Source organism: Lissotriton helveticus, chromosome 6, assembly GCF_964261635.1.
Source record: "Lissotriton helveticus chromosome 6, aLisHel1.1, whole genome shotgun sequence".
Taxonomy (NCBI): Eukaryota; Metazoa; Chordata; class Amphibia; order Caudata; family Salamandridae; genus Lissotriton; species Lissotriton helveticus.
In genome coordinates this window covers 1,955,209,538-1,955,281,626 of record NC_136067.1, presented here as the reverse complement: position 1 = coordinate 1,955,281,626, position 72,089 = coordinate 1,955,209,538, and positions in this window count along the sequence as shown.

The window sequence follows — 72,089 nt, the reverse complement described above, 5'->3', positions numbered from 1 at the left end:
AATTTCAATGGTTTTGTGTGAGTAAAATAAGGTTTTTTAAATGCTAATTCCTAATTATATATGGTCTATAACCTATGGTTTTTTCAGTGAATATATATATATATATATATGTGTGTGTTTGTGTGTGTGTGTGTATATGTATATGTATGTATATATATCTATATATATATTTATGTGATGATGTGGTCGCACTTTTGAAAATAAATTAAAGAAGAACCAAATTGGGTCTACCTCGTCTGATTGCAAGTCTGTTGGAGAGAAGTTGTGGAGGACGAGTCTTGCAGCATATATATTTATATATATATATCTTACCCCAAAGATGCCTGTAGTTAAACTGCCCATTGCCTAAGCACTGCCCCATGAAGAAGGAGCCTGTGGCTCCAAAACGCGTCGGGGATTGAAATGCAGCCGCTATGTGTGGTTACCTGAAATAAAGAAGTTGGTAACTTACCTCGTTGTGGAGTGACGTCCTTAAATCAGCGGCATGCATCTTTGGGGTAATACATATATATATATATATATATATATATATATATATATATATATATATATATATATATATATATATATATATATATATATATATATATATATATCTATATATATATATATATATATATATATACATATATTACCTACTGGCGGTCGCCAGTAGGTAGTTATAGTTAGGACCTAGCTTCCATAGGAAATCTGCAACATTCTATTGGGAATAACTTTGGCGTTGATGGAAGGAATTGGCTGAATTTCTCCAGGAAAATGGCCAGCTCCGCTCCGCTCCTTCCCTGAAAGTTTGGGGGGGATTCGTCAAGCGGGGGCCGAGATAAAAGGGGGTCCCAAAAGGTGTTTTCCCCATGTTAATTTCCATAGGGCGCTTGGACTCACTTTTAGCCCGAATGGCTGAATGGATTTCCACCAAACTTGGCAAAATTGTAGGGACTGGTAGCCCGATGTGCCTTTGCTATGTCTCAAGATATGTGCTCCAGTGGATTTTGAGTAATTTAGGTTAAAAAAAATATATATATCTATAAGCGCGCCCCGGTACGCGCACCGGGGCGCGTACCAACGTGCTACGCGAGTACGCGAGCAGAAAGCTGATTGGCTCTCGGGTGTCTGTCAACATTCCAAACAGTCCGGAGCGGCCGCCATCTTGTGTCTCGGTAGGATTGAGACACAAGAGGTGGCAAAAACAAAGGGGGAAATGACCAAAAGGGGGCAGAGTAGACCCCCCCGACCCCCTAAGTTTGATGTGGGGGCCATAAAAGGGCCCCGCGGGGCAAAAAAAATAATTATTATTTTTTCGATTTTCGCAGGGGGAGCGCCCGGTACGCGCACTGGGAAGCGTACCAAGGGGAAAAAAGAATGACAGAGTTTTTTAAAAAATGTAGCATTTTTTTATAAATTGGAGGTAGTTCTAAAAAGAACTGTTTTTTTATTCTTCTTGTTGTTTTATTTTTTTTATTGTTTTTTTGAATTTTTTTAACTTTTTTTGGCTTTTATGAACAATTTTATATTTTTTTTATAATTTTTATGGGGACAAACAAAAAACAGGGAATTGTAAACAACTCAACTGGAGCAAAAAAAATCAGGAGTTGTGGTTGTCTCCAGCACGGTTGATGAGTTTAATACTTTGCTCTCCATAGGAAATTGTAGTCCCGCAAAATATACAAACTATTTTAAAATCTCCAAACTGGGTTTGAATATTTGGGACCATCTCCCTTGTCTCTGGACCCGATGGAGTGGGTTGTTTGCTTTTGGAGGTGCTCAGAGAAGATTGGGGAGGGTTTCTGGTCAGTTCTCTGACCTCTGCCGCAGCATAGTTGTTTGGGTGCCTGCGTTGCATGTGGCGAAGCATTGTATGGTTCCCAAATGAATATTTTTTTGCAGGGTTCCCCCTGGAAAGTACAGTGCCACAGATCAGACATGTCACTTTTGCAGCATTTACTTTCTTTGCACCCCTTGGGATTTTAAAAAACTCCCACACAAAGTGCTCCTTAGGTTTATAGGGGGTATTATCTTCAGGCAGGAACTGCCTCTCCTCCTCCTCCTCCTCCTCCTCCTCTTCTTCTTCTTCACCACCACTGTGGTGTTGTGGTGGTCCTTGTGGTGGTGGTGGTGGTTGAGATGCTCCTGCTGCTGCTGCTACTGTAGCCATTTCTCAGGTCTGTAAACAGGTCTTCCTCAGTCAAAGAACAAAGTGAGAATGAGGAAAAAAGGTGGGGGCTTTCATCATTTGGAAAAAAAACTGCTCTGAACCAATGAAAAGTGTTATTTTCAGGTCACATGACCCGACGCGCTTACACTACGCGCCCCGGGGCGCGCCTACGTAGCGCGATCATATGCGCTCGGGCGCTTCCGGATGCGCTTACGCCGTGCGTCATAAGACGCATCACGCGGCAACGCGATACGTCACGATGATGTTTTTGTTCGCGGAAATATCGCTAACGGGACGCTCACCGGTACGTGCACCGGGGCGCGCCGCAAGACTGTGCTTACCGGTGCGCTCACCGGTACGCGCACCGGGAGCGCTCCAGGGCAAAAAAGGAAAAAAATAAATAAAAATGAACAATATACATAAAAAAAATAGTATTACATAAATATACAATATAGGATTCATTATAAAAAATATTATATTTCATAGCTATAGAAATTTGCTATTAAAAAACCTATGAAATTCACTGAAAAACCATAGGTTTCGCACCAGTTATAGTTAGGAATTAGCATTTAAAAAACCTATTAAATTCACTGAAAAAACCATAGGTTTGACACCAGTTATAGTTAGCTGGAAATTTTACTGACATAAAACCATTGAAATTCCCACGTTATAGTTAGTTGGACTCACTATAACTTGCGCGCCTGCAATGCACTGCTGATGACGTCACATATTACATCACTCATGACATGGTCAGTGACATCACTCATGACATCACTGATGACACCATCCTTGTGACAGAGTGACAGACCTCCTTTCAGTGTAATGTAACCCTTGAAACACATATTCAAAAATAGAAACTAAAATTTTAAAAAAAATGGAGATACCCATACCAGTTACAACAACCAATTCAGTAATTCCACCATCTATATACACATCCACTCATTCACCAACAGTTCTATATAGTCACTCATACATATACTCACTCATCATATGTAGTGATACACCTATACATCCTGTTACACACCGACAGTCATCCAAAAGTTACTCACACACATACTCACACCTGCAAATAAACTATTGAACATCCATTTATTTGCATATACAGCTATACACACACTACCACCTTACTTCTAAGGAAACTTACACATACTTACTCTCTTAAACAATCACTTATAGAAACACATACTTATTTAAACAGGAACTCTTTAAACAGGAACTCTTACAATCTCTCACTCTCACATATACTCACTTATATACATCAATACTCACATATACTAGATTAAAACATATGTAGTTACTGATAAAGATACTAGTGAAACAGTCATTCACTCACTAACACACAAATATACACACTCATCCACCCATAAAGTCCTGCACATATGCTGTCTTCAAAACACATACAAACAGTGAGTCAGTCATTGATGCATCTATGTGTTAAGTAATACCCCCACCAAACCATACAGACCTTTACATATACATATATAAAACATATTTATTTTTCAGAAAGACACACATTCACTGGATGGTGTCATCAGTGATGGCATGAGTGCTGTCACTGACCATGTCATGAGTGATGTAATATGTGACGTCATCAGCAGTGCATTGCAGGCGCGCAAGTTATAGTGAGTCCAACTAACTATAACGTGGGAATTTCAATGGTTTTATGTCAGTAAAATTTCCAGCTAACTATAACTGGTGTCAAACCTATGGTTTGACACCATATATAATATATATATATATATATATATATATATATATATATATATATATATATATATATATATATATATATATATATATATATATATATATATATATATATGTATATTCCACCTCCAGGGAAACCGAAGGAAGGAGCCACAAGCCGGGATTGTGAGAAGAGGTTCTTTATTGGTATGAGCAGATAAGGCGTGATGCATTTCGGCGCTTTGCCTTCCTCAGACGCCACTGCCCGACTGTTGGAATGTGCGCCCAGCTGTGTAATTATCTCTGCAGCACTCCTTGATTGAACGGTGCACGCCTCCCCAACCATGTGATCGTTGGTTGCAGTGTCAGTCTGCTGGCACTGCAACTCCCGGCATACATCAGTCCGGTTAACATACGTGGGGAAAACCAAAGGACATTTTTGTGCTTTCTGGCGTGTGTCGTGCTGGACGAACTTACAACAGTCTATTAAAACCGAGGAACCCCTCAGGTCCGCGCATTACCGTTTGAAACCCACAGAGAACAAATCCGCCAGGTCGTGGATCGGCAAAAGTTCACCATTTCCATCTGTGAAGTCACAGACTGCTATTTCATGCAGCGTCCCGTGCTTCCCTGTTGAACTGTAGGTGGGCTGTCTCGGGCCAATACCTTGGCAGATACGCAGATTCCAGAAAAAGGGCAGCCAACTTGAAGAAAACGGGAGCTCCTTGACGCGCCTCTGGATGACACGGAAATATACATTCCACCTCCAGGGAAACCGAAGGAAGGAGCCACAAGCGGGGATTGTGAGAAGAGGTTCTTTATTGGTATGAGCAGATAAGGCGTGATGAATTTCGGCGCTTTGCCTTCCTCAGACGCCACTGCCCGACTGTTGGAACGTGCGCCCAGCTGTGTAATTATCTCTGCAGCACTCCTTGATTGAACGGTGCACGCCTCCCCAACCATGTGATCGTTGGTTGCAGTGTCAGTCTGCTGGCACTGCAACTCCCAGCATATATCAGTCCGGTTAACATACGTGGGGAAAACCAAAGGACATTTTTGTGCTTTCTGGCATGTGTCGTGCTGGACGAACTTACAACAGTCTATTAAAACCGAGGAACCCCTCAGGTCCCCGCATTACCGTTTGAAACCCACAGAGAACAAATCCGCCAGGTCGTGGATCGGCAAAAGTTCACCATTTCCATCTGTGAAGTCACAGACCGCTATTTCATGCAGCGTCCCGTGCTTCCCTGTTGAACTGTAGGTGGGCTGTCTCGGGCCAATACCTTGGCAGATACGCAGATTCCAGAAAAAGGGCAGCCAACTTGAAGAAAACGGGAGCTCCTTGACGCGCCTCTGGATGACACGGAAATATACATTCCACCTCCAGGGTATATATTACCTACTGGCGGTACTTTTAGTTAGGACCTATTATCCATAGGAAATCGTCAACATTCTATTCCCAATAACTTTGGTGCCGGATGACGAATCTTCGCGAAATGTTCCAAACTTGTGGCCCGCTCGTGTCCGCTCCTATCCTGAAAGTTTGGGGGAGATTCGTCAAGGGGGAGCCGAGAAAAAAGGTGGGTCCCAAAACGTGTTTTCCCCATGCAATTTCCCATAGGAACCTTTAGTCGCAGTTGCTGCCCAAACTGCTGAACGACCACACGGCCCCCTTCCACATTTTTAAAATATTTTTTTTAAAATTAGGGGGCAGGCTCTGGGGGATGGGGTCCCCAGGGCCAACAAAATAGAAAAAGAAGGGGGGCTACACAGCCCTCCTTCTTACATTTTTTTTTTAAGTCCGCCATCGCGCCGGAGGCCACGCCCCCCTCCTTTCATCACTCTTCAAACACGCCCCCTGGCACGTTTGCAGATGGGGAATGAATTCCCCTTGAATACTGGGGGTCCCTGGGTGCCAAATAGCCCACCAGGAACCTCCAGTATGCGCCAAGAAGCTGCGTTGCAGACAGGTGTTCAGAAGGCACGCCCCTTTTTACACCTCTCTGGAACGCAGCTCTGTGGCACTTACTGGAGGTACCTAGTGGGCTAGTTTGACCCTAGGGACCCTTAGGATTCAAGGGGACTTAATCTCTCAACTTAGAACGACCACACGGAGCGTTCACACAGTGGTGAAGGGAGGGGATGGGGCCTGAGGTGACGTGTGCAAACACGCCCTTTGGCGCGTTTTAAATTGGGGAAATAATTCCCCTTCAATTCTGAGGGACCCTTGGGGCCAACTAGCCCACCAGGTGCTTCCAGGAAGCGCCATTGCAGAGAGGTGGGGCAGGCCGTGCCCCTTTTTACAACTCTCTGCACTGGTGCTTACTGGACGTACCTAGTGGGCTAATTTGCACCTAGGGACCCTCAGGATTCAAGGGGAGTTAATCTCTCAACTTAAAACTGCCACAGGGCGTGTTTACACAGTGGGTAAGGGAGGGAACGGGGCCTGAGGTGATGTGTGTAAAGACGCCCTATGGGGCGTTTTAAGTTGGGGAAATAATTCCCCTTCAATCCTGAGGGTCCATGGGGGCCAATTAGTCGACAAGGTGCTTCCAGTAAGCGCCATTGTGCTGAGTTGCAGAGAGGTGGTCCAGGCCGTGCCGATTTTCTCTGCAACGCAGCTCTGTGGTGCTAACTAGAGATACCTGATGGGTTAGTTGCACCCAAGGGACACTCAGGATTCAAGGGGACTTTATCCCCTAAATTAAAACGGCCACTGGGCGTGTTTGCACATGTCAGCTCAGCCACCCCCCTACCGTCACCAGTGTGAAAACGCGCCCTGTGGCACGTTTCTAGAGGTAGTTTTAATCCCCCTGCCCTATTATATACTAGGGGCTTACAGAGGAGGTCATGCTAATAACAGGGGTGCTCCAACGCATAGTGTTCCCTAGTGTATGTAGGTGTTTTAACTGTATTCTAAGTGTGTTTTAGCATAGCACTGGCTCTAGGATTGGTTAGTCAGAGTCAGTCACCACCAGTACCAAACTGAAAAATTTGAGGGTACAGGATGATTTTGCAACAAGGCGTCTTTCTGCTCCTCTGTTTGTTCTTTCCGCACGTCTTCCTTCTTCCTGCACTTTTCTTCGTCTTTGAGGACTTCTGTTGCTTTTTTCTGCATTTCTTTTTCTTTCTTCACATGTCCTACCTCTGTAGGCATACTTAGAAACTTTCATTTAATAAAGCTTTGAAATTCACTTAAAAAAACATAGGTTTCAGTTACGTTAAAGTTAGAATTTAGCATTTAAAAAACCTTTGAAATTTACTGAAAAAACCATAGGTTTCAGGCACGTTATAGTTAGGAATTAGCATTTAAAAAAACTTAGAAATTCACAGAAAAGCCATAGGTTTCAGCGGCGCTATAGTTAGCTGGACATTTCACTCGTACAAAACCATTGAAATTCCCCCGTTATGGTTAGTTCAGCTAACTATAACTCACGCACCCGCAATGCACTGCTGATGACATCACATATCACATCACTCATGACATGGTCAGTGACATCACTCACAAAATCACTGATGACATCTCAAATGACATCACTGATGACATCACTGATGACATCATCCTTGTGATAGAGTGGCAGAATTCCTCTCACCCTAATATAACCTTTGATAGACACATTTAAAAATAGAAACTAAAATTTTCAAAAAAAGTACATACCAATACCAGTTACAACAACCTATTCAGTAATTCCAAGATCTACATACACATCCACTCATTCACCAACAGTCCTATATAGTCACTCATACATGTACTCACTCATCATATGTACTCACATATCTATACATCCTGTTACACACCGCCACTCATTCATAGAGTTACTCACACACATAGTCACTCATGCTAATAAAGAATAAAACATCCACTTACTTTCATATACAGTTATACACACACCACTACACTTACTTCTACAGAAACGTACACATACTTACTCTCTTACACAATCACTTATAGAAACACATACTTATTTATACAGGACCTCTTTCAATCTCGTACTCTCACATATACTCACTTATATACACCAATACTCACATATACTAGTTTTAAACATATATAGTTACTCATAAAGACACTATTTAGACAGTCATTCACTCACTAACACACCCATACACACACTCATCCACCCATAGAGTCCTGAACACACGCTGTCTTCAAAACACATACAAACAGTGAGTCACTCGTTCATGCATCTATGCGCTTAGTTATACCCCCCACCGAACCATACAGACACTCAGACACTCATACTGATACTCAAAAAAACAACTAGTAACCTATATAGACACTCATGAAGCTACTCACCAACCCATGCAGCCACTTATACACAAAGTAAGAAACTGATACAGATATTTAAATATGTAAACATTACTCATTAATACATGTATTCACTAAGGTACACTTAATAAGTCAGTTATACAATGAAATTTACAAAGAAAACATCCATTTAGACACTTATTTACCCATTTATTCTTCCATCGACCTTGAGATATACATATATAAAAAATATTTAATTTTTAGAAAGACACATATTCACTGGATGATGTCATCAGTGATGTCATTTGAGATGTCATCAGTGATATCATGAGTGATGTCAATGACCATGTCATGAGTGATGTAATATGTGACGTCATCAGCAGTGCATTGCGAGCGCGCGAGTTATAGTTAGCTGAACTAACTATAATGGGAGAATTTATAGTCACTGAAAACACCAAAGGCCAAAAAGAGACATTATATTTAACGAAAAATGTTAGTTAATCGCACAACATCTTTCCCACTTGGCTGGTATCTCATGCCTCCCCCACATAGCCTTTTTCAAGAAAAAACTCACACCTACTGGCTTTGTCAATGCCCATACAAGGGTGCCATTATTGAAAAATACAGAAGAGAAAAAATATATGTTTTACTTTACAGTCCGCTTCGTTATGCCCTTTCTACGTGGATTGCTTGTGAAAAAGAACACTGTTCTAGACTTTATAACTAATGCCTGCCTCGCACGGTATCAGTAATGAGATACGACTCTTCCCCAGACAGAGGCAACCATCGATCGGCTGACAGCTGTGTAAATAAACACATATGTATTCCGCATATGTTATGATGTGCTGATCCTGCAAGTGTTGTGATACAGATTTGACAAATGGCCTCTTTGGCCAATTACATGAGATACCCAGGGGGACAATGAAGCAGATCCCTGAATGGGAGATGAATAATCATTCACAGTTCCAATCTGACTTAACAGAAAATCACTATCCTTGCAACCGAAGCTGGCAAAGGAGCAGGGGATTTATCAAATGACAGCAGTACATTGTCAGGAGCAAGACAGAAAGAAGGAGATGGAGTTAAAGACTGACTTAAATGTGATAATCAAAAAAGACATATTCAAACTTAAAGGTATTAAAGACATTTCTTTGTTCTTTACTTAGGAGGTCCAGATCCCATTTGTCCCTAATGACTTGATCAAGATTGGATCATATTTAGACCTTAACCTGGCTGACCCGAAGAACCAAATGGTTCAGCCGAAGATGCTTCAGTCCATGGCACATGCAATGACACAAATGAAACACATTCCCGGTTCATAAAATAGATCCTTCCTTTCTGCTACTATAAGAAAAGACCAATGCAGCAAAGGACCTGAACTTCCAAGCAAGCCCACCGATCCAACTGTTTGAATGAGATGGAAAAACAAAGAGCTCAGTAGGAGGGAAGCCAGGACTTGGAAGAGTAGCCCTATGACTTGGATTAACAATTGTTTGCTATGCTTCACAGGGAAAGCCTACCCCACCTTCATTTTTGGGATGATATGAAGATGTCCGAAGACACCCAGGCCACCGTTCAAATATCCCAGAATTGGACCTCTCAAAATGCTGCCCAAGAAGCAGATTTTCCACAAGTACCTGGAAGGCAAAAGACTTAAGGCAGTGGACCGCCAAACCCGAGGTGACGAAGCCCTGGCGGTGTGGCTACTGCTGCACTGGTGGTCTGACAGCCGTATTACGACTCTGGCGGTTGTACCGCAATGGGACCACTGCAACTGCCAGGGATCCACGATCTGTCAGCGGTGGGGGGAAGATCTGAGGTTCACAATAGGCTGGCAGTGCACAGCACCGCCAAGCATATTATGACTTTCCTCAGTGCCACAGTTTTCATGGCAGTGAGCCCACCATGAAAAGTGTGACAGTGAGGAAACTAAGGGGGCTGTGCCGGGTCCACTTTTGGATCAGCACCTGAGAATGCGTGCAGGGGAGCACAATCCATGCCGTGCAGGAACGGGCTTTGACGGTCCCTCAAAGCTGCTTTCCTAAGGCTCAATTATGCATCTTAGAACTGCAACTGCCGTGGGACTGCTGAAGTATCGCCCGCCAGACCAGGAGATAACTCCTAATCTGGCGGGCAGTCTGTGGTCGACTTTTGCGGTGTGGCAGCGGGGCGCTGGCGTGGCAGCGGGGCGCTGGCGTAGCGCCCCGCTCGCTCAGGGCCAAAGTCGCAATCAGGCCCATAGTCAAAAGCATTCAGCAGCAGATAAGTTATAGGAAAGAAGCACAGAGAAAGGTAAGCAACTGCACTTCCACAGTCAAAGAAGGATTTGCAAAAACAACAGAAGAGCTGGTTCATGTATACACGGTAAAAAGGCAGACTCTCTGGATGAACTCTGGAGTGACTGCAGTACCACCTTGTTCAAAAAGAAATGTAAATGAGGCTCCATTCACAAGAAGGCGTCGCACAAGCCAATCCAGTAGCCAGAAAATCTTTACACTAAAAACACCACTTTGGTGGAAAGGATTTTGAGGTAAGCCCCACTGTCCTTGCCGGCCCGCATCATCTTTAAAATGAACTGCTTTATTCACAAATCCACCACAACCAAAACCCTGCTTATCTTTTTAGATAAGCTCACCATTTCTGGTGGTTCTTGGCACACCCACAGCTAAGACATCATCAGACAGTAAACTACAAGTGCAAAAAATTAAAAACAAGGCAGAAGACCTTTTCCCTCTATGCACGCAGGATTTGGAACAATATCCTGTATTTTAACAGGATAACTCAAATACTGCTCAAATGTAGGATAAGTTGGAAAAAGAAATCTACATCCCAATGCAGTGGCATCAGGTACCTATCCTATTACTTCTTGATGGTATGCTGGTCTTTGACCCTGTACAGTTTTCTGCTTCCTTTTGACTAGGTCTTCCCTGTAGAAATACCACCTGAATACATACATAGGCAATGACTCAAACAACACCCTCTACCCCATAGGCAGTTAACAACAGGGTGATTGCAGAAGAAACTCCTCAACAATTAAGAAGCTAAAGCACTTGAAAGCATGGGTTACTACCCATTGGCCCTGCAAGTTGGCAACAGCCAAGTCTAATAAAAAGTTGTCCTGTGACCATTCCAACATGTGGGCAGGTGCTCAAGAAACAGGAAGCATCTCCCTTGAAGCACAGCAGACCTCTATATTTTTCCATTGACTGGGATGTTTCGACTTTGAGACCGATGGCTAAAAAGAGCAACCCGCTCAAGCACTGCAGAGCCTGAAGTCCAGCCCTTCTAGATTCCAAACCTCCAAGCACAGTTGTATTATTGCCAATTTAGGAGACATCAGATAACTCAAATGCGATGAGCCTTGTACTACCCCCCACGATGCAATTGTACTCTTCGCCTAACTGACCCATACGATATTTGGGGATCTTCGTCACTGATAACATAGGAGATCTATTCAGGCTAAAGTACTTATCCACACTCAACAAGATTACTCGTCTGTTGAACAGGAATGGCAAGATGGCCCCATGCCGAATGTGGGACGAGTAGCTTTGGTGAAAATTAGTATTTTACCATTCTTCCTGTTCAAGTTTACTGATGTACAGACCAAAGTCCCCCAGTCTTTTTTTCGGTCTATTAATTCGGTTATGCAGAATTATATTTGGCCGGGCAAAATCATGATTAAATTCAGAGGCCACTAAGTGGACTATGAAGATGGAGGACTAGCACTACCCAATATAAAATGCTACTATCAGGCGGCCTTTATGAACTGGTTAGTGAGATCTTATGCCAACATTCCCAGCGACACTAACTTTTATTTAGAACAAATCAGACATCAGACATCAGAAATCAACTTTCTACCCTGCCTGCGAATGGCAAGACTCCTGAAAAAAACAAGATATAAGACACCTTGTTTGATTGTAGAGAGATTGAATAGGATATGGGAAAGTTGGGCAATACCGAGGCTTCATCCGTCTCTGAATATAGCCGAATGTAGGCTTTTAGGCCTGCGTTATCTATAGCTATGTGTCCTAAGTGGCATAGAGAGGGATATAGGAGGATTCGAGATTTCTTTTGTAAAATTGAATTCATGACCTGGCAGCAATTGTGTAACTCATATGTCGGCATTGGCCCTTCGCTCTTTTTTTAGTTTTCTCTTGATTAAAATGTTCTGCACAGACTGTATTTTGAAGGAGGGGGTCCTTATTGAACCTGTCAGTTCAGCATATTTTGTTTCCAAATTAGTAGGCATAGGAAATTAGTTCAAATTTCTGCATTGTAAAGGCAAAGACAGTAAGGTATCTGAGGCATTGCATCGGATTGAATCCTCTACCGGGTGCAAAGTAGATATCTCACAATGGAAGTTCTTTAATCACATTGGAGCTAAGGCGGTTAGAGCTGTCAATCTAAGAAGAATATCTTTCTATAGCAAATGGCTGCTGTATCATGCCCCAGCGAGGCTGCATACATTTTATCCCGATGTGGAGCCAAATTGTTTTAGGTGTAATGATAGGAATGGCGACAGGCTCCACACTATATTCACCTGTAGCCATCTAAGGGAATATTGGCAAGATATTTTTGCAAAACCTAGCTCTAAAATTGGGGAGAACATCATGCCAAATCCATATGGAGCTCTTTTTGGGGTAGCAGCTCTATTAAACAGCAAAAACTATTCTTTATTTCGATGCTGGTGGCTAGGTCGCTGATCTTAGCAAACTGGAAATCGGATATGATCCTCACCTACAGTGGACGAATAAGATGCACAAAGTCTCTCTGCGTTGTCTTTAAAGCTGTTCATGAATTGGGTCCAAAACCACTACAGAGGAAATTCTCATGGCATACGCCTGTGATAAATCTTCGTTCCTCCTCAGCCTATCTAGTAAATTCCACGAAATTCAAGAGAGCTAGAAAAGGAGGGAAAGCCTTCAGTACGGTGGCCTCCCGACTATGGAACAACCTCCCGATGGATATTAGACAGACTGACAATCTCATGCAGTTCAGAAAGTAACTGAAAACCTGGCTGTTCCCAGGAGAGGAGTAACATACAGTTTTATCTTGCCCCCTTCTGCCCAGTGTCTGCCCTGCATGACTAGTATGTAGTTATCATCAAGGTTAACTCTCTTAGTGCCAGGATACCCGTCGGGTGACAGAGCGCTATATAAGAGCATATTACATGACATACATATCACATTACAAGGTACACACTTATGAAGTGCTGTATGGTAAACGTACAGGCTCTGTACAAAAAATAGATAAAATACAGAAGTCTTGGGAGGCATCCGCATGCTAAGTAAAAGAGGGTTGAGAGCAGAATGCGGTAATGGTGGTGATAGATCATGGAGCCATGGGGGTTCGCGTACGGTATATATGTCTTATGCTAAGCTTACTGTACCTAGTAATTGGTCTTTTGTGCTTTTTTTGGTTTATTTTTTTTTTTTTTACTTAACTGTGTATGCCATGTATATAGGAATGCTTTTATATCAATTGATTGATGCTACATCGATATAAAGAAATATTAATTATTATTTTTTTAAAGAGCCTTTTGCTAACATCCAGACTTTGTAAGTGAAGAACATCTGCAGATCATGGTGAGTCGCCATGGAGTAGCCCAAAGCCACATGACACAGGCAATCCCAAGAAATATTAGAGAGGAACCAGACCTGCTGCTCCATGATGGCCGGAAGATGAGAAGAGTCCACCTCTTGGTTAACAGTGTCTGCTAAAGCGTAGAATACTCTCAGGCTGTACCGTCAATTGCAAAATTTCAGGTCGAGGAGGAGTGCTTATCTGCCACTTCAACTTTCTTTTTCGACAAAGTTAACTGATGAGGTGACTTCGGAGAGAAAAGCTGCAGCCATTAGTGAATCCACTGCTGGAAATTCATCTTCAAACGGTGATAGGAGATATATCCTTGACAAGGAGCAAGGGCAGACAGCTGGTCTACTTACATACTCTCATGAATGAAAGAATGAATGAATAAATACATGAATTAATTAATTAATTAATTAATGAAAAAATGAAGGACAAATGTGTAGAGTACAAACAGTTGCTCGAGTTCAGGCACCCAGTGTTGGAGAAGAAATATATATACCAGCATTTGTAAAGCACACAGCTACCTCCGATGGATGTGTCCCAGCGCTGGGGGCCGTCGGGAAGATTAAGCGAGCTATTGCCCAGAGTCACATGTTGCTGGGCTAACCTTCTGCCCGCAATCAAACCGTGAACCCAGTGGTCCGGAGTCAGGCTCCCTGGCCTTTGCGCCACACCTCTTCCAGCTCTAGGACCAGCTTGAGAGGGAATACCTGGGTGATAAGCGCTTTACAAATCCAAAAACATTTACATTTACATTTTACCTATGGAGTATCTAGAGTGTATGGCACGGGCAGTTTTTAAGATATTCGTGGTAAGGATCCTCCGATGGAGCATCTCTAGGCTTAGGAGGTAGATTGGTGCAGAGATTGGCGGCCAGAATGCAAAAAGATCTGCTGCCATGTTTGACAAACCCGGGCATGGCTTTCAGATTGCCTAAAGAAGAGGGCAGAATCTGCGGAAAAACATAGGGTTGAATCGGATTATACAGAAAAAGTGGGTCCTGTTTTTGCCTGGCTCTGTATGTAATAATAAAAGCTTTGCATTGGATTCTGTTATGCATAGGGAGCCAGAGACATTTACACAGCTGGGAGGAAATTGACTGTCGGCATGGGATGTTGAAAATCAAGTGGGCTGCCTTATTTTGTAGCAACTGAAGTCTCTTTATTAGGTCTGGAGCCCCCAAAAAAGAGCCTTGATGTAATCAATCCTAGATGTGATGAGCGCTTGCACTATGGCTAGGGCGGTTGACCTCGAATGTGGGGAACTGGGTTCAAGTATCGTCAATGACGCTGAACATCCTGTGATTCTGGGCAAATCACTTAATCTCCCCATGCCTAACAAAAGATGAATGTGTCCTCATGTAATGCAACTGGTGCTATGTAAAGCGCTCTGATACCCGATTGGGGTCAAGTTCACGCTATATAAAACTCTGTAAAAAACAAAAATACATCCTTACGGTCGGAAGATAGCATGATGCGTGCCTAATACTTTTCTAAGAGAGTTTGGGAAGGTAAAGCAGTCAGCTGAGACTGCTGAAATCTGAGGGACAAAGGAGTGCTCCCGATCAAATCTGACCCACAGGTTTATGCTCTACCAGCAGGGGAGGATCTGCAAGTTCAGAGGGCCACCAACTGTGAGACCAAATGGATTGAGATTTACTGAAAAAATGGATTTTAGTCTTCAGTTTGAGTTGCAAACAACTTCCCTTCATCCATTTAGATTGGGTAATAAGACAAGCTTTTAACACATTTTGTGTCTGATCAGTGTTCTGAGATATAGTGATATTTAGCTGGGTATTGTCAGCATAGGAGACTAGTTTCAAGTCAAAAGATTGAACTACAGTGGTCAACAAGGCCATGTGTACATCACAGATTGTGGGGATTAATAAGGATCCTTCTGGAGCTCCAGGCTGGAGTGATCTAGGGGTGGATGAGAAAGGTGGTGAAGAGACAGTTCAAAGCATCGTCTCATACACCCATATAAGATAGCCGCCGGAGCAAAATTGTATGAGATGCAGTGTCAAATGTGAGTATCAGGTTGAGTAGTATTTACGCAGCAGCGCCGATGGTGTCAAGACTCCAATGAAGAGGTCCATGGACTGATCGTACAGCAGATTCAGTACTGTAGTGTATTCTGAGCCCTGACTGGGTTTCATGCAGGAGGGAAAGGAATTAAAAAAAATCTTACAACTGAGCATGCTAGAAGAAAGATGGGGTTGTAATTGGCTCAAATGTAAGGGTCTGCATATTTTTTTAATAGGAGAAAGGACCTGCTCCTGTTTCCAGTTTAAGGGGCCTGAGGCTGTGGCTGAGGAGGTATTGAATATTTCACTAAAGATCAGGCTGATAACTTTTGTGCTCAGACTCAAACGTGAGGGGTCTGGATGGGAACCAGAAAACACGCATGTAAATACAGTTCATAGGTGCAATGTTGGTGGGACCGCCACTGACAGGCCATCGGTGGCAATCCGACCGCCATAGAAAGGCTGTCGGAAAGGGACTTTGGGGGCCCCTAGAAGGCCCTCCTTCCCCTTGGGCCTCCGCTATGAGGGCCGGGGGGGGGACAAACATCCATGTCCCGTGTGGCTGGCACCACATGGTGCCTGGCACACAGGACATGGATGTTTCAAAATATCCCCTTTTCCACTGCAGCTTGTGCTGTGGCCCCTTTCAGCACAAGCCACAATGGAAAAAGGGCTGTTTCCGACCGCCTACACAGCTGTTGGATCATAATTCAGTGGGCGGGACCGCCGGCTGACTACCAGTCGGCGAGTCCCTATCCTGTAACAATGCCGATTGGGCACTGGTCCGACCGCCATTGTATTCAGCTCCTTAGTGTCTTCAACAGCAAACACAGTTAGAGAATGTTCTACATAATTTGTAGGCGAAATTAACAGATTATTGATGATGTATGCAGCGGGTTAAACTGAAAACATTAAGATGATTTTTTGTGTTTATTTCTTGAAAAAGGATGCTAAGATAGCACAAAGGTAGAGAAGGAATCGGGGATGGAAGAGCCAACTGCCTCTGTATTCAGGAGAGGTTTGAGAATAACAAATATTTCTTTCAGGATATTTCTAGGAGTTTGAATTTTAGTTTTCTGCCTGGGACTTGCATTTTCACCAAAACGTATGCCTCCTTGAGGCAGAAGTAACATAATTTTTCTCCAAACTTTTAAAACGTTGTATGTGTGCTGCACTGTAGAGCATATACACAAAGTTGGAATTGTTTTAAAGTATTTCTGAGCAAAGTATTTAGTACTGGAAGGTTACCGTTCCAAAACAAACCTGATGCTTGACATCAAGCACACACAAGGGCGGTCGCAAACCATTCGTAAATACCATTGCGACTCACAATTAAGGAGGGGACGTCATTTCACACAACCAGATCAGGAGACGGGTGTTCATCGCTCCTAAAGTGTGGAACGGTCTTCCACTCCACATCAGAGCAGTGGTTAATTTGTAAAAAAAAAGTAAGTGCCAGAACTCTCGTTAAAAGGGAGCTTGCACCAGCCATTTTCCCCTGTTAGCAACACCTAAAACAGAACCAACTACTAATAAAACTTTATAAATAAAAATAAATAAAAAAACATGTAATTGGAGAGAGGGCGTGGTGTAATGGCCAGAGCTTCCGACTTTGGATCTGGGGAACCAGGTTCGAGTCTCCACGTTGGCTCACATCCTGTGATTCTGAGCAAATCACCTAGGGCCAGATGTATGTAGCCGTTTGCGATTCGCAAACGCCAGAACGTTTGCGAATCGCAAACTGTGTTTTGGTATGTATGTGCAAAATCGCAAAATAAGGAATTTTGCTCAAGCATTTAACTAATCGCAAAAATTGTGATTCCTTATTTTGCTCAAGCATTTAAGGAATCGCAATTTTGCGATTCCTTAAATGCTATGCATCAAGCATTTTTTTTTTGCAAATCCACATTAAGAAATCGCAAATTACCACCAACTTGTAGTTGGTGGTAATTTAAGATTTCTTTTACAAATGCACTGTTTGGCATTTGTTAAGGTGCCATGTGGCATGTATGTGCGCCATATGCGCACACATGTAAGGTTCAGGGGTGCAGCAGGGTGTCCTTTGGACACCCCTGCACCCTTGAAATTATTCTCAATTTGCGGTTAGCAATTTGCGAATCGCAAATTGAGAATAACTTCACATTCCTTCCTATGGGCCTCCTGGCCCATAGAAATGAATGAGAAGTTATTCCTTAATTGCGATTAGCAATTTGCTAATCGCAATTAAAGAATTTTAAGAAATCGCTAAAAAGTAGCGAATTTCTACATACATCCCAATTTGCAATTCCCAAATAGCGATTTCTTAAAAATCGCTAATTGGGAATCTCAAATGTTGGGGATGATACAGCTGCCCCCTTATCTCCCCGTGCTCACCATAAATTAATGTGTCCTTTACTGGTGCTCATGAAAGCGCTGGTGTTGATGATTAAGTACCCACCAGAAACACAGTAGCAGCTGCTACTGGACCCAGGTGGTGAGACGGGGGCAGGGGAAGTGGAGGGAGAGGGGGTAAAAAAAGAAAGAAAGAATCACTTACCTGTGACGGCTGGCCGGCTGGCTGGCCGCCCCCTCTACATCCTCTTCTTCCTGTCTCCGGTTCCGCTGCAGGATGTAGGAAGCACCTGGACTTCTAGGCTTCCCTGAGCCAATCATAACGCTGCAATGCAGTGTTGTGATTGGTCTGAGCGCTGTGGATCAGCGCTCAGCCAGGGAATGGAGGCCTGGGCATGCTCTCCATGAAGGGTATAATGCAGCCTGTATGGAGAGAATGCGAAGTGCACATGAACACTCTGTGAACAGTCGTGTGCACTTAGGAGTGGGCAAACCACTCCTCCCCTGTTCCACTGTCATCGGACCAGCCCCGCCCCAAACGCAAAGCTGCAGCAGAAGGAAACACAAAATGATAATAACGCGAGCTAGTATTATTTTATGTTTCCTTTACTTCACTGCTGCGAAGCAGTGAGGCGATGCTCCTTCCCCTTAGCGAAGGAGCTGCCACTGCGGAAACCACCAGCTCCTGGCTCAAATTAAGCATCGCATCTGCACCTCCTCTCTCTTCTTAAACTCTGCAAGAAGCTGAGCACCTGGTTTTCCAATTAACCAACCTACCATAAGGGTGATAGTGAGCTTTACAAATGCACACAGCATAGAGTGTTCATGACCTAAAAAGGGCTTTGTAAGCTGGCACAAAATATTCAAAAGACTACAATGTACCTGCTGCAGAAATTTCAAATTCAGAGCATGTTTTTTCCCTCCCTTCTGTCCAAAGGGTCCCCGGATACTCTTGAGAGAGCGCAAACTGATTTAATTGTATGAGTACATCACACTTACCTGAAGTAAGCACAAATCATGAAGAGAAATGCCATGAGTGCTAATAGTATCTGCAAATATATTCTGAAGGTATAGCTACTGTAGAGATTTAAGTAGAAGTGGAACTAATACAGAAATGTGTGACATTATATGATTTTATTAGACGTGATTATTTTGAATCTATGTCGTGTAGCTGTTAACATGTAAGATGGTCTGTGGTAAAACGCAGAACGTGGTAGGCCTCAGGGCCAGAGCTGGAGCTAAAAGGGAAGGTGTTTCTTTTCACGACACAGATTGTTTTAACGTTTTTGGTCATTGCATTAATGGGCCATGATTTATAGTAATGTTTTCTAAATAATAAGAATAAGAGTATTAACATGTTTTAATTAAATGAAGAAGTTGAATGCTATAATCATAATGAGAAATATTATAGGCCTGAAATGTTTTAGCATTGATTTACACGTACATGTCTGGGCTGAGAAATGTTGCAAGCCTTTTTAGAAATCTATGAGAGTTGGGTTCTTGGCGGCAGATATCTGTCTGCAACAGGAAAGGGGGGATCCAATTATAAATGAATGAATAGAGGTCTGTTCAGTAGACGGCCCAGACATGGAGGAGGGTTTTGGAATGTTTAAGGGGTATCAGCGGGCCGGAGAAGAGTCTGAGAAGCAAGGTCAACTCTAACGTCTGAGGCCCAATACAAAGCATCATGGAAAAAGCCTGAAGTTGCACCACGTGAGAGGCGTTTCGCAAGGGGCGTCTCAAATGTTGTTGACTGTTTTGTATTAGGGACAGCACCCCTGGGTGGAGTTAGAGCAGAGACCTGAGGACCCTTTAGAGAGCGGATGGATAGGCAGTGAGGGGTCATGACTGGAGAACTTTAGGTTTTCACCAAGAGACTTAGAGTGGGTGACTTCCCTTGGGGTCATTCACTGCTGACACCTTTGTTAGGTTGGGATTTGGTTAAGTAGGGATACCATCTAGAACAGGGTAGGGACGCCTAACCTGTGTTTGTTTTCCTCCAACCTAAATGAAGGAGAGATATGCATCTATGCTGATAGCTTTATTATTTTTAGAACTTGTGTTAGTGATTTCTGTTGCTCGTCTGAGGGCTTTTCGAGAGCACATGTATGTAATTGGACCTGTGTATCTCGTGAATCTCATTCTGAGATGCTTGTATTTGCAGCTCATTATATCTTTACAATAAACTTTTGAAACCTAGAAGTTGTCCGTGATCTTTGAGAGTAGAGTCCTTTATTGGGTGAACTAACTTGCAGATAGGTGTACTGTTTTCTTCCAAGACAGGCAACAAAGGTTCAGTCGACCAGATCGAGGTTTGGATCAATAGATATAAGGTATCGATCAAAATCTCGCCCTTTCAGTTGGTAGCTATAGAGGATGGTTGCCTTCTTGAGGACGGTGACCTAGGCCAGGTTAGCTTACCCCAAGGCCCCTAGAAATTGATGATCGGAAGAACAGCCCGCAGATGAAGATCCGGATGACGTGAGACAGAAAAAGCAGCAGTATCGGTCGAGAGTGAGTATAAAGGGTTATGCGTGTTAGATTGCGGTGTTTTTGTATTGTATCTATGTTGTAATGTCTGGCGGAGTTGAATGTCTGTAGAGTGACTGTGGAACAGGTTGTGAGCGCGCGCAACCGATGGAAATCTTAAGTTCAAGGAGAGCTTAAGTGGTTCGGGTGTATCGGACACCCAGAGTAATTGTCAACTAGTGTGAAGGGGGTCATGAGGTACCATTGATCACCCAAAAGACCGAGATAGGGGGAACGTAAGAGTGAGTGCGTGAGTAACGGACGCTGGTCGGAAGTTACTGTGTGTGTAAGCAACCTATCAGAGAGACGATAGACATCTCGTCAGTTGTGTTGACAATTACAGATAGACTGTGGACGTACAGTCGAGAGAAGTGACCGCTTGGTCGGAAGTAGTCATTTTTCAGTGTATGAATGGGACGCATGCATAACCAGGAGACGAGTTGAGAAAGGAGGGGTGCTGCTGCGAAGCGGAGAAAAGTGACGTCAGGTGGTGTCGCGCAGTGATTGGCTGACCGGCGAAAGACCGCGCTGTGATAGGCCAGCTAGCGAACACGTCAGACAGGGTCGCGACGTGATTGGCCGATAGGAGAAAGACCGCGCTGTGATAGGCCAAGCTAGCAAAGCTGCGACAGGATTGGTGGATTGTCATCAGGAAGTAAACAGAGTAGCGAGGCTGGATTTTGTGCGCATAATTATGAAGTGTTTTAAATGGTTGAAAGCGCTGTTTAAGAAAGAGAAGCGAGGATCGTATGAAGGGGAAGAAGCCCCGCCGGAGGGTACGCCAGCTCGTTATATGGCAGTAAATGTTGGGTTGCATACGATCCTTTGGATATCAGAGTGGAGTAAGATTACTGAAGGAAATGAGGAACTGACGTTCCCGAAGTACGGGACGTTCAGATTAGAGGTGTTACATCGATTGAAATCAGTCATGACCTCAAAGAGACCCTTGCCTAGACCAACCCAGTTTGAAGCCCTTGATGCATGGCTTAGGGCAGCGCATGAAAGGAATATGAACAGACGACAAGAAAGGGTGAAACGCTCGGTAAGGGCAGTACAGGATGCCAGGTGGGATGCGGATGCTAAAAGATGGAGAGTGCATAATTTGGAAATAAATAAACTGTACCCAGTGTTAGAGGCGCCAGTAAATAAAAGTCCCCTAGAAGAAGATGATGAGAGCGAAACAGAGGATAGCTTGATAAACAGATTACTGACAGACAGGCCACCCCCGTATAATAGAGCAGGGGGGGAGGTCGAGAACACTGAAGGAGCAAAGGGGGGCAATGCAGGAGAACATAGACCGCTTCCCAGTTCAGAGTGGGATCCTGAGCCAAAGAAAGAGTTGCTCCAGCCTAGTCAGGTGCAACAGGTAGTCGGTAGGTTTGTGGTACAAAGAGCGCCGGAAACGGAAAGCGCCACATCCTACCCATTACCAGATGCACTACAGGTACCTGTTACCATAGGTCCTATAATATCGATATATGACCAAGAGAGAGCAAAAGGGGAAGAACGGAAACGGAAAGACAGGGAAAGAGCAGAGCAGGCAAGAAGGAACGATACCACTAATTCCCCAAGTCAGATGCCGATACCCAGAGAGTGGAGTACCCCGATGCACACAGCAGGGGACCCAGGAGGAGATCCTGGGGGCCCCAGATGGCCAATGGATCTGAGGGGATCTGGACGAAAATCCTTTCAAGAGCTAAATGAGTACATGAAGCAGTGGGACGAGGCAGTGAAGGCTCAAAAGTGCATCAATGCTGCAGAAGCAGAAAGGGAAAGTCAGGACAGCCGAGCACGGACTCACTGCGGGGCTGGAGAGAGTAGCCCGGAGTGGGACTGTAGAGGGAGTAGGGGAGTCACCCATTGGGCCCGGAATGGAGGTAGAACAGACCTGGAAAACGGGGGCCCCGGGAGTAGAGGGGTGGCGTGCCCAATACTCAGTGAAGGGGAGAAGAGAGCGCAAGAGTACAGGAACAGCTTTAAGTGTCCACACTGTGTGCCTGGCACCAGAGAACAGAATGGGAGTTGTGAGAGGTCGCACCATAGTCCCTGTGATGACAGAAATGAGCGCAGCCCAGGGAATATGGGGAACCAGGAAGGATCGTATCGGATACTGAGCGATACGAGGCAAAGGGAGTGTAGCGACCAGAGGGAAAAAAATAGAGAGATGTGCGGTGAGAGGAGAGAAGAAGACGAGAGTGGGCAGAGAGAGAGTAGGGATAACAGGCCCGTGTTCCATCACCTTCCAAGATCGGATGGCCGAGCATGGGACTTGGAGAGATGGGAGCAAGGGAGGCCACCCATTAACTCTCCTGAGCCCAAACGCAGAGCTCGAAGTTGGGATGGTAGGGAGACCAGTGAGCCCCCTTCAAAGGACATATTGCGAGCTGAGATAAAAGCCAAGAGACTTGATGTCTCCAGCTTAAGGTCAGATCTGGATGACATGGTAGATGGTACCCTGCCTTTAGAAAGAATGGAAATGTATGAACAGGATGAAATACTGTATATGGCAAAGGACATCACTCGAAAGGCGAGAGCAGTCCATGAGAAGTTAGTCGAACTAGCAGGCAAATATATGGTGGACTTGTCAAGAACCAAAGCATTACAGGGTAACCACAGGCTACATTACTCAGATCGGGACCTAGATGAGAGGAGAACGATTGGGCTGAAAACACACATAAGGGAACTGATTACTGGAATAAGGACATGGAGGGCACTAGATAAGTGGGAAGAGAGGTGGTCCAAGAAAGGGACCGGCAGGAGAAGCATGATTGGTATGACACCAGGACAGCAGGGAATAGAAGCTTACCCTTTACGGGAAGTTGCAAATGGGAACTATGTACATGTCCCTTGGAGTAGGGGAGATTTAGCTGCTTTTACCACCTCTTTCCCCAAATTACGAGAGAACCCTGTGGAGTGGTACAAGCAAGTCGAGAGATTTGTAAAAATCTCAAAAGTCCTTTGGATAGATCTGAACACGCTGTTTGACATTGTAGTACCAGGCGATCTATGGACAGCATGCAAGGTTAGCGCTGAGTGGCCCACAATAGAGCCAGAGAGAGATGCCAAGACTAATGGGCCGTCCGAGATTGTGATGGCAAAATTCGAGAGAGTGATGACTTGGCTGAAAGAGAAGGTGCCAATGCAAGACATAGATTGGGTCAGAATAGACCGAACAAGACAGGAACCCAAAGAGACAGTTCATGAATATTACGAGAGATTGCTGAAGGCGTTTAAACAGTATAGCGGCTTGGATGTAATGGATCCAAAAGACATAGGGCAATTTGTGTCCAAGTTCGTCCTGGGACTGAGACCGGATATTAGTTTAATGATTCAGCAACACTCGATCTGTTGGCAAAGTAAACCCCTAGACGAAATACTGAGATATGCCAGGTACTGCTGTGATGAGATAGATTCCAAGGCTAAGAAACTAAAAGAAAAGTTGATGGTGGTACAGATGCAAGCAGCCGGGAAGGGGGGACCACAGCAACAGCAGCAAGGGACAGGTACAGGAGGAAAGAAGCAGTACAGTCAGAACAAGGGTAATGAGGAGAGTTCTACCTTTAGACCCAGAATAGACATAGCTACCTTGAAGAAAACGACTAGGTGCCACCAGTGTAACGAGCTGGGGCATTGGAAACGCGAGTGCCCTTACAATGTAGAGATAGGAGAACAAGAAATAGAGGAGGAAGAGGTTCAGAGCGCACCTACAAGAGGGGTAACGACATACCAAGGAAAGGTGCTCAAAGGGGGGGGGGCTCCTCCCCGAGCCCAGTTCCCGCAACCTCCTCGAGTAGGGAGCATGGGTAAGACCTATAGACAAATGCCCCTGTTTGTGGAAGGTGAAGAGTGCTATTATGTGGACCCATTAACCGGACAGAGAGTGGAGAGAGAAGACTGCACCCTAGGGGCAGCCTTAGAGGTAGATCAGAGGGGACCCTATGTTGAAGCAGAAGTAGCAGGGTGCCCTACAACATTTCTGGTGGACACAGGAGCCACTAGGTCCACGATCAGATCAGCTGCAGTTCCAGACCTGCCCATGTCTGGAGAGACCATACAGGTGGTAGGGGTCGCAAACAGGAGGATAACTAGCCAATTAACAGAACCGGTACAGGTGAAAATAGGGAAGTACAGTGATGAGCACCAGTTTGTGGTTTGCGATTCAAGCCCTGTGTGTCTGCTAGGAAGAGACCTGTTATGCAAATTGAATTGTACTATATATTGTACACCTCAGGGAGTGGAGGTATTGACTAATGATGATGATGCAGATTTCAAAGTTGCAAACTCAAGAATATGTGTGGAGCTGTACCCTACTTTGACAGTAGACGAGCTTCCCTGGGACTTGAGAGAGACAGTGGCATCAGAAGTATGGGATTTCACTGGGGAAGAGATTGGATTGGTCAAAGGGGTAGACCCAGTGAAAATTGTAGTGAAACCGCATGCTGAGTTCCCAAGAACACCCCAGTATAAATTGACTCCAGAAACGATTGCAGGCATAAAACCCGTGATTGAGTCCATGATTAAACAGGGAATACTGAAAGAAATCGTGGGTAGTCCATGTAACTCCCCGATTATGGGTCTGCAGAAACCAAATGGGAAATTTCGGATAGTTCAGGACCTTCGAAAGATTAATAACATAGTCGTTTCATGTTGTCCAGTGGTACCGAATCCATCAGTGATACTGTTTCAGATTCCATTCCAAGCTGAGTGGTTCACTGTGATCGATCTTTGTCAGGCTTTCTTTTCGATCCCTTTGGACGAAGATAGCCATTTTCTTTTCGCATTTAAGCTGGAAAATCGCGTCCTAACATGGTGTCGTATCCCTCAGGGGTATACAGAGAGTCCATCGATCTTTAACCAGCTTTTGAAGAAAAATCTTGAAAGTCTAGTGCTGCCCCAGAAGTCAGTTCTGGTCCAGTACATAGACGACCTCCTTGTGGCGTCAGAAACAGAAGAGGCTTGCAGGGAAGACTCCATTGCTTTGTTAAATCACCTAGCTGCCAATGGGCACAAGGTGTCCCCGGGAAAATTGCAGTACTGCCTGACAGAAGTACAGTACTTGGGACACAGAATTGAGGAAGGCAAACGAAAAGTGTCACCAGACAGGATAGAGGCGATCATGAAAATGAATGCGCCTCAGACACAGAGAGAGGTCAGGATGTTCCTAGGGATGGTGGGTTATTGCCGACAGTGGATCGTGAACTTTTCACTGAAAGCAAAGCCCTTGCAAAAACTGACGCACAAGGAGGTGAGTGATCCGGTACCATGGGACAAAGACTGTTTGATGGCATTCTTACAGCTGCGAGAGGACCTGTGTCGTGCTCCGGCATTGGGAATGCCTGATTACAATAAACAATTTTTTCTTTACTGTTGTGAGAGAGAGGGTTGTGCGTTGTCTGTGTTGGTCCAAATCCATGGGAATGCCCGTAGACCAGTTGCTTATTTCTCGGCTACCTTAGACCCAGTAGCCGCAGCGTTGCCCGGATGTCTCAAATCCGTTGCTGCAACGGGTGTCAGCATTGAGAGATGTGAAAATATTGTCATGGGGCACCCGTTAGAGGTGTGCGTGCCACATTCTGTTGAACTGTTGATGACCAGGACCAAAACACAGCATCTGACCAATAGCAGGCTCACGCGCTATGAGCAAGTTATTCTTGCTGCAGAGAACGTGACCCTCAAGAGATGCTCTGTTTTGAACCCTGCTACCTTAATGCCACTTCCAAATGATATTGATGATGATGATGAATATACAGACCATGACTGTCTCGATGTGACTGAACTATGCACCAAACCCAGACCCGACATCGTAGATGAGCCACTGACCGACCCAGACGAAGTTTTCTTTGTCGATGGCTCATGTGTAAGAGACGGAGTTGGGCAATTGAGAGCAGCTTATGCTGTTTGTACAATTGAAGGAGTTGTGGAAGCTGGGTGCCTGGAAGGAGTACACTCCGCTCAGGTAGCCGAGATTATTGCCCTGACACGTGCTTGCTTAGCAGGCAATCAAATTCGAGTCACCATCTACACCGACAGCCAGTATGGGTATGGGGTAGTTCATGATTACGGGCAGTTATGGTCTCAAAGAGGGTTCATGACTTCTTCAGGCTCTCCCATTCGCAATGGAGAGTTTGTGCGCCTGTTGTTAGAAGCATTGCAATGTCCAGCAAGTATCGCAGTTGTAAAGTGCATCGCACATACCAGAAATGAGGACTTTGTTTCGAAAGGCAATAGATATGCTGATGAAGTTGCGCGGTATTGCGCGGAACAAGGTTACTCTTTCACAGAGGTGGATGTGGGTGGAATAAATGTAAGAACTGAATTAGCCATGATACTGGAAACTGTTGATACTTGGGATGAACTGTCAATCATGCAAGAAAATGCTCCTGATTCTGAAAAAGAAACATGGGAAAAGGCAGGATGTGTAATGGGTGAGACTCATTTTTGGGTCTCAGCAGACGGCAGAGCAGTGTTGCCCAATGAGATGGTGAGTCCAATGGCTAGGCTCATACATGGTCCCGTACACTTAGGGAGAGATGCTATGCTGAGAGTGTTTAGACAGACTTGGTACAATCCTAAGTTTAGAATAGCAGCAGAAGCAGTGTGCCAGCGTTGTGTGACCTGCCAGCAGCTGAACGTAGGAAAAAGAACACCAGTTGCACTAAGTCACATAGGAAGGTCTGGAGGTCCATTCAACAGAATGCAGATAGATTTCATTGAAATGCCAAGATGCAACCGCCTCCGCTATGTCCTGGTGGTTGTTTGTGTGTTCTCCAGATGGGTTGAGGCATACCCTACACGTAGGTGCGACACCCTCACAGTGGCTAAGTTACTGCTTAGAGAACTTATCCCTCGTTTCGGGGTGCCGGCCTTTTTGGAATCAGATAGGGGAACACATTTTAACAGCGAGCTTGTGAAGATGATTTGTGTTGCACTAAATATTGATCAAAAGCTACATTGCAGTTACCGACCAGAAGCCTCAGGAATTGTGGAACAAATTAATGGCACGATCAAGTCCAGAATAGCGAAAGTTTGCTCCTCAACGACCCTGAGTTGGCCTGATGCCCTGCCATTAGTCCTCATGAGCCTTCGTAGTACCCCAGACAGAAGAACAGGGTTGTCACCACATGAGGTGTTAATGGGGAGAGCAATGAGGCTGCCATCTATTCCAGCTACTGCACTGTTAAATATCACAGATGATATGGTCCTGGACTATTGTAAGGGGCTGTCTGACGCCATGCGTTCTGTGTCCCTTCAGGTGCAGGCTGCAGAGGTTCCAGCGTGCCAGGGCCCTTGCCATGACCTGTATCCTGGGGACTGGGTCCTGGTGAAGAAACATGTGAGAAGAAGCTGTTTGGATATTCGTTGGCGTGGGCCCTACCAGGTCATCCTGATCACAAGTACAGCTGTAAAGGTGGGAGGCCTGCCCAATTGGATCCACGCGTCACATACGAAAAGGGTTCCAGCACCTCTGGAAACAGCTCCTCTCTCGGATGGACGTCCAGCTGAGGACCAAGAAGCCATAGAGGGGGCTAGCCAAGCTGTAGAGGTGCCTGCGGAAGCAGGGAACGAGTCTGACCAAGCTGAGGACGGTCAGTACAACAGCGAAACTGAAGACGCTACAGAAGGAGAAAGTAGCTGGGAGTACGAGTCTGACCCTGACAGGTCTGAAAGAGAGCGAGAACAGACCAGAAGGAGAAGGAGTAGAAGGGCACGTGGAGAAGCTAATTGGCCGCAAAGAAGGAGCTCTAGCCTGAGGTCAACTCCAGAAGCAACCCTTCCTCCGATATCAGAAGACTCAGACCCAGAAGAAGGTGCTCAGGGCGCTGAGGCACCGGACCGAAGGAGGTCAAGAAGAGTGCGTGTGCCTAACAGAAGATACTCCACACCTGAGTGGACATATCTGGCGACAAATGTCTGTGAAACCGGAGACAGGGAGGATCCGAGCGGTGGTGGTGTCCAGTTCTGAGCCCATTATCACCGTGGAAATACGACTGTTGGTACCCGGTGTCGAACAAGAAGGGTCACTAACATTCGTGCTCCCCAGACCTCCCCGCCTCAGCAAGTTAAAACATATGTTTCTTACAGAATTGCAATTCCCCGACTTTGGTACAACGATAACAGCACATGAAGAGCATACTCTTCGCATGGAAATATTGAACTATGCTATTGAAGCTGCAACCACAAATCTGATAGTTGACTGTTAAAGGATTTTGTAAATAAAGCAAGCAGAAAAAGAAGATTACCTAGCGCCCAGGAAGCAGAGAATTTTAGGGAACCCCTTGAGTGGATGGAGAAGGGCTAGGGTTGTCTTTTTGAACTGTGAAAGGACTTTTGCGAAAAAGGCTGTCAGCCTCCAGCTGTGTGGATTCTAAAGACAAAAAGGATTTAAAAGAGACTGTAAAGGAACGAGAGGAAAAGAACTTTTTGCAAAAAATAAAGAGTGAGCTAAAATATCTGACGAAATGGAGGCCGGCACCCCGAACCGCAGAGCTAAATGTATAATAGGTACACTAATAGTAGGAGTGATAATATTAATAGCTTTAGTGGTAACAATTTCTTATGTAAAGGGACATGAGGAAGAGGTGAAGGTAACTGATGTGAGTTCTGTAGTAACGCTTACACCTATCGTTGCTGGTGAGAAAAGGGAAAACACTCAAGAGAAAGCGTTATTGGCTGCAGAAGCCCGCAGGTTACATGTAGACGAGTCCCAAGGAGACTTTAGGTCAAATGCTTATGCTAAACTTTTATATGAATACGTGGATGCCATGGAGGTTAAGGATTGCTACGTCTGCATGCAGTTGCCTGCGTCTGTAGATGAAGGAATTCGCTATCATCACCTCCCTTTGACATATGGCATTACATGTAGCTTATTGCTTAGTATATTTTATGAGAGAGATAGTTTTGAATACTATTTCTCCAATTATGATTCTGTGTTGCCAGAAGTCCCAAATTATAAGCAGATGAACAAATGGGATTACTGGAAGAGTGAAGACAGATTGGCCAAGTTCTTCATTCCTTGGATTACCTTAGATACTTCACATGCCCGTAGAAATAACCTGACATGTAAGGTGTCAGAAGTCGAGAAAAAGTTCATAGGGCAGGTGGATGATCGTTACAGGAGACAAAAGATTTTGAAAAAATCAGGACAAGGGAAAATAGATTGGACCGAGGAAGAGAAGTCACACAAGAGAAAAGGTAGTAGTGGTCCAATAGCTTTAGATAAAGCGCAGAGAGGAAAGTTATGTCTTCACCGAGCCAAAACGTATTATGAAAATGTATACGTGGGTGAAGTTGATTGTGAGCATGCTTTTAATTTAGAGTACTACACTAAGGATTTCCTGAAGGGAATGCAAGTGATTCCAAATGTGTATTTTGTATGTGGAAGAAATGCTTACGTGAGACTACCTGATAACTGGTATGGATCATGTTACTTGGCAATTGTCTTCCCCAAAATATATCATGCACAAGACTTAGTGATCATTGAGGGTCAGACATCATCGAGGGGAAGGAGAGATGTAGGTGATGCCGAAATGGTTGGAGATGTCTTTGGAGCTATGTTCCCTCTTTTGGGAATAATCCTTAATGATGTTAAAATTAGACGACTGGCAACAGTTGTCGACAGGTTGTCTGCCAGCACTGCTCAGTCCTTAATGCGGGTAGAAGGAGAGATGCAATCGATAAGGGCTATGGTTCTTCAAAATCGGCTTGCATTAGATGTCTTATTAGCAAAAGAGGGCGGAGTCTGTAAGGCTTTGAAGGTCCAGGAATGTTGCACTTACATTCCAGACCTTTCGAAGCCCCTTGAGAAGGTTATTAAGAACATAACTAATATACACAAGGAGATCGAAGACTTGAGTAGAGAAAATGTCTGGGAAAAGGTGGGCCACGGAATGAGTACGGTTGGAGGGTGGTTTTCCACCTTAGGCAAAAGCTTTATTTGGTATATCCTAAAGCCTATCATCATAATATTGATCTGTGTGATAATATTGTGGGGATTGGTGGGGGTATTCAAATGGTACAGAGCAAGAAGGTCAGAAAGGGCCCAAAGAGAACAGTTGCAGAGATTGGCTGCCATACAAGATAATCAGTACAGGAGTCTGAGAGCTCTGGAAGCGCAGAGAATGCCAGCAATAACGGCAGTTTAAATGTTAGTGATGACCCCGAGAGGTCATCAAAGGGGGGAACTGAGAGAGCGCAAACTGATTTAATTGTATGAGTACATCACACTTACCTGAAGTAAGCACAAATCATGAAGAGAAATGCCATGAGTGCTAATAGTATCTGCAAATATATTCTGAAGGTATAGCTACTGTAGAGATTTAAGTAGAAGTGGAACTAATACAGAAATGTGTGACATTATATGATTTTATTAGACGTGATTATTTTGAATCTATGTCGTGTAGCTGTTAACATGTAAGATGGTCTGTGGTAAAACGCAGAACGTGGTAGGCCTCAGGGCCAGAGCTGGAGCTAAAAGGGAAGGTGTTTCTTTTCACGACACAGATTGTTTTAACGTTTTTGGTCATTGCATTAATGGGCCATGATTTATAGTAATGTTTTCTAAATAATAAGAATAAGAGTATTAACATGTTTTAATTAAATGAAGAAGTTGAATGCTATAATCATAATGAGAAATATTATAGGCCTGAAATGTTTTAGCATTGATTTACACGTACATGTCTGGGCTGAGAAATGTTGCAAGCCTTTTTAGAAATCTATGAGAGTTGGGTTCTTGGCGGCAGATATCTGTCTGCAACAGGAAAGGGGGGATCCAATTATAAATGAATGAATAGAGGTCTGTTCAGTAGACGGCCCAGACATGGAGGAGGGTTTTGGAATGTTTAAGGGGTATCAGCGGGCCGGAGAAGAGTCTGAGAAGCAAGGTCAACTCTAACGTCTGAGGCCCAATACAAAGCATCATGGAAAAAGCCTGAAGTTGCACCACGTGAGAGGCGTTTCGCAAGGGGCGTCTCAAATGTTGTTGACTGTTTTGTATTAGGGACAGCACCCCTGGGTGGAGTTAGAGCAGAGACCTGAGGACCCTTTAGAGAGCGGATGGATAGGCAGTGAGGGGTCATGACTGGAGAACTTTAGGTTTTCACCAAGAGACTTAGAGTGGGTGACTTCCCTTGGGGTCATTCACTGCTGACACCTTTGTTAGGTTGGGATTTGGTTAAGTAGGGATACCATCTAGAACAGGGTAGGGACGCCTAACCTGTGTTTGTTTTCCTCCAACCTAAATGAAGGAGAGATATGCATCTATGCTGATAGCTTTATTATTTTTAGAACTTGTGTTAGTGATTTCTGTTGCTCGTCTGAGGGCTTTTCGAGAGCACATGTATGTAATTGGACCTGTGTATCTCGTGAATCTCATTCTGAGATGCTTGTATTTGCAGCTCATTATATCTTTACAATAAACTTTTGAAACCTAGAAGTTGTCCGTGATCTTTGAGAGTAGAGTCCTTTATTGGGTGAACTAACTTGCAGATAGGTGTACTGTTTTCTTCCAAGACAGGCAACAAAGGTTCAGTCGACCAGATCGAGGTTTGGATCAATAGATATAAGGTATCGATCAAAATCTCGCCCTTTCACTCTAATGGCACTATTAATAGAGTCGGACGCACAACAATTAATGGACTGGTGTCTTTGCCGTGACACAACGTAGATTTAAGGCAGGACACACGACAGGCCATCTAGAAAGGCGGCTGCGAGGCCGGAATTGGAACGAGGCCCTGGGGTGACCGCTAATCAATGCAACGCCTTCTATCGACGTTATGGATTGGGCCGCGGTCCCAGCGTGCAGCCGCGTGCATGTTTTATGCATGCAGGTGAGGCTGCTGTCAGCGCGAGCCTTTGGAGAGGACCCATAGGTGCTGGCGGCTGGACGTGCGCGCTCGCGCTCATCAATAATGCACGAGCGCGCGCCGCGTGCTGCTTTACTGACTAGGATGCCTATGCAATGAGCCATCGCGGCGGTCAAATGTGACAACTTTCATTCCACTTGAAAGTGCCGGGATCAGCACATCTGTGCTCGTCTGACAGCCGTTACAGCAACAACGTAACGTGATTTTTGGAGAAAGAAAATACATTACTTTTTAAATCTGCCTGAAGTGCCAAAGATCAGCGATACCCCACCTGTGAGTCCCAGTGCTTGTAGCTATTCTTCAGACTTCGAGAGTGAGTCGCAGCGCTATATATACACGAGCTCATAACATAACATTACATAATTCTTTTTGAGTTTTACCCGTAATAAGCATTATTCGGTTGCCCATCTATACTGCGTGTGTGGGAGGAACCCTCCCCAGGCCGGACCAGCTCACTAATGCGGAGTAGTAGGGCTCAGCCCGGCCTGCATAGATGCCAGCAGTAATACCAGCCTGTGCTAGTCTGCAGGACTGGCTCTAGGGCGGTGCGACTGGTGCCACAGCACCGGGCATTGACTTTGGGTGGGGGGCGCACTGTTTGCAAGTAGATTGTGGATGTAAAAGCAGATGCTGCCGCTTTCCTGGCCTCCATCAATTTCCAGGCAACAATAAAAATGTAAACATAACTCTGGTGATTAATGTTCTTCCTGGAGACAGGTCAGAGTTTTTTTGTCTAGTGGAAGTTTTGACTCATTGTTAGGTACCACAGAGGGTAATATAAAGTATATGTACCATGCAGATCACAATGTACATATTTTGTTACTTGCAGTTTAAAAGTTAAAATCCTAATATAGAACAGTGAGCTAATAACTGTCATCAAAGAGCCACATGCAAACTGCAAGGTATACATTAGACCCTTATGATTTTTTCTTCAGTATTTTATTATCCTAATGTTGCAAAAAGGGTTAATTTGGGTAGAAATCAATTATTATTATTAATATTAAAGAGAACCCTCAACCATGGTGGATCGTTTTAAATTTTGAGTGTGTGCTTCTCCGGACCAAGCACTCTTGAACTATACTGTCCACCAGTATGAATGACAAGTGACTGCTACACCTTGTCGTCCTCTGTCTTATGTGCATAAGCGCACAGCATATTCCAAATATGGAATCAAAACTGATGACCACCCAGCAATTCACAGAGCCACCTTTCATATGTCTCGCCCGCATCCAGCCATCAAAGGCACACACACAAGCTTCCAAGTGATTGAGAATGCCACAGACACCTTTCATATTTGTATATACCACACCCAAAGGCAGCAGTCGTAGGCACACTCACAAGTTACCCAGTGGTTGACAGTGCAAGAAACATCTTTCATATGCCACACCCAGCATCCAGCGATCATAGGTAAACACACAACCCACCCAGTTATTGACAATACCAACAAACACCATTCACATGCCACATCCAGCCGTCATAGGTAAACACACAAGCCACCCAGTTATTGACGGTGCCAACAAACACCGTTCATATGCCATATCCAGCGATCACTGGCACACACAAGCCACGCGAGGTAAACAAGGTGGAAGCTCGGCATATGACGTGGCAGTGATGGTAGAGATTACACTCATACTAAAAGACATGCACATTGAACCAAAAACACATGAATAAAAAATGTGCCTCCTGCGAACACCCGCCAGACAGAAAAGCTAACTCAAGAAGACTAGATACACTCAAATAAAGGAGCTATGTTATGTTATGTTATGTAAAATTACTTATATCGCGCACGTACACCAGACGGTTTCTTGGCGCTCATAACAGACATAGCAAACCAGGGCGGGGATTTTTTTTACTCAAAGGCAGCTTTAAAAAGATGAGTTTTTAATGTCTTTCGGAAAGCGTCATATGAGGGACAGTGACGAAAAGATGAGGGAAGAGAATTCCAAAAGGAGGGCCCTAGAAAGGAGAAGCGAAGGCCGCCATGTTTCTTCCGGCGGTTACATGGAATGCACAAAAGGTTGTCAGCAGAGGAACGGAGATTACGGGTAGGGAGATAGCGTTTCAATTTTGAGGAAATGAACAGAGGTGTATGATTCTGAAAGAATTTGAAAATGGTGCACCCAAGTTTAAAGGAGCACCGTTTGGCTACAGGAAGCCAATGGAGACTCCTTAGGAGAGGGGAAACATGCTGGTGTTTTGGTTGATGGAACACCAAGCGAGCGGCCTGGTTCTGAATGAGTTGGAGTCTTTGAAGCTGGTAGGCGGGAATTCCCACATATAGGATATTTGCATAGTCAACCCTGGAGAAGACTAGAGCTAAGATGACTAAAATGAGTGCCTCTCTGGTAAGAAATCGGCAGATCTTGCGGATCCTGCGCAGTTGGAAAAAGCAGGCAGATGTTACAGCCGAGATTTGCGATTTCATAGATAGATCCTCAGAGATGACCACTCCAAGACTTTTCACCGAGCTGACCGGGCGAGGGGGAATGCCCAGAGAGGGGGGCCAGTAGTTATCCTCCCAAGGGTTGGTCGAGCCGCCCACCAGAACAAGTTCCGTCTTAGACGGGTTCAATTTGAGCTGGCTATGAGCCATCCAGTCAGAGATGTATAGCATTGTAGTTTGGAAATTAGTCCAAGAAGATGGTGAGGTGTCCAAAGGAAAGATCAATTGCAGATCGTCTGCATAATTGTAAATAGTGGCCGGGGAGTGACGAAGAGAAACCATAAGTGGTTGCATATATAAATTGAATAAGAGAGGGGATAAAGCCGAACCCTGAGGGACACCACAAAAAAGGGGGGAGAGAGGAGCAGAGAAAGTGGAGAGGTGGACTGCTTGGGAGCGACCTTGAAGGAAGGATCGAACCCAGTCAAGGGCTACGCCTTGGATTCCGGCATTGGTGACACGGTCGATCAAGATGGCATGATCGACCGTGTCAAAAGCCGCCGACAGGTCAAGCAGAACAAGGGCTTGAGGAATGTTGTTGTCGGCCCCCGTTCTGAGGGTGTCCATGACTGCCGCTATCACCGCCTCAGTGGAATGGAGGGGGCGGAAGCCTGCCTGTTGAGGGTCCAAGAAAGAAGAAGTCTCCACTGGAACAAAATGTAGAGGCAGCCAGCAAGGGACAGATCCAATCAAACACAGGGTTCGAAGAGCCCAGCGTTCAGGCTGTATTTCCAGGGAAAAGAAACAACAGCACCAGCAGGGCCGGCTTTAGCGCTTGCGGCACCCGTTGCGACAATCATTTTTGGCTAACACCCTGTGTAGTGTACATTGAAGATGGGATGCATCATTGAGCTTGAATACAGAAGGTTGAGTTGGTCAACTGCAGCATGTCAATACAGGCTTTACATGATGGGGTCGCAGGCACCTCTCACCATTGGTGGAGGTAGGAGGAAGTGAGGCGGTGATTGTTTCTGGGATTCAGCTCATATTTTGTTTGTTCTCTCGCTGTGGACATACAGCTCAAGTGGACAAATAAAAGCATGCATTGGAAGACATGTGGCTGACTCATGTGGTTAGGGGGAATTCTGTCTTCTTGAGGGTCAAAGTGAGACAAGTGCTTTGCAGGGGCAATGTATGGTAAGAATAGTCTGTTGAGCCAATATTAGTGAATCAAAGAAGACAGTGTTCTGAAGAAAGTTCTCTGCTGCTTGTAGAAGATGTGAACTCCTCTATAAAGATCTCCATTCTGAAGAGAGATGTAAGGTGGGTCTGTGTGTGCTCTTTGTGCAGGACACACATTGTTGCAGGACTAGACAGTTCTTGGTTAACAGCAGGTCAATGAGGTGGCTGTGCCGGCCAGCCTAGCGGACTGCATCTTGGAAGTTCATGTGTAACTGTGCAGAAAACGGGTGCGGAAAGGATTGACTTATCTTCACTGTGGGATATTTAATGAAAGAGAAATTCACGAATAAATGGTTTTGAGTCCCAGTGGGCTTTGAGTGCTTTCCTCAAGTCGATACCTTTAGTTGTTCTAAATGCTTGGACCCTGGGGGATTCACCTTCTGGGAAAAGTTATCTCATACCCTCCAATATTTACACTGTTTATTTCAGGCAGCCTTTACTGTATTTTTAGATATTAAAGCCTTAACCGCAGCGAAAATTCCGCCTCGGTGCGGGGCGTTCCATTGAGTGGGCGGTGCTGCGTCGGCCAACGGACGTGCGCAGCACTACTTGAGGTAGTGCTTGCGACGGACGTTGGCCAACGGGCGCAAGGAAAGGGTTAAATTGGCTTTGCACATGTTTAAAAGGGTTTAGGGTCCCTAACTTGAGTCTACTTTTCTTTAGTGTGACTGTGTAGGCCTTGATGGCTCCTGCGTTTGGCGTAACTGTCGGCCCACCTCCACCAGAGGTCCTACTCACACTCAGCAGCCATAAACGACAGATCTACTTTCATCACAAGGAGGGCGTGGACACCATGGAACTCAGAATCTGAACGAAATCCGTCCCCCCTCCCCCCCCCACCCCCCAAAAGGGTGCTCAGCACAACCACGTGTGGCGCTATCTCTCACTGCCCTGGATGTCCCTCCATGTTTACATATTGTTACATGTTCACAGTCAATCTACATGTGCTGCCTCTGACATAGATGAATTACACTAAAACTGTTTCCACTTAGGCCACACTGCATTCACACACAACATCCAGGAAACTCAAATCTAAAATACAATACCATACAATCGCAATGATTTACTGTTCCAATCAAGCCAAACTGTTGCTTTAGAAGAGACCCGGAAACAGTAGAAATAAAAGTGCTACAGAGCCTCTTTCATAGAGAGACATTTCAGTTTGGTAAACAATGCCTCATTGGACAAGATGGGCAAAAGTAGGAAAATATGGCAAGGGAGAAACAATAAAAAGAAATCAGAGTGGTTTGAAGCCGCTGATAAAGAGAGATACCTCTGCAATCCTCGCCACCACTGGGAAGTTTGTTTTTACTGTCCTGTGGGTTCATCCTATACAGTGTCTTAGAGTTTACAACATTTGGGAAATCTCAGAAAATGTCCAAGATGAACCACTACATCTGAGACCTTGCCCCGCTCTGACAGGGTTCCAACTTATCCTAACTTACTGGAAAAGGTTCTGCAAAAGTCTGGCCCTGGAATTCTGTAAGTGAAGACTAAAAATACTCGAATTCTGGTCTGTTATAAAATACAGAAGCACAAGTTCAAACTCTTCTTAGTGGCACAGGCAAATCTCAGACTTCATTCAGAGTAAGCACACTTGATAGTTACTGTTAGACATGGCATGCTTGGCGTGGTTTCCCCCTATCTTTTAACCTCTACCTCCTGTATTTTTGATGCTTTGCTGGATTTTGTTTTTGCTGATTTTAGATGCTTTGGACACTCTGCCACTGCTGATCAGTGTCAGAGTGTAAGTGCTCCCTGTAGAAATTGTATTGTAATTGGATATACATGATTGGCATATTTTTATCACCAAGACGTCCCTAGTAAAGTGCACTGAGTGTGCCAGGGCTAGTGATGGCAAATGCTACAAGTGGGCCTGCAGCACTGATTGTGCCACCCACATGAGTAGCCCTAAAATGGTGTCTCAGGCCTGCCACCACAGTGCCTGTGTGCAGTCTGTGAACTGCCATGTCCTCCTGTTCAGTGTCCCCACTGACCAGGCCTAACCCTTCCCTTTCTGTGCACATTGGTCACCCCTATGGAAGGCCCAATGTACCCCCTTGGGCAGAGTGCAGTGTATGTGAAAGGTCGAGCATGTACTTGTGCAGGTGACATGCTCTGGTAGTGAATTACAGCCATTTTCGTTTTTCACTATTTTAAGGTTATCTTGCTCGATAGGCTATCATGGGGGATGCTGGCTACAGTGGCTACCGGCATATCTTTCCACAGGAGCAAGATGGGACATACAAGTGTGGTATCCCTGAACTAAGAGTTTAATAACACATCGTTTAGGAAAGCTGGTTTTTAACTCCTGTGTTTGAGAATAGCACTTTTAGAAAGTTGCTGTTCTGTTGTCTGACCTTTCTGTGTGCCTTGGCCTGTTTGTGAATTGACTGTCTGGTTTGAGAGTGACAGGGGCTGGTGATTCCCCTGGAGGCTGGCTGAGTCAGACTAGGCTGAATGACTGCATCTGCATCTTGAGTGGTGGGAGGGGATAGCACCTGGGCCTGAATAGGGCTGTGCCTGTGTGAAGGGTTGGGGACCGCAGTTGTGACCTCACTAAATAAGTCCACTCCAAAGTGTCTTAAGTGTGGCTTTATTTTCCTATAGACACCGCATTTCACAGACGCCAGGATGAAATTAAGTGGTTTGCCAAAATACAATAACTCAAAGAATGTCTCAAGTCTGAGGAGCAAGTCTTGTGTTCCTGCTTGTCCAGGGAGTCGCTATTAGTGGAGCTTTGATGGAGGGCCTTTCGTTCCCTTGTCCTCCTGGGTTTCGGGTAGTTTAAAGGAAATACCCCGCCCTCCCAGGATTCGGTGCTTTTAAAGAGTCGGGTTCAGTTGCTCCGCACACGTAACATAAAAAAAAAACGAAAGAGAACACGTGTCAAGTTTCTGTTCAATCAACACACCGTCAATAAAGGTAAGGGAGTGAGACAAAATATCGTGTTATTCAGCACAAATAGAAAAATATCTTTCAATCGTCCTTAAAACAAATATTATATTCAACGACCTAATTCCCCTCATAGGCTGCTCTCCTTTCCACACCCAATATGATGAGCCCCTTTTTATAGCTTCTCTAATAGCTAAATCCCTTATATTACTGTCCTGGAGAACAGATTCTGTCCCATCCTTCCAGGCATGGAAGGTAAAATTACAGCAAATCCAGGGTAGGGAGAAAAAATATGCCCTTAGATCAGGGGCTCTCAAAAAATATGATAAATATTGGAGTGTGTTCGATGTTTAGTTTTCTCCTGTTATTACTTAAACTGATTTATGCTTTATTGAAAATATTTATTAGTCTATCACGACGGTTCTACCGCTGCACGCTGCACTTTAGAACTTAGCTTTGGAATATTAAATGTGAAAACATTTATTATATATGTATGCTATGTATTCTTTCAATTCTAAACAAAATCTTTTGGTTATTCGAACCAGTTTACTAATTGTCTGCTCTTACACAACCTTGCACTTTATAACTTAAATGTAAAAACGACAATTTGTATGAATGTTTTTCAGTATTTTCCTTCCTCGTACTGTGTTAATTGGATTTCTATTGTATTGCATTGTCATATTTGAACTCTCAATAAAAATATATAAAAAAAAAAGTGTTATTCAACACATACGCCGTCGGGGATGTGCTCGTGAAGGGGGGAGGGGGTCTGTGTTTAGAGGGCGTTCAAAATACGAGCGTGAAAACGTTTAGCCAGGGCGCTCGGCACTCACACGTCCTCTCTCTCCCTCTCCTCCCTACCCAGCCAGCTACTCGACTGCGTACCTGTGAAAGCCACACTCCTCCTGGATTGTGGCTGGGCGAGAAGCGGTAACGTTGGCCTGCAGGGGGGTCCTCAGGAATCCTGTCGGTCGCCGGCTCCGATACACCTCTCATGCTCCCCGTCCTTTTCTCCTCTTCCTCGCTTGTCTTTCACGTCTCGGTCCTCTCCTCTCCCACGTTGGATTCCCTTCGCCTCATTCCTCCCGACTTTTCCTTTCTTTCGCCCCTTCCGATTGGTGGAGTCTCCGTGACATCATCAAAGGAGGCGTTTTCATTATCCGGACTCAGCTCCTCAAAGTAATAGTCACCAGTATCTGGGGACTCCACATACCAGACAGCCTCAGCTTCCAGCTTTCAGTTCTCGGGCTGAAAAACAATGAGGTTAGAGTCTTCAGGGGGGCCGTCCACCATTCTTTTATGTCCTCTGCTTCCGATTCATTCCTAAACGGGGCAGGGATGTCTGACCCGTTACACTCCCCCTCCCTTGGATTCTCCCAATCGGGGAGAGGTCTTATTCAGGAGAGGAAGTCCGCATTCCCATTATCCAAACCCCTACGATGGTGTACGTGGAAGGAATAGGGCTGTAGACTCAGGAACCACCTCAACACTCTGGGGTTTTGCCCTTTGTTCCGGCTTAGCAACTGCAATGGGGCATGATCTGTAAAAAGGGTGAAGTGTGTACCCTCTAAATAGTATTTCAATTTGTCTATGGCCCATTTGATGGCTAAAAACTCCTTCTCAATGGCGGGATATCGTTGTTCTCTAGGGTATAACTTTCGACTGATAAACAGTATGGGGTGTTCTGTTCCCTCTGGGGATAGTTGGGAGAGAACTGCACCCAGTCCATGTTCGGAGGCGTCTGTTTGTACTATAAAGGGCTTGGAAAAATCGGGGGAGGTTAGTACAGGTGAAGAGGTAATGGAACGTCGCTGGTGCACCGTGGAGACCAAAATGTAATACATTAAACTCATATAAACCGTCGAGGATGGAAAAGGCTGTTTTCCTCCGATCAGTTTCCTCCGATCAGTTTCCCGTAGGGGCACCTGCCAGTACCCTTTTGTGAGGTCGATAGTGGTGATGTAACGAGAGTACCCTAGCTTCTCCATTTCGTCTACTCTGGGAAACGGGTAGGCGTCAAAACGCGAGATTGCATTAAGGGCTCGGAAGTCCATACAAAAGCACGTGGAGCCATCTGGTTTTGGCACCATGACAATGGGAGAAGACCACTCACTGTTGGATGGTCGTATCACCCCCAAATCTAGCATACTCCTGACTTCTTGGCTGATGGCTTTCTTCCTGGCGGCAGGTATGCGATACGGTTTTTGTTTTACGGTATTCCCTGGAATAGTGTCTATTGTATGCTCTATCAAGGTTGTTTTTCCTGGCGAATCAGAGAATGTAGAGTGGTGTAGACTTAGCAGGGCCCCCAAGGACTGTTGTTCTTCTTTGGAGAGGTCTGGGTTAATAACCAGGGCCTTAAGTGTACTGTTGTTTTGCTCCAGAGGTTGGGAAATTCTCACTGCTTTAGGCAGGGGTCCCAGCCATTTTTTAGGAGGTTAATATGATAGGTTTGTATCTTTCCTGGTTTTATTAGGAGTTTATAGCTTGTTTTGCCGACCATACCCACTATTTTGTAGGGCCCCGTCCAACTGGTCTTTAGCTTACTTGTGGAGGAAGGAAGTAGGACTAACACCCAGTCCCCTGGGTTAAGCTTCCACCACCTTTGCCCTTTATCATAACAGTGTTTCTGCTTTTTTTGTTGTTTTTCTAACTGAGAGTGTGCTAGGTCCCTGAGCTTCCTGATTTTGGATTGCAGTTGTTGACTATAGTTGAGAAAATGATGGGTTTCCTCTTCCTCCTCTTTTTCCCATGCCTTCTTTGTCATGTCCAGAAGCGTCCTGGGTTTTCTCCCGTATAGTAGTTCAAAGGAACTGCAACCCAGACTGCTCTGTACCTAGCTTCGGATGACGTAGAGTGCCAGCGGAAGAAGCTGATCCCAATCCCTTCCCTCAACTACTAACATTTTCTTTAGCATTCTTTTGAGAGTACCGTTATACCTCTCTACCAATCCGCCCGTTTGAGGGTGGTACACGGACGTTCTAATATGTTTTAGGTCCAAGGTTTTGCATACTTCCTTCATAAGTTTTGACACAAACGGTGTTCCCTGGTCTGCAAGAATCTCCCTCGGAAATCCCACCCGGGAAAACATTTCCACCAAACGGTCAGCAATGAGTTGGGATACCGGGTGGCGTAATCTACTACCACTAATGCATATAAGTGTCCTTTTCTCGTTTTGGGAAGAGGTCCTATTAGGTCCATGCCTATTCTGGAAAAAGGAGTTTCAATTACTGGCAGAGGTTGAAGTGGCACTGGTGTAGGTCTGTGCGTACTCATCCTCTGACAGGTATCACACTCCTGACAATACCGGTCAATGTCCTTATATTTCCCATGCCAATAGAAATGCTTTAATATATTTCGGGTGTTTTTTTCCCTCCCTATGTGTCTGGCTGTTAAATGGGAATTGGAAAAGAACAGTATTTGGTCCCGGAATCCTAATGGGACTATTAGTTGAGGTTCCTTATCCTTTTCAGCTAACCAATACAATAGCCCGCCTTTCACCCTAAAAATGGCCCTCGGTTGGGGAGGGGGGTCTTGTCCCTCCGTAAGGGAGGTCTGCCAGGCACTTTTAAAGGATGGGTCATTGGTCTGGGCAAATCTAAAGTTTCTATCTAGTGCCCAGGGTTCTTAGGTAACCAACGCTGAATATGCTCCCTCTTCTTTCCCTGGGTGCCCCTCTCCTATGTCTTTCTGTAAGAGGGACCTGAATAATACTAGGAACTCTGGATTATCAGTTCCAATGATCAGGTCTTCCGGTAGGTGAGTCATTACTCCTAACTTAACCAAATGGGGGGTTCTATCTGGGGTACACAATTTTATTTGTGCCACGGGGTACGTTTTTACATCTCCGTGGACACAACCTATGTGTACTACCGTACCCTGGTTAGTCTGTTCTGTGTGGATGAGGCCTCTTTGTACCACTGACTGTTTACACCCGGAGTCAAGTAGGGCTTTCATGGGTTTCTGGTTTACCCTTATGTTTACATAGAATGCTGGTCCGAGTTCTTCCGAATAGAGGACAGGTTTTGGAAGGTATCCTATATCCATAGGCTCTTCCTCGGTCTTTCGTCGTAGACAGGCTCTGGCAATGTGTCCCCAGTCCCCACATTCATAACATTGTGGACCTTTCAACGGTGTCGGTTCTGGGGTTTTACCTTCCTTTAGTCCCCTCCATGAGGTACTTGTGCTGTACGGACTTGTCGGGAAGGTTTCGATAGGTACGTTCAGCGTCTATAGTCCCGAGGCTGGGTTTAGCTCTCGTAAGCGTAGCGGCCATTTCCATGGCCTCCTTGGTAGTTAAGTTTGCGTGTTGCTTTAACCACCTTTGGGTGTTGTAGGGAAGTGCCTCTATGAATTGTTCGAGGTAGATTTTAATCGAGAATATCTTCTTTAGTGCAGATATCGAGTCTTAGCCACTTATCCGCTGCGAATTTGAGTCTGTAAAAAAGGGTTTAGGGATTCTCCCCAGGGTGCCTAAAGCGTACGCGGTAGGCTTCATCATCGAGTCCCAAATGATCGAGTATAACCCTCTTTACTTCCCCATAGGGGGTGGTTCCTAAGGGATTTGCTACCTGATAGGCAGCTTGGGCGTCCCCAGTTAATAGGGGCGCCAAGAAAAAGGGCCATTTGTCTACTGGCCAATTACAGGCTCTGGCTGCACGTCGAAATTCAGCAGATAGGCATCCGGGTCTTCGCCTCGAATGAATTTCTGCAGTGCTACTCCTGTCGGGTTCTGTTGGGCCTGTCTGGCGAAAGGTACGGACCCGAGGTGATCTTCTGTAGCCCCTCCATTTGGGCTGTGAGGGTATCTTTGAAGGCATCTCTGTCAGCCTGTGTGGACAACAACTGTCTTTCCACGGCCCAACCCAACTTGTCCTGGGCCTCGACTATATGTTGTATAAGGGCGTCCATTGTTTCTAACGGCTGTGTGCCAGCATTCTCCACCACGTGTGAAGGGTTGGGGACCGCAGTTGTGACCTCACTAAATAAGTCCACTCCAAAGTGTCTTAAGTGTGGCTTTATTTTCCTATAGACACGGCGTTTCACAGACGCCAGGATCAAATTAAGAGGTTTGCCAAAATACAATAACTCAAAGAATGTCTCAAGTTCTAGGAGCAAGTCTTGTGTTCCTGCTTGTCCAGGGAGTCGCTATTAGTGGAGCTTTGATGGAGGGCCTTTGGTTCCCTTGTCCTCCTGGGTTTCGGGTAGTTTAAAGGAAATACCCCTCCCTCCCGGGCTTCGGTGCTTTTAAGGAGTCGGGTTCAGTTGCTCCGCACACGTAACATAAAAAAAAACCCGAAAGAGAACACGTGTCAAGTTTCTGTTCAATCGACACTTCGTCAATAAAGGTAAAGGAGTGAGACACAATATTGTGTTATTCAACAGCTAAGCCGTCTGGGATGTGATCGTGAAGGCGGGGAGGGGGTCTGTGTTTAGAGGGCGTTCAAAATAGGAGCGTGAAAAGGTTTAGCCAGGGCGCTCAGCACTCACACGTCCTCTCTCCCACTCCTCCCTGCCCAGCCCGCTACCCGCCTGCGCACCTGTGAAAGCCACACTCCTCCTGGAGTGTGGCTGGGCGAGAAGCGATAACGTTGGCCTCCAGGCGGGTCCTCCGGAATCCTGTCGGTCTCCGGCTCTGATACTCCTCTCAGGCTCCGCATCCTTTTCTCCTCTTCCTCGCTCATCTTTCTCGTCCCGGTCCTCTCCTCTCCCGCATTGGATTCCCTTCGCCTCATTCCTCCCGGCTTTTCCTTTATTTCGCCCCTTCCGATTGACGGAGTCTCCGTGACGTCATCGAAGGGGGCGTTTTCATTATCTGGACTCAGCTCCTTAAATTAATAGTCACCAGTATCTGGGGATTCCACGTACCAGACAGCCTCAGCTTCCGGATTCCAGTTCTCGGGCTGAAATACAATGAGATTAGAGTCTTCAGGGGGGCCGTCCACCATTATTTTATGTCCTCTGCTTCCGATTCATTCCTAAACGGGGCAGGGATGTCCGACCCGTTACAGCCTGCCTTCCACAATGCTAGCTCCACCTCCTGCTGGGCGGCTGAGGACCCTGCCCCCCACTCTGAAAGGAAAGGAGAAGCCAGGGAAACAAAGTGCTCAAGGAACACCCAGAACTGGTTCAGACCGGGCTCAGAGCCCTCCTGCACCAAGGGAACAAAGACTTTTAGGGGTATAAGTACAGGACCCCTGACAACCGAAAATTAGATCATCGTGGAATAAAGAAGGAAACACTGCCAAGGAGAAAGCTGAAACTGAAGAAGGAAGACTGTCCTGCTGTTGCTCTGCTGGACTGACCTGCTGTTGCTTTGCTGCCAAGGAGAGGGGAAGGACTTTGCTTTGTGCTATGTCCCCTTGCTTGAAGGAATCTCCAAGGGCCTGAGAAGAGCTGGCTCACTGTTATGAAGTCCCAGGAACAAAAGGACTTCACCCTCAGATCCCCTGAACTCTATTGAGAGAGTCCTGTCCTTCCTGGAGAGCGTGGCCCATGTGTGGTGCCTCTGGAAGTTGTACCTGTGTTGGGGAGCTGGAAACCAAGCTTTTGAAGACTTTGTTACAGAAAATGTATCGCAATCCCGGCCGAGCAAGAAAATTCCCACCGCTACGAAGACCGAGATCGTCGCAGCGCCTGTCGCCGCTGCCTGAAGACGTCGCACCCTTCGTTAGCGGGGAGATTTCCGCCGCTGCGAACATCGTCGCAGAGCCTGTCATCGCTGGCTTTTAACGCAAATGTGGGTTATTTTACCGCTAACATTAAGAACTCCTTGGCAACCATATTCTTGAACTGTGTACATTGGATTTTTGTCGTTTTGGTCTTGTGTAGTTTAGATTAAATACCTTTATTTTTCTAAACTGTTGTGGAGTCGGTTTGTGGTGTTTTCACTGTGTTACTGTGAGTGTTGGTACAAATACTTTACACATTGCCTCTGATAAGCCTTGACTGCTCGTGCCAAGCTACCAAGGGGGTGAGCAGGAGTTATCTCAGAGGTTTCCTCCTTACCCTGACTAGAAGCAAGGGTCCCTATTTGGACAGTGGTACCTACCTCTGCCAACGAGAGACCCCCAGTTCTAACAGTTACTAAGTGGCAATAAACTCATTTCTGTTGTGTACCTCAAGAGTTTTGGGGTTACACCTGGTAGATTTCCTGAAGCCTTAATGTAAATGAAGGCCTTTTTGAGGCGAGGAAATCGGGCAGGTGTCTCTGTCCCCTCCCATTACATTAAGCACAAAGTATGAAGAGGTGTTAGGAGTCAGACATACCTGTCAGATAATCTCTTAAATCTGCAAGTGATATTGCAAAGCCCTACCTTGATCTCCACAACTACAACAAACGTAAATAATGTTAGAATTTAGTATATGATATTCTTGCATAGATCATGTGAACAGCAATTAACAATACAGTTATAAACATTTCTGCAACTACAAAAGAAATAAGTGTGAAAGCTAAATGTTTCCCGAACATTGCTGGCATTCGTCACACATCACTAACCCATTAGTATAATTCTCTGGATATATTATATTCAGCCAGTTCACACCTTGATGAATAACTTTAGCAAAATATTTGACAAGTTGTGCAATGCCCCCTGCATAGATGAATACGAGTACATCTCAAATGAGAACCAGCATCTCTCTCCAGTAATGGTCAGACTGCAGGTTCCTTCCCAATTTTTGGGTGCTATATATCCTTTATTTACATTAAGGATTATGGTTTAAGGGAGGGTACACATTTGCTCGGACTGCATTTGCTCTACAGCAGGGTTCTCCAAAGCCGGTCTTGGATGGTTGGATTCATGCCAGATTTTTAAGAAAACTGCATTTATCTAAATGGGTATATGCTAAAAATCTGCCATGGAGCCGGCCCTCCAGGACTGACTTTGGAGAATCCTGCTCTACAGGACTGAAAACAATGCCTCTTTTAATTCTTAGGAAGTATAGACAACATCTTTAGTGTTCAATCTTTTATTTCTTCCAGTAAAAATCTTATACTTGGTCAATTTGCAAAGCAATCGTGTATCCTCTGTGCAGCAGCGAATGGAAAATGCTTCTCTGGCTTTCATCACAGTGGTGACAAGAAATGTGAAATAGCGTACCAATTTATAACATAGAACTTCTCTTTGTATTTGGAACCAGGTCATGCTGCTTTGACTTACAGACTTCTAGTATGCATTTGCTCAAATTAAGATTCTTTGACAAAGCAGGAGCTTTAACAGTTCAAAACCTCCTAACCCGAGCCAATCTTACTGATTGGCATGCTAGCTAATTTCAGTCTGGACATTTCAGAGCCATCTTCACTATTTCACCTCAGCTCATACACTCCAGACAGACTGCACATCTTTCTACATCTAACCTCATTACAGTCTTCTTCTATTCTGGCATTGCTTGGTTTGAATACATTTTCTTGCTTGATCACTCTCATCTTCTTCAAGGTGCAACTTCTTGGGGAATGCACCTTCACCTGCCATTCATTCTCAACTCGAACTTTCTCGATTTCCTGGATTTCTCTCTATCTGATTTGATATCCACATGATGATCCCCCCAGAATTCTTTTCTTGACCTTATATTATTCTCCCTCTGTATCCTACTATTACCAGTCATTTTATCTTTTGACTTTAACATCCATTGCTTGCAGACAATCTTTCAATGTGTTGTCTTTTCTTTTTTCCACTGCCTCTCTCCACCAGGACCTGTTTGGTTGTACTACTGGTGTTTAGGTATTTCTATAAAGACATGGTCCTTTCGTTCAGTTATCCAGGAGTATATTCCTTTCTTTTCAGCATTCTTCATTTGTTATACCCTAATCTGTTTTCTTTCCCCTTTCTTCTGCTACAAATAACTACTACAAACAACTCCTTTCATTTTGTTTGTAGTTAATACACCATTCAATTTTCAGCTCTTAAATATCCCAAAATCTGATTGTTCTTCACCTTCTCCAGAAAATACCTGATACAGGTTTATCATTTCTCAACTATACTGCTGCTCCACTCTTTATCTGCTTCTTCATTAATTCTCCTACTTTTCCAACCTTCTGATCCTCTATCACTGTACGTATTCATATTTCATTGTACCATAACCATATACAATAGCTTCTACAGCAATCACGTTTTTGTCATCACTTTCTAAACAGTTTACTAAATCCATGAACTCCCTTGTTCTTCAATAACTACATATTTACTCACAATCTATATTTATCATACTATGGATATTCCTTCTACATCCTTGTGGTATGTAGCTCAATCCAGTTTTAATTCCTTCTCTCTCAAGGCTATTAAACTGTAAGATGTGTTTTCCCAACATTACTTTTGAAGAAGGCCCAGGAGTTTTTGAGTAACTGCCCAGTAGGGTCTTGAACGTTGCAACAATGTTAGGATGATATGGCTGCTTCACGGGCAGAGAACCAAGAGGTACAGAATAAAGGGTGACCTGGACTTCCATTATCTAGAAGTTAGCATAAGGAAGGGAATATCAAGATTATACATCGCCTTAAGGGACTTGAATGTAGACTGTGAACATATATATCAATGCAAAATTGGATAGGGAAATGCTGGATGCGACTTGGCTGATTATTTAGTAGAGAATTCCAAATCCTGTGTATGTTCACACCATAAGGAAAACTCATATATAAGATCCCAATACACTGTTTCCTCTACTAGCCCAGCTAGGTGAGGAAGCACAGGGGAAGTCCGTTGTTTCGCAACTGCTTCTTAACTGAAACAATTTTGCATTTCTACATGTCTCCAACCACCACTTAATAATTCCTTTCTGTTATTATCCTGCTTATGTCTTTTGGGACACAGTTTTCGTTTGTAATTCGACCATGCATTTATACACCGTACGTGTTAGACCAGTGTCATTTTGTTTACATATACCGTCTACTGTGGTTTTACATTTCTACTGTATACGGAAGAATGCCTAATGTTTATCTTGTCTCGGATACCATTTTGCAACCCCTTTGCCTGTCATATGTATAGATTGGTTCTTGTGAACATTTGCTTTAAGAGATGAAGTTCTGTTCTTTTCCTCCCTACCTTTGGTCCACAGTTGCCATCCCATGTATGTTATTCAAGTTACCAGTTTAAGCAACGTTTATAATCGCTCTTTATCCTGTATTTTGATACGCACTTGGGGGTATATTATCAAGGGGTTTATCTCCGCTTTTTTGGCTTTAAAAGCCAAGAAAGCGGAGATAAAATTATCTCCCTATTACCAAGCTGTCGCTAACACCAGTTAGTGACAGCTAATAGGAGATAGCGACCATCTTGGGCCCCGCTTTGCATGTCAGTGATATTTATCACTAATGACATGCAAAGTGGGCGTGCCAAGATGTTAGCGACTGGAAACAGTCGCTAACATCGCTATCTCCTATTACCAACTTTTGGAGATATTCGCGCTAAGCGCGAATATCTCCAAAAGCTAACACCTGCCCTGAGCAGTTCTTCACCATGTTATCCAATGGGAGGTGGATAACATGGCTAAGAGCATTTGCTCGATAATGCATGAATATCGCTGACTTTTCAGCGATATTCATGCATTGCGGCCGTTTTTTATCGCATTTGCGATAAACCTTGCTAATAGCAAGGTTTATCTGCGATAAAAATCGCCGATGTGCGGCGATAATTTTTGTCTCTAAACAAGTTAGAGACAAAAATTATCGCTAGTTGTTGGTAATATACCCCTTGGACACCATTGCTATCACGAACCTTTCACTTCACATGCTTTTCAACCTACGACGGTGGTTTTGTTTTCTGTTTTCTTTTAGGACAACCCGATAAAGTACTCTTTCTAAGTATCCCGTACTCAGACTATCGAATACCTGTACACGATATCCATCGCAGTGCAGTACATTTCAGCGTTTGTACAGCACGCGACGATGTTTTCGTTTTTTTTCTTCTTTTAGGTCACCCGGAGATAGCACTCAGGACGCTACACGCGAACAGATCTGGGCACCCTTTTCTCAGATTATTTAATGGCTCCTGCCCGTGTTTTTAAATGCATTACTGTGCACTTCACTAATGTTGGGGTTACCTGATGTCATCTCACATCATGCCTTTACGCACCATAGGGTCTCCACAGTCACTTAGCATTTTCATTCTCACACTTAGTCACCATTCAATTGTTGAAAGAACATTCTCTTATATTTGTTTGCTTTACCCCTTTTTTTTTATTTTTTAACTTTTAATTTTAATTTCATTTCTTCCCCCTCATTGTCCTTCCTTTGTGCCCTTCCTAGCCCTGATGAGTCACGTCTCCTTCACGGTGTGACGAAACACGTGTCGGCTGGCTATTATTTTCTGTACTGACCAACAATTGACTTGGGGCCAAGAGCAAACACTTTACCAGCGTCCAGCACTCTGCATCTGCCGTGAGGGGAACGGCCGCGACAGAGGGAGTCCTGACAACGCCGTGAGGGAAATGGCAGGACTACATCCCCCAGGTGCCCCGGTGGCGCACACTTGACGCCAGGAACACCGCGCCCGGAGGCGCCCGGAGGCGCTTGATAAGGAGAGAGCGCCGAGCGCTCAGGGGGGCCCAGAGCAAACACTTTACCAGCGTCCAGCACTCTGCATCTGCCGTGAGGGGAACGGCCGCTACGGGGGGAGTCCTGACAACGCCGTGAGGGAAACGGCAGGACTACATCCCCCAGGTGCCCCGGCGGCGCACACCTGACGCCAGGAACACCGTGCCCGGAGGCGCCCGGAGGCGCTTGATAAGGAGAGAACGCCTCCCGCACCCGCGGGACGTGCGCGGAAAGCGCCGGACTAAGCCCTGGCAAAGGGCGGGCCTCTTTGGCCCTCAGTGGCCGGAAGAGGACGGGACGGGCCACGGACCCTGGTTCCAACTCAAGGACCTAGAACATTTAAGTGAGACATTGAACTACTCTTATTATATTGTCTTTTATTTTATTTCTGTACTGTAGGGAAACTGTTGCATTACATTGAGGTAATATAGCTTTCCCGTTACCTGCTAACATGCCTACAATAACTACGGATCCATCGACATCTGGCCTACGCACCATGGATAATTTCCTGGTGAAAAAAATTACGCTAATAAATAAGGAACGTAGGGCTTCATTAGGCAGTAAAGGTTTTCCCCCTGTCATGGACATCGTGCCCAATGTAACTGCAGAAGTATTAGAAGGCACTCCAGAACATGCCCCGCATAGTATAGAGGGACCCAGCATAGCGATACAGGCACAGGCACACTCTGAGAAGCCTGTGGACCTGCTTAACACTTCGGAGGAAGACTCAGCAGTGGAAGTGTCATTAGAGGCCCCTTCTACACAAAGACCAGTGAGGAAGTGCAGAAAGAATCAGGGGAGGCGTGGGGGGAAATCTTCAAAAACTAAATCTCACACTAATCCACCCAATAACTCCAAAGCCACTAACACTAACAGCGCAAGCAACCAGGGCCAAGAAGATCCTAACCACGAGGGCAGTAATAATGAGGGAAGCGTGATCTTGTCTGACTCCAACTTAGAAGCATTAATAATCACGATAGTAGGAAAGCTGGAGACCAAAATTTCAGATTTAATCACCCCAATAATGTCCAGGTTGGACATAGTAGCTGCTGAGGTAGAAAGATTGGGCAGTTTGGTGGCGGCACATTTGACCCCCGCCCCAGGAGTTACAGCCCCAAAAATTATTTCTGTTAGGGATGGGAAGGAGAATGCAGCCAGGGGACAGAGTGTGCAGCAGCAGCAGCAGCCAAAACCTCAAAGTTCGGTTGGCGCGGGGGCTGTGTCATCTACAGCTCCAGTAAACCAGCCAATTCAACAGGCCCTGTATCCCTAGGTACCCGTGCAGTGGCCCCACAGAGGGCTAGACTCAGGAATGTAAATCTCCCCCCTGACTGTGTGCCATATGTGGTGGTGTTAACCAATGTTCCACGTTATGAGGAAGTACCAGCCCAACCACATGGAGAATCTTACGACTCCCTAAAAAACAAAACGGTGGCGTGGCTAAATAAAAACTGTGGTTACCCATCTCACTACTATGACCAAATCATATCTACTGAAAGGGTCAATTGGGTTGGCCCTTCGAGGAAAGCGACCACGGGGGACTGCGTGGTTGTTAACTTCCAGCACCCCCAACATGTCGCAACAGTCTTACTGCGCACATCCTCACTGGTTTACAATGCAAACAGTGTCTGCGTGCGCCCCCTGGGATACTTCTATGGGCCTGACCAGAACTCCACTAAATATTCGCCTAAAAATCCTCGTGGGTATAGGCCTATATCACATGCTCAGACCACAAGTCCGGTAGCACCATAAATGTATAATAAGAATATCAATGGGCTGAATGGTCGGCAGACACTAGCAGTAAATTCGAATGGTTGGCAGACACCGACAGCAAATCTTAATGCTGACAACCAGAATTTAAGAGGGTACAGTGTCCCCATACATAATCGTTTCGAAATGTTTTCAGGGCTGGATGCCTGCGACTGACTGAGGGTCTCGGAGAGTCAGAGTACTGTACAGCCTCCTGCAGCACAACAGATAGAGGTGATTTCACCAACAATACCAAAAAATAATGTGATATGTTGGAATGTGGCGGGCTTAGAAAACAAAATGCAAGACGAAAGCTGGCTATCATACATTAGAGGCTTTCAGATCACCTGCCTACAAGAGACTTGGTCAGTAAAATGTGAAATGTACATTGAAGGTTATAAGGCATACTTTGTACCTGCTGTATCAGCAAACCGGGGAAGACCAAAGGGTGGTATGGTAATGCTTATATCGGTAGCTCTGAAATGTACAATTGATAGTAGGCCTTCAAGCAATCTTGGTATACAAGGTCTAGTTTTATCTGCGGGCAATTGTAAGGTTGGTTTGATCAATGTTTATAATTCTATTAACAATGCTACAAGTTACGGCAACTTAGAAATTTTAAATGATTATATAGGCACCTCAATGACGGATTGTTCACATAACTTGTTGATCATGGGCGATTTTAACATTCACCCTTGTGGTGACCCCCTGGGGAAAAACCTCCAGGAATTACACTGTTCCAGAATAAATGGTCTACATCTGGAACATACCGTGGAGGGGGCCTGTTTTAATAACTTTCTCAATGATCATGGTCTCACTATAGCAATGGCATTATGTGACCCCCTCAAAGCGTTTTCTTACCCCAACTTTTAAAGGGCATGGGAAGGGGACGTTTATTGATTATATGCTGTTAACCTTGCCCATGCAGGTCTTTGTGCGTTCATTTTCTATAGACATTAACCCACTTAGCGATCATAACCCTTTGACTATACATTTAAGGGGGCCCTGGGTGGCCAGTGAAAGTCGTAACCTGGTTAAGGGTAGGGTAACAGCAATTGATGGCAGACGCCGCCTAAAATGGTCCATGTGCACTCCGGACCTCATATACCAGAACATCCAAAATAACTGTAGGGATATAATCGTTAGATGCACTCAGGTTGATTCTGATCCAACCCAGGTTCTGTTTGATTTTCAGAGCTTAACAGATACAATAGCTATTTCAATGACAGAACCTTTAAAGAGTAGAGGAGGGAGGGCCCGAGGTGGTTCAATAAGGAATGCTCTAAAGCAGCTCGTAACCTCAGAGCGGCCTTGTCGTTAAAACCAAGAAACAAGGAATTAGTACAGAGATCTCGAAAAGAGTATAAATCAGTCATTGCCTCACGGAAGGAGGTACTGAAGAATGAGGCTTGGGCTGAGATCCTGGAACCACAAACGCTGAAAAACAGTGCTAGATTTTGGGCGGCGCTTAAGAAACCCTTCCTGGTGAAAGACTCGGGGGAGGGGTTAGAATGTGTTATAACAAAAGATGAATGGGCTGCACATTTTAAACAACTGCACGGGGGATGTGAAACTAATGCGGTATCCTTTGAATGCACCAAAGGGGGTCCTTGCTTGAATGTCAGTATAGGAGAGGTTTTGGTGGGAATAGAAGGGCTCACAGTGGGTAAATCACCAGGCCCTGATGGGATACCCCCGGATCTCTTCAAATCTGATCCTAATTTCTGGGCCCCGATTATTGTGGCGGTTATCAACGCAGCCGCGAGAGTTGGATGCCCGTTATCATTGGGGCTTTCCACCATTGTGCCTATTTTTAAAAAGGGGGACAGGGATAGCCCCCTTTGTTACAGGCCTATCTCCTTGATTAACTCCATGGCGAAATTAGTGGGGAGAATTGTATTGCGGCGACTCCCTGAGTGGACACGGGACAACAATATTATGTCTATCACCCAATATGGTTTTTGTAACGGCCGCTCGACCACAACTCAATGTCTAAATCTCTTCTTAATACTTAGTAAATATACTATTGCCCAAAAGGGCACAGTCCATCTGGCCTTCATGGACCTATCCTCAGCTTTCGATTGTGTCAACAGGGGGAAGCTGTGGGGGTCCATGAGGGACAAGGGAGTAGGCAGCGGCATTATAAACTTTCTGGTTGACCTCCATAGCAACACAAGTGCAAATATAAGGTATTGCCAAGACCTGTCAGTAACTGATGATTTTAGAACCGGGAAGGGGGTGCGGCAAGGCTGCATATTAGCCCTTTTCCTTTTTAATTTTTATATAAATGAGCTGGATGGCGTTTTACAGGAGGTGAAATCAGACAGTCCGAGAGTGGGGAAAAGAAGCATCCCCGTTCTGCTATACGCAGATGATGCGGTGCTGTTAGCAAGAACTGAAAAAGGCCTCCAATTGCTACTTAATGCATTTAAAAAATTCATGGAAGACAGAGATTTGTTAGTGAACAACTCTAAATCTTTCATTATGCAGGTGGGGAAACAGCCAAAGAGACAATACACCTTCAAACTAGATAAGGAAGTAATACCACTTTCTAATACATTCTCCTATCTAGGAGTACTCTTTGTCTCCAAATTATCCTGGACCCCGCAACTTGCTAAGAAAAAAAGTGTTGTGACTAAGGTTAATGCCTCCATTTTCAACTTCGCTTCCAAGCTTGGTAAAAAGCCTACGGCTGCTATGATTAAACTATATGACGCAAAATCTGTAGCAACCGCAGCATACGGGAGTGAGCTTTGGGGCTACATGGCTGGGGAACAACTTCAGACCATAGAAAATTCGTTTTTATAAACGGCTCCTGTGTGTTCCAGTCTCCACTTCCAACTTTGTGGTCCATGAGGAACTAGGAGTGGGGTATTTGAGCGATATCCTGTCCCTACGACCTCTGTTATGCTGGCTGAAAATGTGGTTATGTGAAGAAATTCCCCTAACACATTTAATTGCTAATGATTTCATGGCCCTCGAGTATGCGTCAGGCACTCCCTGGCTGAACTACTTAAAAACCTGTTTTACTGAAATGGGTTTTCCTGATCTGTTTGAACATCCGTCAGGAATTGGAAAGGCGGACATTGATCTAGTCAAGCAGGTGTTTCTTCAGCGTAAGAAGGCTGAGAGGGAGGGTGCTGAGCTACAAAAAGTTAGTGTAAGGAAATTTATCATGGTTAAAACATGTTTGACAACAGAGCCTTATCTACTCGGCACTTTCAGTACCCACGACAAGTTTTTGCTAACAAGATTTAGATTCAACCTGTTTCAACATCTGCTTATTAGACCTAAAATGGAGAGCTTCTGTAAAAATCTATCACCCTGTGGCTGCGACGGAAAGTCTCCACAGGACATGATGCATTTTATGTTTTTATACAGATTTTATGAATTCCCTCGTAAACGCTTTTTAATTGCTCTTTTAAAAAAAATGAATTTTAATCAGATACGACCAGCCTTTTTATATTTACAATTGCTACACAGTAATAGTGTCCTTCAAGTTCTTGAATTTTTAAAATTGACTCTTAAACTGCGATTGTGTCTGGACCAATGAACGAACTAATGGATGTAATCTTTTCAGTTCTCTCATCATCTGTAACTATATGTTATATAATGATATTTGAAGTATGTACTGTATGTTTTAATGCACTTTTATGGTTGAAATACACCGAATAAAGTTTCTTTTGAATTTGACTTATAAACAACTTTCACCCACATGAACCTTTGTATTTGGCGTTTTTGAACTTTGACGCAAAATATTTCTCTCAGCGGGTTAACACAAGTCCTTACACTAGGACTACGTACTACACTTGCGTGTGCACAGGATCTGTTTTTATTCCTTTGGTTTAGGCCTCCCTATACCATCGCAGGGGTTGTTTTTTCCTATTGGGTTTGTGTTCCCCTGTCCTGTTTTGCACCGCGTGCCCACCGCACAAACATTTCAGCAGCAAGATCACACTGCTCAGAGCGCCACTGCTTCCTGCTCTCTCAACTCAAACCCATTCTCTCTCAAACTAGGTGCAATGTTTGTTGCTTAAGATATCTGCTGAAGGGGTAGTCAAGACCCAACCACCATGACCATATGTGGTGGCAATGTCACCATATTCAGGCCTACTGCAAGATAATAATGACCAAAATTAAATGTATAACAGCATACTCCTGACTCTAGATCCCCAAGTGATGATTCTGGAATGCGCAGGCGATGAGGGTTGCTACCTAATTATGACCCTCACGGGTAAACTAATTACACACATGCTGTTGGCTGTCAGACTTTCCATTCTTCAGGTTTGGAAATCACCGTCTACCAAACTTTGGAATAACTGTATCAAGGAAACGTTGACAGACATGGTTCTTGACACTTATGAAATGTGAGCCGTTTAGGGCCCCACACATATTAAACGTCACAAATGACCCGACTCCAGTTGCAGCCACCTCATTGGTTCCGTACACAATAAACCAATCTAGACAGGCGGTAATGTCTCTGTATTTGTTGCTGAGGTTGAACTTAGCAGTTACTGTTTCCAGAACCATAGAAGGTACAAGATGATGGCTAATAATATAGAGTTCTGTAGTAAGATTTCGTTTTTGAATGTCACCTATGATAAAACTTTATCAGAGAAGGGTGCTAAAATATGTGCACTACATACCATACTGTCCTGAAAACTTAGGGGCAGATTTACAAGGAAGTGACACATCTGTACAGATGCATCAGTTTCCCTGTGCCTCTATACGAAACCCTTGCTTCACCATGGATGTTCTGTATTTACAATACGGTGCCCCATGGTGCAAGGATTGACAGATGCGTCAGAAATCCAGACGCATCTGTTGGTCCAAAAGTGAAACATTGCTGGAGTTGTTCATGAAAGTGATGTGACTCCATTAATGTGCCCCAACAGATAGGTGAGTCCCATTCAAAAAGCCCTTCGTCATTCCTTACACCTGGTCTGAGTAGGCGCAGGGATTATGACACAGTGAAGGCGTAGAGTGACGCAGTGAAATGTTGTAAATTTCACTGCGTCTGTTCTACATGGCTTTTTGTGCGGGAACGCCCACCCTCCATATGTTATACTTGACATGGGTATAATGTGGTGCAGGGCTTTACACAGTGATGTATCTTCCTAGATGCGTCACGTTGTAAATTGGCCACAACGTGGCGCATTGTTTATGCCGCGTCACAAAAAGTGGCACAACGGCGGTGCAAAAGTGTTGTAAGTGGTCTATAAATCTGTGCTTCAATAAATAAAGTAGTTCACAAAAGATGGCTCTTGAGCTGGTTTCCAAAATATTGGTGGGATGTTCCCCGACAGATTTGAATGTGAATGAAGTTCCACAATCTTCTTACATGACAGGAGAAGGCCTGGTGTCTGGTTTGTTCATTGCTGCAGAATATGAATTCTAGGTTGAGATGCTGCTGCTTTGACACTTCTGTGTTCCTCCAGATGTCAGGAAAGTAAGAGCACAGAATCAAAAGTAAACTCCAAACTTCTACATTAGGCTAAAAACAATTTTACTCGTTCAGGTGATCAATGAACACCAACAGTTTTAGCAATTAGTACAGGGTTAGGTTGTGAGTGATAGGTCAACATTTTAGTACTGTGCCAAGTGAACACAGGAAGAATGAACAGAGTTGCCTCAACCACTATCCAGGGCATCAGCGTAGTATTACCAGCCTCAATGACGTGTATTTGGGTAAGGCTAAGGCACCTGAAGGTGCTGGAAATGCAGCCAGTTGGGATGGGCGGGCCACCATAGATACACATTACTGACTACTCTAGGAGCAACTCTAAAAAATGCTGTGGATGGAAGTCAGGGTTTCTTTGAGTCAACAGTGTCTGTGCTTTGCACACGCTCTGATCTACTACGTTCATCTATAGAATCAAAAAGACACATCGAGGTCAATTCACTAAAGCATTTATGAGTAAGGAACACTGAGGTTGATTTACAAAAGCATTTATGAGTAAGGAACACTGAGGTTGATTTACAAAAGCATTTATGAGTAAGGAACACTGAGGTTGATTTACAAAAGCATTTATGAGTAAGGAACACTGAGGTTGATTTACAAAAGCATTTATGAGTAAGGAACACTGAGGTTGATTTACAAAAGCATTTATGAGTAAGGAACACTGAGGTTGATTCACAAAAGCATTTATGAGTAAGGATCACTGAGGTTGATTTACAAAAGCATTTATGAGTAAGGAACACTGAGGTTGATTCACAAAAGCATTTATGAGTAAGGAACACTGAGGTTGATTCACAAAAGCATTTATGAGTAAGGAACACTGAGGTTGATTCACAAAAGCATTTATGAGTAAGGGACACTGAGGTTGATTCACAAAAGCATTTATGAGTAAGGAACACTGAGGTTGATTCACAAAAGCATTTATGAGTAAGGAACACTGAGGTTGATTCACAAAAGCATTTATGAGTAAGGAACACTGAGGTTGATTTACAAAAGCATTTATTAGTAAGGAACACTGAGGTTGATTCACAAAAGCATTTATGAGTAAGGAACACTGAGGTTGATTCACAAAAGCATTTATGAGTAAGGAACACTGAGGTTGATTCACAAAAGCATTTATGAGTAAGGAACACTGAGGTTGATTCACAAAAGCATTTATGAGTAAGGAACACTGAGGTTGATTCACAAAAGCATTTATGAGTAAGGAACACTGAGGTTGATTTACAAAAGCATTTATGAGTAAGGAACACTGAGGTTGATTCACAAAAGCATTTATGAGTAAGGAACACTGAGGTTGATTCACAAAAGCATTTATGAGTAAGGAACACTGAGGTTGATTCACAAATGCATTTATGAGTAAGGAACACTGAGGTTGATTCACAAAAGCATTTATGAGTAAGGAACACTGAGGTTGATTCACAAAAGCATTTATGAGTAAGGGAAGTAGTACTACAGGAGTACTTTTTTACGTACTGTTATATGTCTTAGGGAATCAAACACAAACATTCCTCTTCCTATGAGTAAAATTGCAAAGAGGACACAATCCTTTCTATGTGTAGTAATTGCATATGAATTTCACAGTTTTATTCCCATTTTGGATGTTCTGTGGCCAATTCACAAAAGCAAGTAACAGGATATCAAAGTGAACAACAACAATACACTAAGGTGTTATCGGCAATGGCGTTAGTAATTGTCCTGTGAAGTCATCAGTGATGTCTTTGATGATTTCATTTTTTATGTCATTGATGATGACACAAAATCCCACCAGGAGTGGGCGGGGCAACGTCTGATGGCTCCTTGACATTTGCTGCTCACTCCCTTAGTGTGAGTATTTTGAATAATAATTGACAATTAATAGCACTTAATCCAGCCACTCTTAAAAGGTTAGCCATAGGTCCTAGGCTGGTCTAACCTTGTTATGAAATTGAAGTAGTTTTTCCAATGACTATATACACTTGGTTAATGTTTATTCAGAGAAGAGAAATGTTCTTGGGAAGATAACCATCGGATGAGACAATTAAATGAGCTTACTTGGTAGAAGGCTTTTGAGCTCTGTGCATTCATCACTGGCCATAATGGATTCTCCCTCCCTCCTGAAAAAAAATCATATATATATATCTATGGAAATTTTTTTTTTTTTTGCATGAGGGAGGGAGAATCCATTATGGTCAGTGATAAACGCACAGAGCTCAAAAGCCTTCTACCAAGTAAGCCCCTTTAATTGTCTCATCCGATGGTTATCTTCCCAAAGAACTTTTCTCTTCTCTGAATAAACATTAACCAATTGTTTTTCCATCTGGAGCACTTTTCTGCTACAGTGATTTAGATAACACGCCATAAAAATGGAAAAACGCTAAGATACATTTGACAAGGTTATTTAAACTCTGCTGAAGCATTAAATGACCATGAACAGCTCATAGCTGATGAACCCTGCAAGGAATTGTGAAGTACAGTTTGTGGCGGGAAGGGACGTTTCCAGCCACAGTCTGGCGCTTTTTCGACAGCGGAACAGCATGACAAGAGAGCTGCTGTACCTGCAGCATTGTAATGTGTTCTGGAGAGTTGGAGTGTGTAACAGGCTTCCATACTAGGCTTTCAAGTCAAAACTTCACTCTTTCAGTCTGCACCAGTGTATTTTAATGTTTGAGGAGAGCTTTTCTCTTTGGAAGTGACTCAAGTTTAGGTGTGTTTTACCTGCCTCCATTCCTTCTCTTTAACTTTTACTGAGAATGATTTAATTTGTATGATAACAAATAAAAGTCTACTAAAATTTAAATACATATTCACCTCTTGTCAGAGCATCTACAATTGCATTGTTGTGTCACTTTCTCTCCTTTCTGCATAGGATCACCAGTTCTTTTTTGTGGAGAAGTTGAAACAATTCATGTTACAATATAAAATAATCGTGTGCACAGCCGCGGCCGCTGCAGGTAAGAGCCGTGGGGCCAGATGAGGGAGGATTTAGAGAAACAACCACAAGGGGAAACAAATATATTTTTTAAATTTTCCCTCATGGTCGTCTCTCGAAATACCCACTCACCTGGCGCCACTGCCCCACCGCTCTTACCTGCAGTGGCCGCGGCTTCATGTGCAAAGTCTAAAAAATCTTTTACAAAGATTGCATGAAGCAAAATGTGAGAAATTGTGAATTGAAATGAGAGACCAGGTCTTTGAAACATGGTAGCAGATGCATCAAGTAATAATGTATTACAGTATATACCAATTACCCCTATTCCTTGGATCACATATTTCCATGGTGCGTGGATTGGAGACCGATAGAAAACAGTGCAGAAGAATCCCTATTGAGCAATTCGCTGAAGAATTCATGGTCAATGTACACTGCATGAAGACTGGGCCATCAGCAGAACCAGGAGAGAGAAACTCATTTATCTTGAAGAAGACCTCAGTCTGGTGGTCCAAGCTGTGTGGAGAGAACACTGAGGACCTTGGTCAACAATAGTCCACAGGATGCGTGTGTGTCAAAAGGTTGTTAGTAAAAGACCATGTGACAGAAATATTGTGCCATTTACACAACAATAAAAGCAGAGTTGTTGTACTACAATATTTAGGTAGGAATTCTAACTTATAGGTATATGTTGACCATAATATTGACTTGCATTCTAACATCAAGGTAAGATTAATAATAGTAAACCTACACTTATCATGGCAATATAATGTTAGTCAATTATATGGTCACAAAATATTTGCAGAACTGTATTTTGATTGCAATATTTTGTTTTTCAACAAAGGCATATACGGTTGAACCATGAGCAGAACTAGATTGGAGTTCCTCGACGTACTCTCAGCATGTACAACATCAAGTTCATCTTTGTCACCGTGACCACTGTCAACTGAACCCTCCTTAAGCTTCCTTTTCCTGTGTCTCTCGCCCTGGCACTCAGGGGCCCAATCCTTGCCCTCCTCCACCCGAAGGGGGCATGAAGAAGCTGAAGGACTTAGATATATTTTTCCTGGAGGAGACGAAGATGAAGAATCCCATGATGTTGATGACGAAGAAAGCACGGCCACCTTGTCTGTTCCTACCCCAGGTGTGTTGCACTTGTCTTCCTGGTCTTTGCTGTGATAATCCTGGTCCGACTCACTCTTACCTGGCCCTACCGTCGAAGCGGCCCCGGGAGGAAGACATCTTTCTTTGTAATGAATCGTTGCTTCCAACATCTTGCTGCAGAGAAGAGGGTGCACTTGGTTTACCAGATTCCCCTCTTTGGCCAAAGAAAGAGCAGACTTTGCTGCCAGACTGTTTAATGCTGGTGGTCTTTTCAGGTGAATCAGGCTTGGCAAAGGCCATATTTCTCGCAGGAACTCATTTCTAGGTTACCACCTCCCATCTTCTTTGGTAGCTGAGGTCAGGAGTCAGGAGATTCTTGAGAGAAATGTAGGTATCTTTGTGGTCTTTTATGTCTATTTGCAGACAAGAAATTAGAAGGCAGTCGGCCAGATTGGCCAATGTAGAGAATGAAACACTTGACATGACCCATAGCAATAATACAAGGTGAAGTACTGAGAGGCACCATCCCCCCAAAACTTGATATTCCTATAATCGAAGCTGAATAGTTGAGAGGATGTATCAGCAGACTCTCTTCCTCTACAACCAAGATGGATCGCACACCGCTAGCCTCTCCTCCGGGTCGCCCCTTAGCACTCTGGTACATGTAGTGCATGTAGACTCTCTTCCTCTCTTTCCATCTCCTTCTCTTTTGTGATATTATTTTTAGATATTTCCAAGATATTCAGAAATGTTTTTTTCAATACTAATAATTACCTTTATTGTAGCCAGTGAGTCTGACCCACCGACCCAAAGAAGCATACAGCAACAGAAATAAGATAGCCCTATAGTAAATAAACAGGAAAGTATCAAGTACTAGACTGGAACCTGTAAGCACCGACAACATTGGGGACCTTAATGAAGCACAGAAAATGCACAGGAAGCCACGAGGCATGTGTCCCTTATTGAGTGAGAAAATAAGTAAATTGAGAGACGAACAATTGGAAAAATCTGTAATAATATCTGCAGCCCCCGCAGGGACACTGGCAAAAATCAATTAACATTCTGGATAAATAATATATGGCCAAAACAGAGTATATTACCTCACAAACACAGGAGCCAAATACTGTGAATTTGGAAAAATGGAAAGACTAGTAAATATATCCTCAGGCCAGTAGGGCCCCTTGAGCTCCTAGGTGAGCATCAGGGAGGCTGGCAAAAATGATTACAATTAGGGAAAAGTATTGTTCATGACATCCCCACAGCGAAGGCCTCTCACTCATAAAGGCAATTTTGGATGCATTTCGAAAATCAATAATAATATACAGGGCAGATATGTCCCCAAAGACCCCCCAAGCAGGGTTGCAGAGAGAGAATGGGAAATGACAGCAAAAATTCTGCAAAGTAGCATCTGTGGCTGCACACACTAGGTCACTGATACAGTGGCGAACTCGGTCAAGTCAAGAAGGAAGGCTCAGAGAATAAAGGCACAGTTGCTGCATGCAGTGGAGCAAATCCCCCTCCACCACCATCAACCACACACAATATAGGGATTGCACGGAATACCCTAGGTTTTACCTACTATCCATGGCCTTTCACAGGCCCCATCTCCTTCAGGAACACAGCAGCGAAGTCTTATTAACCCCTTCTACGCTCATGACGAGCTCAGCTCGTCATGAGCGTAACCTGCGCTACGCGGATGACGAGCTGAGTTCGTCATGTAACGCGGGTTTTTTTAAATCGCAGCGCGCAGCGGGAAAACCGCTAGCGCGCATGCGGTTAAAGCATCTGTGACCTTTAGCAGAAAGGAACACCTGGCTCCACAAAGAACAACCTCAGAAAATTTGGACACAAAAACAAGGAAAATTAGGGAAAATATAATCAATCCCAGGTACATTTCCATTGCTCTTACAGTACACCAGTCCCTCACTCTCCACACAGGCCTGCCCTGGGCCTGGGTACACACTCCCTTGCTGCATGTCCCCAGGCAACAAACAAAAAAATTCAAACAGAGGAAAATGGTAGTCAGCGCCCCTTACACCACCGTCAACCATCACCCCACTAACATAGATACATGAACTTTCCAAAATATTGCAAGGTATGATGCACACAAAGGATGTATGAATTGCCCTGTGAGCCAATAAACTCCAGGAAGGATGTGGAGTAACTTGCTATTGCACATACTCTATGAAACCTTTACTGTAAAAAATTAAAGAGAAAAAGTCATGAGTGAAACCAGGAGGCCGAACAGGCACCTTGAAGACAGACAAAAAAACACTTTGAAAATTGGTAAGTAATCCACTTCTGGTACAACTAAAATACTTATACATACATCCACATACTAGAGGTCATATAGTGAACATTGTTATCACAGCAGACGTAGCACGCGATCAATCCATCAGACATGTATAAAGCGGGGCAACTCACCAGTGAGGGCCTCGAGGCGCTGAGGAAAGTTTGCTGCTGCTTGGTTGGATGTTCAGTCGCACACCCAGTTAGCGCAATACTTTTTCTGCTTGATACAAGCCTCGCGTGATAAAATGTTGCGCGGTGGGTGTGACGGCACAAGATTAAGGAACCAGGAAATTACTTGTGCTATGTGGTGCCCAGTAATGGGGTTCCACACAACATTGTGCTCAAGTAATAAATATTATTCAAAAGCCAAGGATATAGCCTCTTAATTGTGCAATTTCATCTGAAATATTTGTGTGGGGTTATATGATGTCATTAACTATGTTGCCACCTAGTCAGTGGGTACACGCTGCTTTTTTCATTTTATTACATCAAAAACCAAAAGAAACATGGCAGACTTTGTCACAGCATATTCGAAATTATGCAGTTTTGCACAATGCCAGGAATTATAAGCAGAGCTGATATCAATTGAAGATTCTTGCCCTCAAATTTAAATTCTCTTTTGTTGGATGAAAGACAGTGCAGTGCCTTGGTGCATACAAAAATTATTGATGTTATCACATAGTCAACGAATTTAACTATATGAATGTTTCTTTCAAACCACATTTGAAGCTAGATTATCAATAATTCATTCTGTGCAAAAAATCTTTATTAATTTCCGCTAAAAGCAATTCAATAAACTCATTTTTGTTTCACTTTTAAAGCCAAGACCATTTTTGAATTATAGTAAAACCCATAGTTTTTTAAGAATAGTTTTAATGCATGAGCATTAGAGAATTTCCATTTGTGTGCCGTTGAGAGTTCGTAGACTTACATGATATGTCATCTTCATGCGACAGGAGTTGGCAGGCCACACCACTTCTGTGCCAGGTTTTGCCACTTAGTGGAGTTAATATCTTTCCTATACATGCAGCACGGACAATGACTCACCAGACCCTAGTGAGTTTTTGTAGAAAGAGGGGGCAGATTTACGAGAAAGTGACTCAGTGCATTCCGCAAGCCATTTGGCTGTGCCACACTGAGTCACTTTCAGAGCACAGGAATGCAACATATTTACAATATTATGTTGCATTCCTGTGCTCTCCCCTGCGCTGGCGCACAAACTGCTGACAAGCGCCGGCGCAGGCACCCTTGCACCATGATGCAAGGATGCCTGCGTCATGGGGAGATTGTTTTCGTGCAGGAAGGGGCACCTTCCTGCATGAAAACAATCACTACATGCATTTTCCTCTTTCAATGCGTGCTGTAGAATGCAGCACACATTAAAAGAGGAAAAAACTAGGAGAAATGAAAAGATTTGTCCCCGTTGCAACTCGCTACGCCACCCCAAGGGTGGCGTAGCATTCAGACGCATTTCCAGATTTACGATTCCTCGTAAATCTGGAAATGTGTCTGGTTCCATAGGTGTTGCGTGGGAACACCCACAGCAACACCCATGGAACGCCCCTTTCACACAAAGTGCTGCATGTAATGGGGCCATATTTATAAGGACAGAAAAAGCCACACAGAGTGGCTTTTCCTGTCCTTGTAAATATGGAGCAGTGATATACAATCAATCAATCAATCATGAAATTTGTAGAGCGCGCTACTCACCCGCTAGGGTCTCAAGGCGCTGGGGGGGGGGGAGTCGCTACTGCTCGAACTGCCAGGTCTTGAGTTGTTTCCTGAAGGAGAGGTGATCCTGGGTCAGGCGAAGGTGGGAGGGGAGGGAGTTCCATGTCTTGGCCGCCAGGTAGGAGAAGGATCTTCCTCCGGCGGTGGATCTGCAAACACGTGGGCCTGTGGCGAGGGCGAGGCTGGCGGAACGGAGCTGGCGAGTGGGTGTGTAGAATGCCAGGCGGCTGTTGAGGTACTTGGGGCTCATGTCGTGGAGAGCCTTGTGTGCATGGGTGAGGAGTCTGAACATGATCCTCTTGTTGACTGGGAGCCAGTGCAGGTCTCTTAGGTGGGCAGAGATGTGGCTGTAACGAGGGATGTCCAGGATGAGTTGTGCAGACGCGTTCTGTATGTGCTGGAGTCTTTTCTGGAGTTTGGCTGTGGTTCCGGCGTAAAGGGTGTTCCCTTAGTCCAGTCGGCTGGTGACGAGGGCCTGGGTGACCGTCTACCTGGTTTCGGTGGGAATCCACCGGAAGATCTTTCAGAGCATGCGCAGGGTGTTAAAGCAGGACGACGAGACGGCGTTGACTTGCTTGGACATCGTGAGAGAGGAGTCCAGGATGAAGCCCAGGTTGCGAGCATGGTCCATTGGCTTGGGGGCGGTGCCCAGGGCAGGGGGCCACCAGGAGTCATCCCAGGCAGAGGGAGAAGGTCCCAGGATGAGGACTTCCGTCTTGTCTGAGCTCAGTTTCAGATGGCTGAGCCTCATCCATTCCGCGACGTCCTTCATTCCTTCCTGGAGATTGGCTCTGGCGGTCGTGGGTCGTTGGTGAGGGAGAGGATCAGCTGGGTGTCATCAGCGTAGGAGATGATGTTGAGGTTGTGTTGTCGTGCGATGGCTGCGAGGTGGCTCATGTAGACGTTGAAGAGGGTGGCGCTGAGCGAGGATCCTTGCGGGACACCGCAGATGACCTCGGTGGCCGCGGAACAGAACGGGGGAGGCAGACTCTCTGGGTTCTTCCGGCGAGGAATGAGATGATCCACTCCAGGGCCTTCCCTTGGATTCCGGTGTTGTTGAGGCGCTGTATTAGTGTGAAGTGTAAAGAAGCAAAATGTAGAAAAGAATTGTAAACATTTTACATATTTGGTTGTAAATTAATCAAAATATTTCAATATCTGAACATTTGTTTGGTGTATACCTGTGGTTTTTTTTGTGTGTATGGTTTTGATGTTCAAATCATAGAAATTGTTCAGGTCAGGGGTCTTTGACTTCAAAAAATGACTCATTTGCGGTCCCCGGATTCAAGTAATGATTTAATGAGGGTCAACAGAAGTCAAAAGGTTCAGAACCAATGCCTTAGATCAAAGAGTGAAGAACCAGGGCCGCATTGAACAGATCTCACTTCTAATCAATCCACGACACCGAGCTAACAAGCTAAAAGGCAACAATAACAAATGAGATAACAAAGAACCGAAACAAGCAAGATAGTAACAACTAGGCCAATACAGAAAATATTACACCACAAAAAAGGCTGCCTCTCTCTCTCTTACGCTCTCTCTCTCTGGGGCAGATTGACAAGCCCCCTGCGCCACCAGTACGTCACCTTCCCGGAGAGCTGGAAACATGCCGAGCTCAGCGCCCTCCTGAAATAACCCACCGGGGACCCCACGGACCTCAATAACTTCTGCCCCATCTCGCTTCTCCCTTTTCCTGCCAAAGTCATCGAGAAGACCGTCAACAAACAACTCTCCGCCTTCCTCGAGACAAGCGGATCCCTGGACCCCTCACAGTCCGGGTTCCGAGCAAACCACAGCACCGAGACCGCCCTCATCGCAGCTACAGACGACATCAGGTCCCTGCTCGACAAAGGGGAAACAGCGGCACTCATCCTCCTGGACCTCTCAGCAGTCTTCGACACCGTATGCCATTTTTTAAATTTTTCAGACACTCACCCCTAGTCACAGATCTGGGTTGAATCCATCGTCGTTCTTTAGCTCACTTCACCACCCCAGTGCAGGCCCTACCATATTCAAATCAGTATTGACCCTGTTCCTCTTGGGAACAGTCCAGCCCAAACTGCCAAGCCAGGTCTTCCCTAGACCGGAAACACGCATCCTGGGACTGGTTTCAGGGTACCACCCCTCATCAGCCAGGCTAGCTTGAATCCAGTGGCAAAGTGAGAAAGGGACCAACGTCTTTATTTACTCTGTTCCATCACTCAACAATCCTTGGATGGTATAAGGAAGTGGTGACATGCTTACTACCATGGTTGTCCAGGAAAACATCAGATTCTCTTGAGACAATTTGTGGTCTGTTGTCAGAAATACATTCTCCAACCATTCCTTCACTTTAGATGTAGTAATTCTGATAAACAAAAAACCTACGTCTAGCTAGCTAGAATAACAACCAGTGATTGCAACGTAATATTTGATCTGACCTTTTAAAACACTCAATAGGCAATTATATCAATAGCTAATTTGGACTATACTATATCCAGTACTGGAACAGTTTTTACTGGGCTTCGCACTGTGACTTGAGACTTGCCACTCGCAGTATAAAACCCACTTTCTCACAAATTGCTCTACAATTTTATCTAATCCAGGCCACCAATACAATTCTCTTATTTTCATCTTCATGGTATGCATTCCAATGTGCACTTCACGTACTAGCTCCACTACTTTAGATCTCAGAGATTTTGAAATAGACCTCTGAGATACTGGAACCACGAACGTATCCAACTTTCTAAGAAAACCTTTAACTATTGACAGTTTGTGCGATATCTCTATAAGCATCCACTGTAGAATCAAATTTTTTGAGTTTGGCCAATCCTTTGTTGCCTTATCCATTTCAGTCTGAATAGTCTCATCCAGCTGTAATGTGAATGACCATTCAAGTTCTGAAATGTCATCTTTGCTAACATATGCCAACTCGTTAACCACAATTTCCTCATCCTCTCTCATGTCTTCATCCTTCTGAACCTCTCTAATGGCAACCTAGACAAACAGCCAGACATAATGTTTTTTTACCAGGCATGTAGTAGATATGATAACAAAGTTCATGTAATCTGAATTGCCATTTAGCCATTATGGCTGCTGCTATCCTTGCTCCCTTTGTGGGAAATACATTAATAAATTGTATATGAGCTACCTCAAATGGGGAATTTGTACCTCCACACATAGTGAAGAAAATGGTGGACAACCCACCAAGAAACTAAGAACATGTTCTTTCAGCATCCATCAGGCTTTGACTAGCAAAAGCAACCACTTCACCTTTGCCATTCCTTCTTTTCAATAAGACTGGGCCTAGGCAATGTTGACTCACACCTACAGCTAAAATGCTGGGATCAACAGTATTCAATGGTGTGTGTGGAATAGCCTCTGATGCACTGCTTTGTATTTGATTACATTCTAACATGCATTCTTCAATCCACACTAACCTTTTATTCTTGTACAACAATCCTCACTTCAAATTAGTCTTCTCAGCACACTTTGTATCAAAAGGCAAAAAGAATTCCAAAAGACCCATAAACAATCACAATTGATCTTAACTTTCAGGTAAAGGAGCCTCAACAATGCCTCAAACTAAATTTTCCTTGGGCTCCATTCCTTGTGCAGATAATTTGTGACCTAGATGATTAACACGTGATACACCATGTTTGTACTATTCAGCTTTTTAAATAACATTTCTTTCCTTGAGAATGGATAAAACATGTGCTCATTTCTGGTCATTACTAGCCTGTCCCAATGTATATATATCTATAGGTCTTCTTGGAAGCAAGTAACTCCATAAACATCTTAAAAAAGCATATCCAATAATCGATGAAATACAGCAGAAGCAGACTCCAGTCTGATAGGCATCCATTTGAAACAAAGCGCCCCTTCAGGAATCAGGAGTGATGAAAGATGTCGGATGGGCAGAATCTTGATGTAATTTGGGGGTCTAAAAGGGGAATCTATATGGTGATCCCTACATTCACTGTGCTCCTATATAAGTGAGCAAGTGTGTTGAACACTAGACCTCGCTTAGTGCCTAAAATAGAAATGGAAATTTAACCTCACAGGTCTGTGATCCACCGTGATTGCTTTAATGAACCCCTCCAGAGAGGAAGGATTTCCATCAACATGTTGTGTAGGTCAAATTGTTATCATTTGGTCATCCAGAGCTGGCTGGTATGTCTTTTGATCAATAAGACCGTCCCAGACCACAGACTCGTCGGGGTCAAACCCTCAATCACTGTGACGACCACAGAGCTCTGACCTAGATGGAAAGAGTGCAGTGCGAAAGAAAAAAGAAGTGGTGTGAATTAAAACAGGATAGAGAAACAATGAAAGAAAACTTTAATCAGCATTGTGCTCTTCCTTATTAAAACCAAGCAAGTGAAGCAGTTTGGAACAAATGACTGCTTCTCAAAAGGCCTTTTTTTCAGAGCTCTGTGGTCGTCACAGTGATTGAGGGTTTGACCCCGACGAGTCTGTGGTCTGGGACGGTCTTATTGATCAAAAGACATACCAGCCAGCTCTGGATGACCAAATGATAACAATTTGACCTACACAACATGTTGATGGAAATCCTTCCTCTCTGGAGGGGTTCATTCAAGCAATCACGGTGGATCACAGACCTGTGAGGTTATATTTCCATTTCTATTTTAGGCACTAAGCGAGGTCAACACACTTGCTCACTTATATAGGAGCACAGTGAATGTAGGGATCACCATATAGATTCCCCTTTTAGACCCCCGGGTTGTCTTTTGTGTTTAAACAGTCAATGAGGGGATTTCATCCTGTGAGGTGGTCTTTAAATATTTCCCTGTGACCCCCCTTTTCACCATTTGTTATTGAGAATCTTGATGTAAGACAATCTGAAGTGGTGCAGAGGCCATGCCTAGGGTGGAGAAAATATTTGCACCCTTCAATAAAGTTCAATCGTCCTTAATGTTTTCAGGTGATGTCGATCCGCCCAAATACTAGAATTAAGGTCCCCGATACCCTGATAATTGCACACATCCTTAAAGTGCTATTGGCCTTGCATTACCACAGAGGATAGACATTCTGCACCTTCTATAGGTTCTATTATGTCCTGTGCACAAAGTTTGTCCAACTCTTTTTGCAGAGCCTAACCACCAGTAGTACTCTCCTGACCTTATGTTAACCTGGCTTAATAACAGTCGTGAGCTTGAAACCCTACAGCTTACCATGGATTTCAGTGGCACCCATAGAAATGTAACATATCACACAGAACATTACAACAACGATACACCCAACCAGTCTTTCTTTGACAGAACTTACTCTTAATTATTAGGATCCAAGATTGTCTCTACATTTCTTTGCAATAGTCCCCTAAAATTGATGTCCATGTTTTGCAACATAAACTGTAGCCTGTGAATTATTGCCTTTAAAAGACACTGTCGCATCAAATTCCCCTTGCACATTTATAGGCTTTCCTCCATATGCCACTGGTCTGACCATAGAGTTTCTCTAGTTGATGTTCTGAAATGTTTCCCAATCATTCACATCATCAGAATAAATGGTGATCTAGAACCTGCCATCATGCTTACCATCAGATCACCAACTCAAACTTGACTGCATGGTCTTTTGATAACACTAACACCCACTTCCATAGCACATTTTATTTTTGTTCTCAACCTCATCTGTAATGCTGTGTTATGTTATTTCATCAGTGTTTTCATAGCACACCTATCACCCGTAAGGGTATCCTTTGTAGCCAGGTGTGAGGCCAGCCCTGGAGGGCTTATTCAAATAGCCAGGTCTTCAGCTTCTTACCGAAATCAAGAAGAGAGGAGGAGGCTCTGATGTCTTGTGGGAGGTTATTCCAGTCTCCACTCTAATCACTGGAATCAGAATCAGAATCAGAATCCTTCAACCTATCATATTCACTGACAACATTGACCAACTTATTTTGTTCTCCCTTGTTAAATTTGCAAAACATGGCAAAATGACATTTCTTTTAACACTTTGTATAAACTATCGTTCGTTCGTTCATGAAATCTTTATTTCGGCAAATGCCATAAAAGATGCAGGTAAAAACAAATCATTTACATATCAAATGACATTTAAAAGAATACACAATAAATAGTTTTAAAATTACAGTCGGTGTAAAAAGAAAAAAAAACATCTCTACAAATACCAGTACATAGTAAAACACCATGCGAATAGATAAAAAACTGTATCGATAACCTGGCAATGATGGTGAATTACCTTAATGGTTATTTCCCACCACATCTGTAACATGTTATACTAATAGATTTGATAGAGGCAGATCTTTTCATCCTTTTAGGTTTAGTAGAGATAGCCAGAGACTGAACCGGGGCGTTTTTAAGAGAACTAGACAATTCAGCACTCTAAGATGCTAAATTCCTGTGGCTATTTCCACTGCTATATTCTGA